The 69,143-nt window shown below is 40.4% G+C and overlaps 1 protein-coding gene across 1 annotated transcript; it reads left to right on the top strand.

Annotated features, from left to right (window-relative positions):
* Nucleotides 1–8,556: 8,556 nt before the first annotated feature.
* On the top strand, nt 8,557–54,093 carry SCIN (scinderin). Its single transcript, XM_009894944.1, has 15 exons — nt 8,557–8,706; nt 10,222–10,383; nt 22,926–23,075; nt 38,945–39,037; nt 41,546–41,678; nt 43,450–43,538; nt 43,743–43,958; nt 45,122–45,243; nt 45,440–45,530; nt 47,980–48,150; nt 48,655–48,832; nt 49,319–49,440; nt 51,148–51,225; nt 52,542–52,602; nt 53,559–54,093. The coding sequence occupies exons 1-15, from the start codon at nt 8,605–8,607 to the stop codon at nt 53,690–53,692; spliced, it is 1,902 nt and encodes a 633-aa protein (XP_009893246.1). The 5' UTR covers nt 8,557–8,604; the 3' UTR covers nt 53,693–54,093.
* The last annotated feature ends 15,050 nt before the right edge of the window (nt 54,094–69,143 follow it).

Below are 69,143 nucleotides of genomic sequence, written 5' to 3'. Positions count from 1 at the left end.
GGTAAATGTGAAAGAAATGTTCATTTGTAATTCAGCAACAGAACAGATGAGAACAGGGATTGACCTCTGCGACTGTTTGGACAAGAGTGTGCTTTTGACACACATACTCTGTGTACAGCAAACTTTGTAATGTGAAACTGGAGGAAAAACTAAACATCTGTAATCCTATTGTTGAGGTGGGGTCATAGAGTTCGGGAGGATATTTGGCATATGTGGTGAAGGAGAAATAAGCTTTGTAGAAGGAAACACTTGTGACATTTGAAAATATTCTCTCCTCACATTCCCTTTTTGTTCCTTCCACTGTTAGTTCCTGGAACTGTAATTCAATGCCGGGCATCAGCCTTGTAGAAGCACTTAAACCTTAGACTTAAACAATCCATACTGAAAGTTATTCCTCCTGGGAAATATGCTGGAGCTCAGCTCCTGGAAGCCCTTTTGGGTTCCCTGTGTATATCACCCGGAAACACCACCTTGTTTTGTTGCAATCCTTATCCCCGATCGGGACAAAATCAGAACTCACTACGTTGCATTCTGGTTTTTCACATGCATATACACACCCACACCCTGCATATATGCAGTATATGACAAGAATACTTTAAGAGGAAAAGATCCCTTAATCAATATTAAAAAAAAAAAAAAAAAAAGACTTTGGAAGTAAACTAGCAAAATTAAATGGCAAAGTTTTTCATATGTCCATGAGTTCTCTGACTCATACCAAAGCTTTAAACTCCATACAGGTTTGAATCTCTGCTGTTTTAAGGACTGGATGAGGAGCAGGACCACTTTCTGACACTCCTGTGTGACCTATCAGCACTTGGAAAAAAAGTGGGCATTTAAAAATGACAATGCCTCAAACAGTGCAGTCAAACAGGCAGGAATCTACATCTTTACTCTACGACTGTTCTCCTGGTCTGCAAGAGCAGACCATTGCTGTATCCAAACTACCGCTGAGGAAAGGGTGTGAGGCAAAACTGGTTCTCCTTGTTACCCCAAAGCTGAAACAGCACTAGGCCTTTGCCATCCTTCTGAGAAAGCCACAGTCTATCAGTAAAATGTAATCTTTAGGAAATCAGAACAGAATTCTTTGAAATGTGAAGGTAGTCTGAAATTCCATTCTAGTGCAATTTCTAATGAGTGTAGTGATTACAGTTTGACCCCGGACTTCTGAGTCACAAAACTAATGTTGTTTTGTAGTCCTCTCCGCTTCAATTGCTACATCAAACAACATGCAAAAGCACATAAAAAGTAATTTTAAATATTCTTTCTGAATATACAAATACTAGAATATTTCTCATTTTTTCTCAAAAATTTCACTTTTGAATAACTGCATGTTAGAAAGCTTTTGATTATTTAAAATGTTATGAAAATCTGTGTAATGCTAACAACCTCTGTGCTTATTTTTGCTACAAAAAATAAAGGGAAATGTATCAAGACAAAAGACAGTACAACTCATAAAATGACAGACATACATAACAAGACTGGATTGCAAAAGCAAGATTTGCAAATAGACAAAAGTTAATGTTGAAGAGTACAAACAAATATCCTGGCACTTACTATACAAACTTCAACCCAAGATTTTCTTTGCTAGCAGCCAGTAAGTGATTACACAGTACGTAATCCTAGTAAGACAAATTTGGGCATGAGAAAACCCTGCTGTCACTACTAACATCCTTTGTGTCTGAGCAGTGCCACAGACTCAGAGACAAAACGATCAAACTGTTCTTGTGTCTGTAACCTTTGTCCACTGGTGTGTGTGATACTGGGCACCGTCAACACTGAACAAATAGCATTAGTGTGCATCTCATGACAGCAACAGGGATACAGCTGAGAGTAGCGCTGGGACTGTCGACTGAAAATGTAAAGCTAGAATAAGGAGATGTAAATTTGACTCAGCTGGCCTGTGCAATCTGTGCACAAACAATCTCAGCTTGGCAAGACAGGCAGAACAGGTAGGAGACACGAGGCTGCGTAACACTGGGCTGGTTTGAGTTCATGTATGGGCAAAACCCAGCACACTCCGAAGTGAGTGCAACTTGCCAACTTCAGAAGAAATAGCCAATCCATACAATTATAGTGTATGTGGTAAGTTCTACCCACACTGACTAAAGCTAACTAATGCACAAGAGTGCAAAAAGGCATGCGATGAGAAAAAGAAAAACTGCTTGGTGTAATTAAGTGAGTAAAAGTGAAAAGAAGAACTGGCATAGATGGGAGGGTAAATCTGGGAAATCACTTATGAATACTTTGAAACATCTGATACCATATTGAAACTGGAACTGCTGGAATGTTTTGGCTGGTGCTCCTAAAGTTTGTTTCTTTTTCACATGGTGAAGGTTCTGGAGAAAAGCATTTCATTTGGGAGGCATAGTGCTTTATCAATCATGCTCAGCATCACCAAGTCCTCAGCCCTGTCAGAACGAGTGACAGTATCTTTTCCCTCAATAGCCAAACTGTACACTAGACAGTATAAAAAAGAAGGGAGGGAAGATAGTAAAATGGATTTATTAGATGTGGTGCTTTTTTTAACTCTTTGCCAAAGAAGGTGCTCTTCAGCTGCTCTGTCGCATTTAGCAATGCCTCTCCCTCCTTATTGAGGTAGATCCTTGCACTCTGCTTGTATTAACTTGCTAAAACAAACTAGTGGGGAAATCACGAGCCTCAAAATTAATCCAGGTGGATAAGGTAATGGACCTAAATACAACCCTCTCTGAAATGTGTCTTTTGATATACAGACAGCCCAAGCTGTACCTATCTGTATCCTATCCAGATTAATCTACCTCCTGCCAATATCAGATGAAAGCAGTGATTTGCTGTAGTTTTCATGTTGTAATGATCTGTCAGGACGATGTACCAACCATTTATAAAGGACAAGTAGGAAGTGAGTTTAACTATTTTGGGTCGTTGCATGGTGTTGGAAAAACACCAGCACAATGCTTTCCATTTTCTGAGAACGGGTAAATCTGAGAAATCACTTATGAATATTTTGAAACTTCTGGTACCATATTGAAACTGGAACTGCTGGAATGTTTTGGCTGGTGCTCCTAAAGTTTGTTTCTTTTTCACATGGTGAAGGTTCTAGAGAAAAGCATTTTATATGCCCAATTTATATAAATTCTGGGCTTCATCTGGAATCTTCAGAGAGATACAAGATTTTTCCCCCTACAAAAAGATTCCTGGCAATATTGGGCAAACAAAATGAAATTACTGGATGGTGAATGAGAGCTGCGCTCTGTCATTCCAATCTGTGGTAAGAAAAGAGCCCAGCAGCAAGCGCAAGCTGTAAAAACTTTTTGTATTCTGATATAAGCAGCTTACAAAAACAAGACAGATGTGATAATTATATAAGCAAAATGTACAGCATGATAACACCCATAGCTACTGGGTTACAGAATCACAGAATGGTGAGGGGTGGAAGGGACCTCTGGAGATCATCTAGTCCAACCCCACTGCCAGAGCAGGGTCACCTACAACAGGTTGCACAGGACGGCATCCAGGCGGGTTTTGATTGTCTCCAGAGTGGGAGACTCCACCACGTCTCTGGGCAGCCTGTGCCAGTGCTCTGCCACCCTCAAAGTAAAAAAGTTCCTCCTCATGTTTAGATTGAACTTCCCATGTTCAAGCTTGTGCCCATTACGTCTTGTCCTATCACTGGGCACCACTGAAAAAAGACTGTTCCCATCCCCCTGGCATCCTCTCTTTAAATATTTATAAGCATTGATAAGATCCCCCCTCAGTCTTCTTTTCTCTAGACTGAAAAGGCCCAAGTCCCCCAGCCTTTCCTCATAAGAAAGATGCTCCAATCCCCTAATCATCTTTGTAGCCCTTTGCTGGACCCTCTCCAGCAGTTTCCTCTCCTTCTTGAACTGGGGAGCCCAGAACTGGACACAATAGTCCAGTCAGGCTGGTTGTGCTTTGCTTTCTTGAGTGTGGTTTTTTTTTTTTCCTTCTAGTTTTAAAATACAGAAAAATGACCCATTTGCAGCAAGGGAGGCTGATTATTTTATTTTATTTCTTTTATAACACCTCCGCACCGCCTTTGAGGCAGAGGGTGACTTTTGTAGGCGTGTTTAAAAACTAAGAAATAAAATAATTATAATAAAAAAACAAAAACAAAAACAAAACAAAACAAAAAAAACAACAAACCCTACCAAGACGAGACTTCTGAGAAAATACGCAACCTGACATTGTTGCAAGTTACGGAGAAAGCTATTATAAATGAAAGGGACTAGAGAACCACAACCATTTTCTCTTTCTGCCCTAGCTCTTCTACTCCTTGCTTGGGCAGAGGTCCTCCGCAGAATGAATTTTTCGCTCTTCAGTAACAGCAAAAAGAAAAATATTTTGATAATATTTTGAGAATTCGATTATAAACCCACAAAGCCACAAAAACTGGCAAAGGACCTAGAAGGTGTAACACTTGAAACTGCCAATTCATTTATTTAACTGAGTGGATTTCAGATAGTTTCCTTTTACCAGTCAAACAGTGACTTGGGGTTAGCCCCGCTGGGGATTGAGTCGTTACAAGGCCGCATCTGAATTTTCCCCTCCGCCCCTTTCCAGAAGCTCAGCCTCCGAGTGGAGACGCATAATAACCGAAGCAGGGCTGCGGCCAAGGGTCTGGGCGATGCCAAAGCTTCGCCGCTTCTGATGCGGCGGTGCTAAGGGGCTCCTGGGAGGATGGTGTGTGAGAAAGTGGGGTATGACAGGAGGGTGAACGTTTGCTTGCTTTGTGAAGGCAGTTTGGATACGTGGTGAAGGGTTAAAGTCAAGTCTTGGCTGCATCCAGCCAAGATTTGCAAGAGAAATCCTGCCGTCATTCAGCTGAAGAGGTTTTTTGGACCAAAACTTCGTCCCTGCTATCTCCCTGTGGCATTGTTGCACAGCTTTGTGTCCAGATGTTGCCTTTTTCAGCCAAATTTTGCTTTCTGATGATACAGAGATTGGAGGCGAAGTCACCAGATTTTCTGTAAAACCTCTTTAATATCAGTCCGCCAGCCTAATAAAGCCCCTCCTGAAGCAACTGGGAACACTGGAATTGGGCTGATGTCTTTTGCCTTTAACCTTGACCAGCACAGTGTTCACAGCTAAATGGGAGTCTGACATAAGGATGCATTTTAGGTGACTTCCTCATTTTTTGGAGCTTTCTTGAGACTTCCTTGTCTGGTCACCAAGTCATCTGACCACAGTGGTTGCTCTGTAGCTGCTTCAGATCTATTACTTTGTTCTTGTTTCACCATCATAAGGTTTGTGTTTGTAGGCAATTATCTCGGTGAATGCGCATAAAGACAGGTCAATGTGTATTAACAGTAATGTGTTTGAGTTGCTGTGGTTCTCATTGTACTCTTGGATACATTGAAAAAGAATAGCAGATAAAGCTGGGATTGTTTTTGCATAAATGCTTGAAGCTTGTTTAGTTTCGCATGTGTTATGAGTTATCCAGCTGGCATGTGGGATAGTGTCTGTCTCTGATGAGTATAATCATAGATGGCAGCATAAATGAATTTCTGGCAGATGTTCTGATGTCAACAGCACTGCTGGTTAATAGCAGGGTTTGGCTATTTAGACCTTTGTTAATGAAGTTAGAACTATTTATGTAGTAGTTCAGGTATAGTAGACACTTCCCAGGGAAAGATGCAAGGACTCTGCAACTGGAAGTGAAGGCAAAACAGACTGAATTTGCACTAATTACAATCTCTTTGCTGTTGGCTAAAGACCTTTAGTTGTACACGCTGATGCACATCTCGTGCTGATGTGGTGATATCCAGATATTGTAAATAGCTTCAGGTAATCAGGGCACACACAGTTCTTATGCAACTGGCAGGTTGACAGCAGAGTGGAGAACTGCTGGGAAATCCCTTCCTGCACGCAAGATATTCCAACAGCGAGGTGGAGGTGCTCAAACCCTGCTGCAAGCTTAATAGCAACAGGAGACCAGAACCTCATACCAGGTGTATGGGGAAGGGCAGTCACATTCAGAGTAGGAGTTGGAAGAATTTTGGTGGTTTTGCTGACTGATTAGAACTAACTAAAAATAACTAATTAGAAAACACATTTCTAAAGAAAATAAATTACAGAATCTCTTAACCAAATGTGTCTGACTACTACCTGAGACCAGAGTCCTAAGGAACAACAAATCCTTGTTTAATCTGACTTTTTTTTGTCACTGAATATTTAAACCTTTTGTTCAAATTATTCAAGTACACCATCTCTTTTAGTAAAAAGAGTTCAGACATGGGTGACCAATGTTGCGATAAAAGGGTTTGTTTTGGAAAAGAAAATTTCAAACATTATGTAATTTGACTTACCTAACACTCCCCTTCACAGGTTTTAGCTTAGTAAAACTTATGCTTGCATACCCTAATACCATGCCTATGGGCAGCAATGCTTTTCTGGGCATCTAAGGTAATCGTCACTGGTTACTCTGGGTTTTTGGGCCTGCCCTTGTTCCCACTATCACAGTTGTTCCAGAGATCCTGGCTTGGATGTCTGTGCTGTCACTTGAGGGATATCTTAGTAGCTAAACTCATCCAAAGGGAACTGTCTTGACTGGAAACTATAACTAGTGGAAACGGCAGGTACTATGCCAGTATGAGGCTACTTGTGGAAGTAAGACAGGCTATAGCCCACTTAGAATCTTCATAAAATCATGCATGGTGTCTTTAAGCTATTTTCTTAACCCTTGTTCCCAGAGATTAAGTGATAAGACCTATCCAGTCTGGTGAAACATTTGTTCTTTTTCGTATATACTCTGGCTTATTTATAGTTGTTTGTGCCTCAAACTCTAAAGTAAATCTGTTTTCCATACAGCTTGAAGAACTTATACTTGCATTGATGCTCTCTCTTGTTTTTAAACAGGGTTTCACTGACTATTTTACTGCACAGCAGCTGTGAGGCTGAGCCTGATAGCAGTTCTTATCTCTTAACACTGTTCTAAAACCAGTTTTCTTCAACCCTGAACCCTGTTGTGTAATTACAAGCAATAAATCTGAAGGATCTAGTCCTAATGGGCGTGAATAACCCTATAAAAGCAAACAAGACTTTGCCACCAACTTCAAGGAGGTACCCAGGTCTGAGAGAGGAATTCGCTATGTGACAATATGGTATCACTTGAGTGATGGGGATTTTTTTCAGAGCTTCTTGTGTTATCTCCTGGTTTCAGTAACTTTTTTTACCTTTTTTGGGCAGGCCTCATGCTGTTCTCTTCCTCATGTTTCCATTATTGTTCGGATCTCTTCCCTGTTTCATCCTTGCTGCTTTCTGGAGGCTTCCATTGCACCTGTGTCCCCACAGAAGCTGTGGAGGTGGCAGTGGTGGCACTGCTCCTCAGAGAAACACCGTTGTTGGGGGCGGTGGGGAGTTGTGGCACATGCACTGCTGGGCCATGAGTAGAGCTGGGCCATGAATTCTCCTAAGAGAGCAGCTAGGTTGGTGATCTGCTTAGGCATCCCTGCCCCCCCCTTTCCCATGCTTTATTCTTTCCTAATGCTTTACTGACAGGCTTCCTGTGACAACAATGACTCACTACATTGTGAGGTGACACCAACACATCAGTACATGCTTCCCCTTCTCCCACAGCTGAGAGGTGTCTCTCTCTGGGCTGCCTGGAGCTCTGCGCTATTTTTCCACTTGGTCACCTAGAAGCAAAGAAATGGTTACTGCAAGTGAGAAGCTGCTCTTGAGAACTGTTGCTTGTGTACCAGCTTCTCCCTATTCTTTAGAAAGAACAAATAAAAACTAAAAGTGGCAAACCTTGTCACTCTTCAAAAGTTCTTGAAGCCAGTTTTCTGAGACTTAATCCTACTTGCACTGCTCTTGAAACAAACAAAACTACTGAAAATGTTCATCAAAACTGTGTGGGCCCATGCTAAAAGCTTTGTTTTAGTATACAACCTGCTTTGCAGTGTGATTAGGCCATCAATGCACTAGTTAAGGAGGCCATTTTGCCACATTCCTGAGAAGAGGCTAATCTCCGAAAGGTAGAAAATAAAGTGTGACCTCACGCAACAAATATCTGAGCCCCAAAGCTGCTTTGCTTTCTCCCAGCTGTACCAGGCGATCCAATAAAAGATATCTAAGCAAAATGCCCATTGCTTGCATTATTGTGTCAAGAGGACTGCTTTTGAGTTATTTTAACGTTATGGCTTGGCAATTTGCTTTTTAGCATAAATATATGGTTTACCATCTAATCAGTCCTTTGACATGACCTTCCTTGGTCTTTGCGCTTCAACTCAAAGTCCAAAAATCATTACTGCAGACACTTGCCATGCTAAACTTAATTAAAACAGTGTCTCCTTCAAAGAGGCTGAGAGAAAACAAACTTGCCTATTTGTCACTTTTTTTATTTTGCTTATGAAGGCAGTTCTAGTTAAGAAATGGTCTGAATGGTCATGCATTTGGTGGCGAACAAGGTTACAATGTAGTGTTTTGTTGCAACATAGATGGGTTTTACAATCTGCTGAAGGCAGTGCCTGGTTGACACAGAATTAACTTCTCCAGCAGAATTCAGAGTTATGTCAGTGCTTTATAGACATAATATTTCTTCTTATTTCAGGGAAAGAATGTACTCAGGACGAAAGCACAGCTGCAGCTATCTTCGCTGTTCAAATGGATGACTACTTAGGAGGAAAGCCTGTGCAGAGTAGAGAAATTCAAGGATATGAGTCTACTGAGTTTGTGGGCTACTTCAAAGGAGGAATTAAATACAAGGTAAAGAGCCAGCTGTCAAAATACAGTCTGAAAATGTGTAACATTGTCCCCTAAGTAAACTCAAATCTTTTGCTTTGTATCTGTTACTGAAAGTTTAAAAATTGTTTCCTAATGTTTAGTAGTTTTAGATCTGAACTATCTATCCTAAACTATAGGAGTCCCAGTATTTGTACAGAAAGCAGCAGCTTGTTTACCACTGTCTCTTCTGATAACTGAAAACCTGTCCCAGTTTTATTCCCGTCCCTGACTGCCCCCAAATCAAACTATCCTGAGATTTCATACTTGTGTGTCTAAAGGCGCTCACAGTAGGGACTCTCCGTGTTTGGGAGGCAGTAAACTTCACAGAAACCGTTTCTATGTTGTAGACTGAATCATTTTGTTCAAATGCAGAACCCAATGTGCTTAAGTGGTAAAAACATGAGCAGAGTGGAAAAGACCAAAACCTCACTTTAGTCTAAAAATGGTGCTATGGCAGTCCTACTGCAGTTTTTTTTTCTTTGACGTAGGTAAAAAAACCCTCCCAAATACTTTTAATGAAATTTTTAAAATGTTTTAAGAAGCTGTAGTGTCAGTCTCCGTGTTGTGTCGCTTCCAGAAGCGGAATCTTTGGAAGGAAATTTTTTGAGGCATCTATGTTTTTTAAGAATAATGTAATGAATCTCCTTTTAGTAGGAGCTCTGGGACCCATAGTTCTGTCAGCCTTTTTCCCATTATGGAGGTTTGTAACTTGTCACAGTCTACATAACCAATTTGAAGCTTTTAACTGTGCTTGCATAAGAGAGCTTGACAGTAACCTGCCCTCTTACTTTTTTTTTTTCTTTGTGATTTCAAGAGACGCTTTCTATTCCAACCCAATATCTGGCTCTCCTGGAGGAGTAGAGAATGCTGCCTCGCAGAGGCAGAGAGCCAAGCCAGTTTGCAGAAATAAGTTAGGCTTAAACTTGCACTTTATAGATTGCAAATCAATAGTTTTGTGTCATTTCCACAAGTTTGGTGCTCTTTGCTAGGTTGCCTCCTAATTTGCAAATATTCCTTTCACAAAGTTACAGAGCTGTTGTGGAATGACTCCTCCCTCCACACATAACCAGGCACTAAAACCACCCAGACCTCTGAGTTTAAGGGAGTTGTGAAAACTTGTATCCTCTGCTTTCCCTCGGTCCTTATTTGATAACCTGCTGACTTTTATCCTAACAGTGTGGTTCAGCATTACCTTATCCTCTGGATGATGCAGGGAAGTACAGTAAATCCTGTGATTTCCTTCTCCCCATTCATCTGAAAATCCTTCAAAGCAGGGCAATATCTGCTCCCTCAGATCATACGAGTGTTCAGCAGCAGCAGTGTTCCCCAAGTCTGTCTGGTCTGTGGTCAGTGTTGTTAAATAGTCTATTATTTTGGTTCACCTCTCACTGCATAAGCTATTTTTTTCCTGTTAGCTCTTCTGCTGTAGCAAAATGGTAAATTTGCATAAATCAAACTGAAATAAAGCTTGCTGCTTTGTTGTTTTGTTTTATTCAGGCAGGTGGTGTTGCCTCTGGATTTAATCATGTTGTTACTAATGATCTAAGTGCTCAGAGGCTTCTGCATATCAAGGGCCGGAGAGTTGTAAGAGCCACAGAAGTCCCCCTGGCTTGGACCAGCTTCAACAGAGGAGATTGTTTCATTATTGACCTCGGCACTGTAAGTCTTTCCTAGAGCAAAACGCACTGATAAGAGATGCAGCATCCCTTCTAAGGTTTGAATCATCCCCTAAAATGCACAACTGATTTTGTCACTCACTCAAACTGACAGAAAGAATCTGCTTTCGTAATTCAGTTTTAGTGTCACAACATTTTGAAGGTTTAAAACTGCCCTAAATGTTTTCTGAAATATGCAGATTATCCTTCAGGAAACATCTCTTTCCCACTGGAGGCACTGGGCTTTTTTACTACTCATGTTCGAACCTTAAGCTGTTCACAGTAAGTCCTGTCTGACTTTGACACTATCCACCAGCTGAATGGACCAGTGCTAGGGTTCAGAGCAGAACACAGATTGGACCGTTCTCTTAAGAGCATTTCTTCATGTTCATAAAACTTGGATTATGACAATTTACCCTAAAGAAATAGCTGCAAAAGAAGTTGTCATAATAAACTTGTCACACAATGTATTGTAAAACTACTTGAGTATTTCAAGAGATCACTTGAGAAGCCATTCCATACATCAAGGCTTTTTGCTGAAAGCAAGTAGAGAGACTTAATGAAGAAGTGTATGGACAGACAGAAGATAATTTTGCTTGTTCCAGATGACTTAAAGTATAGTACTGTCACCTTTGTACTCAAAAGTCTTAAAATTAATTCTGAAAGTAGTAGCTGGGATGTAGTCTGTGCTTGTTAGATGCTAGTTATCAGTTTGAAATTCTTCCCATGCCTGATATGTTGACACACATAAAATTAAGAGCATATGAAAGAAAATAGCTTATTTGCAAGGCAGCAGCTGCAGTTGGTCTTAACTGTGGTGCTTCACAAGGAAGTGGTCAGCTACTTCAAGATTTCAGAGAAGAGTTCCCTGACCTATTGAAAAAGGAGCTCTTCTGAACTTGTTATGAGTACGGATGTTTCTTCTGAAAAGCATCCCCCGGTGTGATGATTGAAGATATTTGTATCAAGTAGCTAAATTGATTATGGCTGTTAGAATTTTATCATGCTTAGCAGCCTTCAGATAGAATAACAACCAGTGTTTTCCTAACATTATCCCATTTTTCCTATGGCACTGTGGTCTTATAATTTGAAACTGCTGAGTCATCAGTATCCAAACAGCTGTGTCTCAATGTCACTTTGTATTAAGGATGCATAGATGACTCAATCATCTATTCCCTTTCAGTGTTAACCCATGGCAAATGGGAAAGTTGGAACTAAACATGGATAGAAAATGCTGCTTTTGCAGTCAGGCTGTCACAGGGCTTGAGTTTTCTGGTTTGGAATTAACCTCCCATGGACACCCTGTGAAACTGGGTGTACTCCATGAATTTGACTTGTCCTGACCCTTATTGTGCTGCAGTTACCCAGTTCACCTAAAGTAATTACTCAAGTCCTGCTGCAGACATGGCAACGACACTGATGAAACACAGAAACGTGGTATGTTTATAGCTTGGGGTTCATCCCTTTTGATGAGACTTGTTGCGATGAAAGCACTGTCACTAAACAATGTAAATGTAACATGGCTTCATAGTCTTGATTTCTAATTCTGAATGTACATGGTGAGCCTTTTTCTTTTTTTTAGTATAACATGACTCTGGTTTCTGATTTCCTGTTTGACAAGACAGAGGTTAAGCAGCAATGCAACGCTGTGCCTTTGCAGGAAGAAAGATTAGATGTGAACATCTAGATCTCTTCTTTACCATGCTGTAGGAAATGTCAGTCAAATCACATGACTAACAACAGTTCTTGGTCTTGCCATGTCAGTGGGATACAGGGGATGGGTTTTCTTGGATGTGTTAACAAGTTAAGGAAAAAGTCTTTCAGCATGCAGGCATTTGGAGTAATTTCCTCATAGGTTAGTATGTAAACCGCACCTTTCTTTTGGGGGAGGAAAGGGCAATGTGTGACATACTTCAAGATGAAGATATGGAGGTCTAATGTATTTCTATAGAGAAATAGATGTGGTGTAAAACTTGCTCAAGCTTTCTACTGTGACAGTGTATTTTCTAAGCACTGTATTTCAAGTAACTGTAAGTAACTGTAGTAACTGTAAGTTAAGTAACTGTATTTGTGTATTTTCTAAGCACTGTATTTCAAGCTGAAGTAACTGTATTCGAGATTGAAATTTTCCATGGCTCCATGACTAGGGGTCTATTGTAAATGGGTGAGTCTTTACAGGAACTCTTAATTGAATTCAGAGGTCCTTTTAAAAAAAAAAAAAAAAGGTTCAATTAGACTCCTCAATAATTGAAATAAAATAAATCTTAAATAGGGTTGCTCTTGAGTCTTGGGATTTATTGCAGGGCACTAGTGAATCATTGTCTGAGAATAATGGGCAGTAATTGCATAAAATAATGAACTTATGGCCAGTGCTTTTAATAACAAATTATTGTAGCATGTCAAATAAGATGAATTTCCAAGACTTACTTTCCCCAGTCTCTTAGCTAACCAGAAGGACGGTCTCCATGGCACTGAAAAACTGCTTATGCAGTCCATTTGATGTTACATTTTTATCAAGCCACTTACCTAATATAATGAAAAATAATTTCTAATATAATGAAAAATAATTTCTGTTTTCCCACTGAGCTCAATTACAGCAGTATTTTAAACCTACGGTTTGAACAGATAGGGGAAAACTAAGAAAGGTAATGATCAGGACTAAAATCATTGAAGTCATTAAGGTTTCCCTCCCAGTGACAATGCCTTTGAGTAAAAAGTGTTTGTGTGCATTTCCGGCTGGATTCACATATTTACAGTTCAGGTTCTGATGATTACTTCATACCTAGATATGTTACTAACCCATATTTACAGCACTTCAAATATCCTGTCCAGGTCTTATCTTGCCTCCTTTGAACTCTCTAGGCTGGAACAGAAAGCAGCTTCAGATGTCAGAGAAAGCACTGTCTTTGACATGAGGGGAGTCATTACCTGCGGGTAATGCACGAAGACCTTTTATTCAAGCAATCTTCTGTAAGACCATGACATGAGCGCTGTGACCACCAGGCTGATGTTCCAGCGCAATGAATGATCCAGGAGGGTGCCTGGAGTGCAATAACCTGGTTTATGATTTTATTTCTATTTTTTTTCTACAAGGGATTTCGATGACATCTCCTTGATTAACCTGGAAAACTCCCTGTCTGGGAGCCTTTGGGACAGGGCAGGCAAGACCAGTGCAAAGCAGTTGCTGAGAAGGCTTTGTACAGGCCTGGAGTAAAGCGCACCTTACCTTGTCAGGTGCTGCTTAGCATCTCCTGTCCTGGCATAGCTGTGCTTAAGCTCTCCCAGAAGCCATGATCTTCTGCCACACTTCCCATTCCATCCTTTTGGCTGGAAGGTGATGAGCTCTTCTTGGTGTCCCACCTGACAGGCACCAGGACAGATTTGGCAGTTTTTGGTGGCCATAAACTGGCCTTGGTCTGTGCTGTCCTCTTTACTGCCAGATGCAGCTCTCCCTGCATCACCCCATCCTCCAGCCACCTTCCCTTAGCCACATCTGTCTCTCTTCCTCCATCACCAAGACAAATTCTCAAAACGGAAAGGAGCATGAGAGACCATGGAAGAACGACCATGGAAGGGAAGGAAAAAGATTATTCACTGTGCCTCTCAGTGAATAACATACATGCTGTTTCCCAGGCTATTTTAGTATTGTGCAGATGCATATGTTAATATAGGTTATAGGTATATTTCTGATAAGGTGTGCTGAAGACTTTCATCTCTGTCAGTTTTCTTTAGTGATTGGTTTAAAGTGGGAAGGAAACTTAGCAGCATTAGGAAGTTCACCCTACCTACATTGGTGTACACTGAGGATGTACAAAATGTGAATGTTGAGATGTGTTGATAATTTGGGTAGTTATCAAAACATGGAGCAGAAATAATGGGAGTAAGAATACAATAAGACAGCATGAAGTGATCAGCTGATCTTATTGAAAGCTTCTCAACTCAGTTTGGGAAGCTCTGCTGTATGAAAGCTGTCTAAAGGTGTATCCTTAGTGACCAGCAAAAATACTGTCTACGCATTTGTTCAGGTAGAGCTTTGTAAAACATAAGACTTGGTTCTCCCCAGGTGACTTCCTTCTTGATAGGAGGCCGGAGCAGTGCTATAAATCAAATGACTGCAGAGGGCGGGGAAAGAGCTGCATACCATTTGGCCTCCTGGAAAAAATTAGGAAACCCTTGGTAAAATAAGGTGGGGGGGGATGTGTGACAAGTACCAAGCAGTTCTGAGCTTGGCCCTGATTAAGGCTGGAAAGTTTTGTCACTACAAAGTTCTACCGATGAAATGTTACCCTTCTTCCCAAAGGAAGAATGCAGATGGTGAGGTGATAGCTTTGTCACAAGTTAAGTGAAGACTGAAGGTAAACTGCATGCAGTTGCCCATCCTTCCCATTCCCATAGGGGTACTTATAAACTGATTTATAAGCAGAGAAGAGGTTTGCTGGTTTGAAATTTAAAAGAGCCTGTGCTGTGCTTAAAAACAACTTGTGCCATCCAGCAATCCATGTATGTAATGCTCAAGGGCTCCATGAATCATAAGTGAAAATTAGGATGTTAGAACTCAAAAGTATGAGACTGAATAAAGCCATTGTGATCATGTATCTGTCAGTATGCTCCTACTTGAACTCCTGACAGATAGCTATTATCAAAAGGAAAAAGATTTCTGTCTTGCACAAAGACACTAGAAAAAATACATCAAGCAAAAAGGCTGGGGGTTTTTATGACTACTGTTTTTTTGTGCAAACTGTTAACTTGCTATAGATCAAATTATGTTTACAAAAAGAAAATTAACTTCTGCTTTTTAACAGTAAAAGACCAAGAGGACAGATTCTTGCTTTATGATTATGGCTACAGGGCATGATTCAGCATCACATTGCAACCTTAAACACAGCTGTAGTTTTGCTTGCTGCTGTGATCTCCCGGCCTTCTTGCCTGCGCTATCATTCTAGATGGCTTTGCTTCTCCGCCTTTAGAGAAACCAACACAATCAGCATATTCATTGCTTTAATAAAGTCACTGTTTGGGTATAAACAAGACTGGAAAAGCAGATTCTTGCATGTTGGAGTTCACCAGTGTAAGTTTCTCTTTCTAGTTGCTTTCCCTGGCACTAACAACTGACTAGCCATGTCCTTTTTCCATGTTTTTCATTCACATTTCTCCTACAACTAACCTCTTCCCCAGTTTCCTCCAGCTGCCAGTTAAACTATTGCTCTGCTGTAGCAGGGAGTTGCCAAACACGTAGCAGAGCTTGAAGAACTAAACTGCTTTAGTTCTTTATTAACTTTATGGACTTATTAACAGCTTAAAAATGGGGTTATAACTATGCACCGTGTATCTTAGTAAGCAAATGTCTAATTTTGCTGTAAATCTGTGAACCAATTATTTTTACAGCCCCAGTAGTGTAAACTCCAGCATTCTGGAAATTGTTATAGTCCCAAAGTCATCAGATGGAGAGAAATCAATATTAAGTCTCCCCCCAGCCCCGGCTTCAGTTAGAGTATTCAGGCTATGTAGTTTTCCTTCATACTCAGACTGGAAAGCTTCCCCTTGCCCCCACTTGTATGCAGAAAAGTGGCTGAAACAGAGACTATCATTAAAGCTTCAGGTGGATTGGACGTACATACATGCACAAGGATTCACTTAGGTTACTTTTCTTCCTGATGCTGTAGGAAATCCAGATGTTTTGCTGCTTGAGCTGCTGTTACTTAGAATAAATACCTTCTGGTACTCACCCTCTAATGCACTGTGGTATAGCAACAGCCATTCCCAGAATACACTAGCAAAACAGGTGTGAGAGGAAAAATGAATGTAGTAACTGTATGACTGTGGTACATCTGACTTTTTTTATTTTGACAATTTGTTCCAGTTGAATCAACTGGGAGATTCCAAGGCTGATTACAAAGACACTATTGTAATTATACCAGGGCCAGGCTCGTGGTGGCCTCAGCAGCATTCTGGCTGAATGAATTCAGAGTTTGTTTTGGATTATCAAAACTCCACAACTCTCAATGGTTCACTGTATTACACTTTCAACAAATGTAAAAAGGCAGATCTGATGATTATGTGAAATTATTTTTTTCTTTTCACTGCCTGTATCAAGAAGTCAACAGTCAAGACGGGGAAAAAACATTGAATAACTTAACGAGAAAAATGTCTCCAGAAGTCTATATTAACCTGGTTCAATCCAAACATTCTTCATATATATGTCAGTTCCTAAAATACTGAATGTCAGTGAACTGACAGAAAGTGCTGTGTCCTAGGCACTTTAATTCAGTTTTACTGTTCAGTCATTTTCCCCACTATTTGGATGTTGTTTTCTTGATTTAGCACTCTTTCTTGCTTGAAAAAAACAACTCTACACTCTTGGCTTAGGGCGCTCCATTTAGTTTCCAAGAATTTGGTGTTTGAATTACAAACACCGAGGTAATGTGCATTTGTTTTACAAATGCTTCTACTGAAAACTGAAGGCACTGGAAGCATTTCTGTTGTTTGCAGTGCATATAAAAACTTTTTTCCAGGTCTATTTGTATTTTGTATTGGCATTTTTCCTCTAAATCTGTTAACTTTCGAGACTAGACTTTAACAAAGAACAGTTTCAGCTAAAATGAACTTGTGCGTTATCAGAACAGCTGTTTATTAATGACCACGAAGAGAATGAATGATGTCTCAGCTGAGTGGATGCCAATTGTTCTGATACAAACATAGGATTATGATAAGATACATATAAAAGCTTTGCCACTGTTCATGCATGTTCAGTCTGCCTTTAGTGTTGCTAGGTTTTTTTTCTACTTTCCTCAAGAAAAGCAGTGTCTTAGGTTCACTCACACGTGAGTGTTAGGAGTGCAGGCTCCTTTGTGCGCTCCTGCACCACAGCTCCTCTCCTCCTGACCCACCTTGCTTTACAAGCCTCGTCGGCCTTTATTCTACCTACCCACTGTGAAACCACTACCGTGGCTTTCCCTGATGTGGTTATTTGCCTACCCTCTGAGCTGATTCTGTCTAATAAACAGAAGCAGCTAAGCTGAAGAGAAGAATTAAGGAAGTAATAACTTTACAAACCCTCTTTTCTTGCTTTTCGCCCTTTTGTATGGGTTGTGGGGGTAAAGAGAACGTGGCGTGGTGTTTCACATGACTGAGCAGGTTTAGCTATAGGTCTCTTTTGCTCTAAGCCCCTCTGCCTCCGTACCTAACATTGTGGTTTAGAGGAACAGGAGGCAACATCCTGACGGACATACGTTAAGTCAGCACAAGCTACATCATGTTGACATGGCACTATTCATGCTATAGATTTAGCTGACTCTTAAATATGAGTGGTAATTTTCTTAATTGAGGTGCAATTACATTCTGGAAGCATGTTCTGGTGTAGATGTGGGCAAAGGTGGACAGGCTTGGGGTGCATCAGGGCCTGCCAACAAAGAATAGAGGCACACCAACTTGTGATACTTGGCTTAAAGTCTTTCCTTAATGAAAGCTTAAACTTTTAGTTTAATATTTTAAGATTAACGACACCTAATCCCTTAATCATTTCACTGTTGTTTTCTACCAAAATTGAAGTTTTACAACAAATTTGCTTCAAATAGAGTTTTGAAATTGATTTAATTTGTTTAGCTTTTTAATGTCTCTTCATGTAAGAGAATGCAAATCAGCAGTTACAGTAAGGGCTGGAAATTAATAGGTAATTTAACAAAGACATAGGATTAAAACACTTTTACGTTCAGGATGTGTTTGTAACTAGAACAAAATTGTGAGTTCTTCACAGATTTAAGCTTCTTGGTTTTGCTTTCATAGTCCTGTCTAAGATTCATAGAAAAGACAGGACACAGAGTATATTTTCATTTGCCTCCAAACTGAGCAGGCTGCCAGTTGAATACAGAGGTGGCTGTGTGTTAGAAAGGAAAATTTGGTTTTATGTCACTTCTGAAATAACTAAGGGGGTTTTTGGTTTACTTTTTCTTCTCTTGCTCTACATGCCATTTGGAGCAGGAAGGCAGAAGGTGTACTTTCACCATCCCTCTCCATACAGGGAAAAGTGCCGAGGTACTCTTACTCAGAGTTACACAAGCCATACATAATCATCCTGCCACACACTTCTGTATAGAAGCTAAGTGTTGGGTCATTTTTAATGTGCTGTAGAAATCTCATGTGACTTGCTCAAGGTCATTCTGCAGGCCAGAAGCTATCAAGAATAAAAGTAGTGACTCCTGCTGCTCTCGAACTAGAACACCAAACTGCATCCCCAAAACGTGCAGAGGAGGAGAGACCTTGCTATGACCACAGTGTGCATGGCACAGACCCGCTTTGCCTTCCCGAACTCCCTCAGGAATTTTAGAATGATCATTCGGATTATTCATTATAACATTTTTCTCGCCCTGAGCTGCTAATTGTCCCATTGTGATCTGACAAGTATCAACAACCATTAATATCAGGCAGCAGAATAGCTCTCTTCCATAGCATCTCTCTCGAATTCTCTTAAAGAGATTACAAAAAATAAATAATACTGCCAGTACAAACTTCTGAAAATAAACTGGGCTTGTCACAGGAATTACTGATGAATGAAGTTCCTTTTTTTTTTTTTGAGGGGAGTGAACACTTGAAGTCTATTTTCATTTTAATGGAAACATTTTTTGTCAGCTGGCCAATTCAAAATAAGGTTAGCAAAACAAGCCTAAAAATAGTGAAGGTGTAGTACAGCTAAGAAATTGTGAAGGCACTGAGTGAGCTAAAGCTAAATACCATATTATGGCCCTAGCTGAGCACTATATATGTATGTCTAAAAATAAATACATGAATAATAAAATATAAGCCAAAAGCTCAGTCGACTTTTGGACATGGTTAGATAACTAGGTGACTGTATTTCAGGTAAATCTAAATAGATCTAAATATTAGCCTTGTCAAGAAGTGGCTTTAACATTTAAAAACCCAATCTGCCTAGAGATTGAAATGGGTAAGTTGTATCAGGAAAACAAACTTGTAAATATCCAGATGAACTTCTACCACGAATCAAAATTAGATACATTTTAAAATAATTGAGAAGGTGATTTTACTTCAGAAGAGAAAATTAACTAAATATGAGCTCCTGAAGGCTTGTAGCACTGAACGCTTAAGATATTTGTTTAGTGCTCATAGTAAATACAGTAAAATATTATATACTTTGGGACAGTTTCATGACTTGTGGCTGCTCACTTCCTTCTACTAAATTACACAGTGTGTGAAGTTTAGCTGTAAGGGTTTTAATAAAGAATACTGTCTTTATTATCTAGTTGTGAAAGGAATCAGATTCTTGTTTCTCTACATTTTAAAATCACTATTTTTTAAATAACTAGGGAAGATGGAGTTTATAGGAATGGTACGGCTCGTCCATGTGAAGTCCAGGTCAAGGATGCTTTCAGACACTGCTTGTTGATTCAAGTTTTTTTATGCAGCAGGAGAAAACCTTACCACACACGATTTCTCAAGGTTACAGCTAACAGAATTTCATATGTATTTATTTTAGTTTAGGACAAAAGCATTTAGGCCACATTATTTTGTAGGAATGTTTCTGTAGTTTAGAAAGGCGGACTCCATAAGGAAAATGAAGTCTGCAAATCAAAAAATCTAAAATCCATTACTGTAGATTTTGAAGATCTTTCTCCTCCCTAAGGCTGACTTGCAGCCTAGAGTCAGTGGACTGTAGGAAAGCTCCATTTAGGCACTTGCTGACTGAACGCAAAGTGGGAGAACATGCCATGAATGCGGGATAGCCAGGGTGCACTGTGCAGTGGGACCTTTAGGAGATGCTAAGAAAAGAAAATGTGGATTTGTTGTCTGAGAAGTAAAGTCTTTGTAATTTGCAGTGGCAATTTAAGCCTCACAATATTCTTTGTGGTCAGTACAGTAAATACTATTCATTTTGTAGATGAGCATAGATGTTTGAGGTTGCACGGCCAGTTACCAAAAGAAGGCTGACACGTACAACCGAAACTGAACTTTTAACCTTTCTGAATAAGTCTACCCTGTGAATTGCAGCATACGCACTGAGATAAGGCAAGAGCTCCCTAACCTCTTCAGCTAATTCTCTATATATGCCGTCTTCCTCTTCCTTATTGCATCTGTATTGCATCTCCTATCTCTCTAGTGATTCCTGTTTTCTCACATAATTTCAAATAAGCTTAATTAGTACGAGGTAGGCCAAGATGAGAATGAGTAAGTCTGAGTGCTGAAATTCTCAGAAACTAAAGGAGTTTGTGTTTTGGGAAGTGTCCCAAAATTTGGGAGACGATGGCTGAAGAAGTGCATGGCTATAATAACTATATTAAAAAAACTGTTCAAATTGAAACATTTGATTCTCTACACACTCAGGGCAGTCTTTCATTAATTCTTTAGAAAATTCTGTTTCTCCAAGTATGCATGGATTTATTTTTTTTCCTGTGTAAATGTTGAAAGTCAGATTTGAGATAAGGTTCAGATCTGAAGCCAAGTATGTCTCCAGATTCTGGATACTTAGTAAGCTGACAGTATTTAAACCAGAACTTGGAAGCATTTTTTTTTTCTTGTCTTAAGCCTACAGTCAATTTGGTAAAGGCAAGCCAAAAACCTCACACCTTTCACTGAATAACATCTGCAAGTTGAAAGGTATCCAGTTCTGGCAATTTGTGTAATCCTGGCATAAGCTTAAAACTTCGTCTTTGAAGGATGCTTTGGAAGGGAAGGGAATTTGGCTGTGACATCACCGAGTTTGGGGGTTTTTTTTGTGTCCAAGCTGATGAAAAGTAAATACCAGAAGTTACCAGCATTGTTTCGCATGGAGACAGCATCAACATTAGCTGCCTTCTAAAAGTTTGCATCTGCTAGCACTGAGAAGCTGTACTTCATCTCTCACTTGTTCCAAGCCTCTATTTCAAGTACTATTAAATAATGACAGTGGCAGCAGAAGTAGCTTAAAAAACTTTTTTTGAATGAAACAGGTTTTCATCTGCAATCTAAGTTTTATACAGTTGTATATACATCGTAAAACTAAGACCTCAGTAATTTGCTCAGTGAGGACTCTGATTAAATCCTTGTTTTTTGCATCGTACATGAACACAAACCAGTTCAACTTCTTTTAGAGTTGAAGATGACTGTCTGCTTTTATTGCTGTACTGTTCTTCCAGAAGAAGGAAGGGGGGAAGAAAAGCAACCAGCCAAGCTGATTAATTTCCTTTGACTAGTTCCTTCCAGCTCAGCCTCTAGCACCTCTGCAGCTTATGTTCTGCCTCTTCTTAGTAATTTTATCAAGACCAACATCTAAATTCTGTATTCTGAAATGCTTTGCATTCAGGATGAAGAACGGGACTTGCCCAAACTGGAGGTCCTTGGTCTGTCCTGTGACTGGATTAGGTGACCTGTCTTAGGCTGGTTATGGTGGCCCTCCCTCCTGAGAGGTGCCTTGGGAACGTGCTCCATTCTGGTTGAATTGTGCTTTCCCTGTCATGTGCGGGGCATACCCGTCCACTACCTACTCAGCCAGGCGAAAGGAAGGCCTTGAAGGCCTGTAAGATGAGACCTAGGAGTGGGCTACTGCCAACAGGGCTCTTGCTCATCAGCATGAAGAGTTGCTGCTGCAGTGTCTGAGGACCTCCTTGCAGAGGTGACAGCTACGATGGGGTGGAGTGCCCCTGTGGCAGAAGCTCACTCCTACTGCTATGTTTCCTGCATGGAGGCATCTTTTACAGATGTGTCTCTTGTCTTTATTTTAGTCAGCTCCTGAGGCAGGAAGGGGGACCGGGTATGTGTCCATCTTCTGCTGGGGAGGAACTTGCTTTCACTTACCAGAAAAACTGCCTGTTCCTGATCTGTAAATCTTTAGAATTAATTTATAAAGACATTTGTGATAGCTACAGTTGGAAGGGCTTGCACTAATCTGGTGTTAATAAACTTCTATGAGCATTGGATCAGCTGTACACTGAGGAAAAATCTTCCGGAGAAGAAGACTTCTTATTCAACACACCTCTGTCATCTGTTTGCACTTGAGCTGGTTTTGTGGTTTGATGCAGCAGAGTGGGTGGCAAGTATCATTATACAGCAAAAAGTCACCAAAATAAAAACTGGATTGAAAGATCTAACTTTACTTTTGAGTAGCAGATACAGTCAGGGTTTTCCTCGAGCTTTTGAAATTACTTTGTTTCTTGCCACAAATGAGAACCAGCACTGCTGAAGTAGCATAGAAGGGGAACTTCCAGATATGAAACAAAAACAATTTGGAGTAGCAAATTTAGGAGTTTTAGGTTCTTTAGATAGCTGATGACATATCTGTATTTGAGATAAAATTCAGTCAAACCAAAACTCTAACTATTCTGAGAATGAGAGATCTCCTAATATGTGGATGCTAAATTACATTACATAAATATCTTGCATATTACAAATAACTAGGTGACTTAGCAAATCTCTTCTGGAAAGTATTTCTGAAAGATGTAGCTTCACTGCTGTTCTGGTGGTTTAGATCCAGTAAAATAATTATTAATAAAACAGTAATTTCATATTTTTGCTCAGTGTTGAATCTTATTGCTAATGTGTGCATTCTTTTAATTATTTTAGGAAATATATCAGTGGTGTGGCTCATCATGCAATAAATACGAGCGGCTGAAGGCTACTCAAGTTGCTGTTGGCATTCGGGACAATGAACGAAATGGACGGTCTAAATTAATTACTGTGGAAGAAGGGAGTGAACCAGACCAGCTCATAGAGGTATTGTAATATCCGCACCAGTTACTGACATAGCTGTGAATAAAGTGTTTTTACACTTTAGGAGCTTAAATAGGATTGGCCTCAAACCTTGTGTTCTTCAAGGACTCCGGGAAGTCAGATTTAGGTTAAGGTAGCTCAGTTTATATATCTTTTCCCTCCTTATCTAAGCAATGTTAACTTTATTGGGCAATAGCGTCTGAGATAACTAACCATCTGAGAATACTTATCCAAGAACTAAACTTTTCAGAATTGGCCATAGGGTGACTGATTTAGCCGTAGGGTGACTGGATTTAACAGCATAGCTCATACCTGAACCACACTATCTGCTCCATATGAGGAAAGAGCACCATTGAGGTGGGACAGCACCCAACAATAGGAAGTACATAGAATTACTACATCTAGAATGTCAATAAATGTAGCAAATTGCATGGAGATGCATAGGGCCAGGCACACTGCTTTGCATCACCACTTTATTACAAACTCCTATGTACCTAACCTCTAGGAACCCTACCGAGCCCGTTCCTCGTATGCTTAGAAAGTTTAACTGTTTACTTAAAAAAATGGCATTTAGATTTCATAACTGAGTTGGTCAAAGTAGATGAAAAAAAAATTTCCCCAATTTATGGAGTTGTCAGATCTTGAAAAAATTTATGAGCACTGATGCCTTCTTGCAGGCCACATACTAATAAAAGCATTGTCATTTGGCGTTTCTGTGCTAAATTAAGCTTTTTCCATTCATTCTCTAAAAAGAAGGAAAAGGGAAGCAGGGTCATAAAGCAATCCCTCAATAAAATGGAAAATGTACAGTTAGAATTTTATCTTGCATTTCAGATTAACTTCAGGAAGTAATGCTAATGGTGCATGCAGGTATGCCATTATTTTTGACGGTGCTTACACTTGGTTTTGTCACATGGACTATAACTAGTTATTGCCTCAGCAGCAAAACGTGCCAGATGCTGAGCTGCCAGCCCGTGGCCGTGCTAGCTGTGGTGATGCCTTTGGATGATCTGGACATCTGCTGGCAAAGACTTTTTGCTTGTGGGTGTGAGTACAGATGTGGCTGTGCCCAGAAGTAGGGGAGGTGGCACCCAGTGCCCTGGAGATTTTTGAAGGAAAAAAAAAAAATGATCCTCTGTCTGGCTTTTACTTCCTTGTACCGACTTCTCACACGGGCTCTGATGAGGCACATATTTTACACTTATAACTTTTATGAAAAGTGTACAGGCTGACAATTAAAGCCCAACCTCCTGTTCCTTATTTGAATCACGGTATTGGTTTGCAGCCTGCTGCGGGCCAAGGCTGAGTGGCACCATGGGAACCTGCTGGCATGGTCCCCTGGCAGCAGCCTCCTAGTGCCGAGCCCATCCTGGGGTTACCGCTCGAGGCTCTGCACAGGGCTTCTTGTAAGCTCACGTGTTAGTTGGGAGCATTGATCAGAACAGCTGCACTTTGCACCTCTTATCCAGCTAAGGTACAGATGTAGATGCAAAGTCAGACTTCTGTGCCGCCGCAGGGATGGCCGTCGGGAGGCCGGCTGCCTCCTCCCCCGACAGGCTATGAGGTGCACAGCTATGCTGGCCTCACCCCTGCATCTGTTTGCCAGACTTTTTTTTTCAGCTGGGTGCAACTGTTGTTTTGTAGCAACCTTGACACATGATTAAAAGCAGGAAAAATGCCAAGGGTGCATTTTGATCCTGTAGTGTATTGTTACTGTACCAGGGAGTAAGACTTTTCTTCACTTGCTCGGCAGCGTATGAAGAAGTTTCTGCTTTGCCTTTTGGATTGTGAATATAGAGCAAAGAAAAATGGGTAGTTCAATGCAAGTAGGTTCGTGCCTTTTATTGGCACCACTGTAATGAGCCTGAGTCGAGTGCATTTGTCCGCAGCCAGGGCTTACCTTCTAGCCTGCATCATGCTAGGTGGCCTTGCTTTTGGAAGTGCTGCTCACATCACAGGGTTTGCAGCTCGGCTTTGGCTGTTCCAGTCCGAACTCTGACATGTGCTGCTAATAAGCCAGCAGCGTAGTTAACCTCACAAACATGTAAAAACTATTAATTCCTATTCCTGCTCAAATTGTATCCAGTTCCTGGTGCTCTTTATTTTGATTTCTCCTTGATCCCACAAAATTGCTTCTAATTTGCTGTAGCAGTCGCTGGGGCTGACTGCTCTGACACTAGCATTGTGCCTGTTTCTTCCCTCCGCATCAGGAAGGATGGATTTTTGCTATTGCCACCATTCTTAGAAAAAAGTTGATTTTATTTTCTAGAGAAAAGAATTATCACAGAATCACAGAATCTTCAGAGTTGGAAGGGACCTCTAGAGATCATCTAGTCCAACTCCCAATTATGTGCTTTAAATATGCATTTTGCCATCCAGCATGCCACTGAAATCAGAATGAGACTGCCTAAAATGGTCTCCTCTGATAAACATCAGGAATGATGCCCCCTCCTATGAGCTAGAAATCTGCTTCCGTATCAGCGGCTAAACTTGCTGGTGCAGCGCTGCTGGAAAAGTGTTCACCAGGCAGAGGCTGACGTACCCACCACGAATACCAAAATAAAGAGCTGATAGTGATCTTATCTCTACTCCGTAAGCACAGAGTCGTCACTCCCAGCCGGTAAAGCAAGACTGCTGTGCTTATGCCCCACCATGGCGGCAAGACACCGGCTGATTCAACAAACCCTGCCAGACTTCTCTCCTACTATGGGGATTAGCAGAGGCAGCAGCGGCCGTGCCGGGCTGGTGTTTCCCAGCGAGCCCGCTTTCCTCTTGGGAGCTGGGGAGCTGTGGGTGAGGTGAACTAAGAGGTCGCCTCCTCCCAACTACCATTTTTAGCAAGAACTGGGAATAGTCTGGCACTGCTTGAACAATTTGCCCATGGGAGAGAGCTGTCTGGAGCATGCTGTAGGGCCGGATGAACCGCTGTGGCAGGACAGCAAGATGCAGCTCGCTTGCCCTGGGAAAGGAGAGTGGCTAGAAGCCGGGTACGTGAGTAGTTTTGACAGCAGCAAGCCCTTTTTTTATCTGCCATAGTGAACAGGGGCCACTTGGGAACACACAGGGAATGTCCTGCGCTTGCACTCGGGAAACGCAGTGTGTCTGGATAGCTCAGACCTGCCGTGGGTGCACAGGTCATCACTTAAGATACCGCAGGAATCACTAGAACTCTTCAACTGCGAAGATGAGACAGAAACTTTCTGTGCAAGCACATCAAAAGTATTTAATCTAGGTGGTTTCACCTCTGTGTTTGCACTTTAGGTGAGGTACCGACTGGCAGGTTTAAGCGATGTTGTTTAGGGTTGCTGCCTTGCTAATTTAAAAAATAAACAGACCGCCTTGGACAAATTGCTGCTGTTGCTGCTCAGTAACTGTGACTGGTCTCCACAGTCACAGCTGCCCATAGTAAAATCCACCAAGATGCCAACTCTGCTCTGATTTTCACAGGTGAACAGCTGAATAGTTACTCACTCTGCTGAATCTTGGGTCTGAATGTTCAAATTGTGTTACAGGAAGTTTTTCATCTGCATGGAACCAATCCAAAAATAGGTCTTAGCAATGCTTGAGTCAGTTTGGTTGCTCCGGAATGACCACATTAGGGTTAGAGCTAACAACCCTTTTTTTTTTTTCTTTAACCAGAAGGAACACTGAATATATGGTTTCAAAGCTAACCTAGGACCAAAATCTTCTAGGATCAGCTGCTAGCCCTGTCAGAAACCCTCTTGGGCCGATGGCACCAACACTGATGCTTGTTCTTACGACTGCTTGCACAGTGGTTAGCAGAGATCTCACAGCACCGCACTTGTATACGCAAGAGATCTCAGAGATCTGAGAGTGGAGCCACAGTAATGGGTAGCTGTGCTCAGGACAGACAGTTTTCTATCTGTAGCTGGAATCCCTGCTCTAATTTTGCAGAGAGGACAAAACTGGGGAAGGTAAATTTTAAACATAAGTTTTCCATGACCTCATTACTCAGCACTGTGGGAAATGGTGAGTGGGATGTGTGAAGGACTGAGGTACCCTGTTTCCTTTCTCCGTTGAAGCTATTGTCCACTGTTTGGCTAGTGAATGTGTAAGCTGTGCTTCTGTTTTCAGAGTAATGGCAAATTGGAGAAACAAGGATTCAGAAATGTCTGGTTTTGTGAAGTTTTCTAGTCAGTCAGCAAGCTGAAGCTGCTTGCAGTAATGCGGGAAACACAGAAATTCAGTTCCGAGTCACCCAAGGGAAAGACCCAAAGCATCCAGTCCTCCGTGCATAGCACACCAGCACCTTGATCTGGTTTCATACCTCTAGAAATGAAGTAGGAGAGGAAGAGAAAGTCTTAGTATATTTGTTTTACTATATTTGTGTAGTTTGAAATATTAGACACCCTGAAAGATTTTTAGATTGACAGTACTGTTCTGACTACATAGATTCATCTCCCTGGGATACATTTTAAGTATTTCAGGCACCAGTGACAGTCTGCCTGCAGGGTGTAAGAGCCTATGCAAAAGTAGGACAGACTGAGTTTTAACTGAACCAAGTATTGAGCCTGCATCTGTCCCTGCTATTTAATTATAAGTGTTCAGCTAACACTTTTCAGGATGGTTCTCTTTTCTCTGCAGACAAAACTGTCTGATTCTTAGGATTCTTTTATTGTTCCCCTACAAATGATTCCCTTAAAACTGCAGCTCATGGTAGCATGATTGCCACAGTTTTTATTGCTGAGGCTTTTGGCTTTTGTTTCATTTTTGTAAAAGTTTTTGATGTTCATGGCTGAAATAATGAAACCTGAGAAACATGACTAAAACCACAGGTTGAAAACCACAAGAAAATGAAGGATCGTGTTTGGACGTATCTTTGAAATAACTCTTCTGCTTTTAAACAAAACCCCCCATGACTGTTGTTTACTCAGCATTTGCACTTGTCGTGTGCCTGGTTTTGTTAGAGTTCTAGTGGCCTTACAACAGGTGCATGCAAACTCACTTCTCATAAAATACTTGTGTAAATATTCAGCTAGTTTAAATATTGAGCAATAGAGGGAACCTCTGCCTCCTTTCTGATAACGCAGCCTTTCTCCTCCCTCCTTTTTTCTTTCGAGCTCCTAAGAAATGCTTCATCTTGAGAATTCCTGAATGCCATTGTGTTCAGTGATGATTGCTTTTGCCTGTGACATGAATAAATGCTGCGCACGGAGGTATGAGAATGGCTCCATCATATTACAGCCAATCACACCTTCCCACCTCTGTAACTGGGAAGGGACTGGTAGCACGACACAGTGCTAACTCAGTCATGTGGATAAAATCTCAAGAGCACAGGAACTAACAAGAGCCCATTGCAAATGCAATTTACAGAGGAGACCTCAATAATGCAAACCTCACCACAACGTCAAGCTCCCATAAACTTTAAATTAGCTGGATACGTGTCTGGGATGGAAGAGCAGGACCACCCCTTTCTTCCTTGTTAAATTCAAGCCCCTAAAAATTATTTGCTGCAAACCAAAGATAATTTCTAAGACCAGCATGGAACACGGTGAGGTAGCTGGGAAAAACGAAGGCTTGCTGTGACTTGTGACTGGCATAAATGGGTTTGACAGTGCAAAGACACACTCCTCTGAAGGAGCTAGGCAGGTTCCCGCAGTCTGTGGTGCTGTCACATGGATCATTGCAGAAGGCTTGAAGAGCAGCGAGTGTCCCGCCAGTTTGGTACCTGCTCAAACCCAGAGCCAGCAAGAGTAGGATCTGACATCACAACTCTGCAAAAGCAAAAATTGCTATTGCTGCACTCATAACATTTGCATTTCTTCTTGTTCTCTTGCTTTTGGTTGTATTAAGAGGTCAAGTCACTCTAAGGACATGTTGGTTTGTTTTGTATACAGGGGAGTGAAGGAACAGTGGGAGTGAGGGTGATGCATGAGGAAGAGGAGGAGGAGGAGGGGTAACTTCTTTTGTGGCATACAAACTCCAGGCATTTGTTAGGGATTAAACAATTGTTTAATAGTGTAGCTTGTACACAATTTTACTCGGATGCTATGAGTTCATAAGCAATGAACTGCATGTAACTATTGTGGTCCAGCCTGACCTGTTCACTAGCAAGAAAATGCCCAATACAAAAACTACCTTAATGAAGTCATATTATGCCAAATTATCCGTGGCTTTGGGAGTATGTAAGCCAAAGTAGTATCTTCTATTGTCTAAATTGAGACAGTTGGAAAAAATGGACAAGCTTCCAGGGAATTTTTGGAAATAAATACTGGAAATGAATTTCAGTTCCAGGGCAGAGGCACTATTGAACAGTCACATACCAAGGAAAAGGAATGCACTGAGACAGGGGTGAGGACAATGAAAATTGTACCAGTCTACAATGCAAAGACTATGCTAAGCAGTCAAAACAGACAGAGAGGAGTTAACGTCATTTTCATGAGGATGCAGAGACTTAAGAAAGCTAATGGGCAGAAAATAGCAGAACTTCTAGCCATAGTTACTAGCTGTAGTTGCATTGGCTACTCAAATGAACAGACAACTTTCTCAGGTTCTTTTGAAACTATGGGTCTAATTTACCCCTCAGGAAGACAAATATGCCTCTTCACCAGAATGGTTTTGGATATATGCAAGTGTCAGTAAGAACAGAATTTGGGTCTTGCCGTTTTGAACAGTAAAAGTTTGTAGGATACAAACTCAAAAGAGTCCATGGGGAAAAATACTACACATGCTTGTGTGCCTTTCACAGCAAGGTCTGTCCAATCTAAGGAGTGGCAGTTTATTAATCATTACACTGTTTAATTAAAATTTATGATGGGCTATGAACGTGGATACAAAGTACAAACCCTTTGCCCTGCAGGGAGCCAGTTTCAAGCTGTCAAAACCAGACCTCCTGTTTTCTTTCTAATTACCGAGTGTATCTCCTTCATTAAGGACAGTCCTTTTTCTTGATGCAAATTTCCACTTAAAGGACTCAATTATGCAACCTGTACTCAGACAAAACTCGCATGGCCTGGATTTCAGTACAGTTTAGCTGCTTTGTACCAGCTGAGCATTTGGCCCAGTCTTTTCCCCAAGCCCAGGTAGAAAATCAGCAGGGGTTTTGCCTGAGAGTGGCAGGGGCTGGGGAGGAGGACTCTTCAAGAACGTTGTGAGCTACCCGTAATGTTCTTCAAGCTGCAGTTTTTAATCTTGAACGCCTGAAGCCAGGTACTTAAATGACAGGGAACTGAACAGGAACTGCAGGTGGCAAGTACATCTGAAAGTCAGGCTTTTAATTAAGTCTCTAAATACGAGTTTCAGTGCCTGCATTAGAAATTTTACTTCAGAAAATGTTCAGGCGTATTGTACTGCATGGCGTGAACTAAATCATTTAAGAACAGCTCTAATAATAGGTGGTTGAAAACCTAATTTCTTATGCTGGGAAAGATGCTTTAATACTAGGTATTTTAGTGAATTTCTAAAATCATAATGAATTTCTGGAAGTGCTTGCAATTAAATTATAGCATGTCTCATTTGCGTTCTTGCGGGTGAGAAAACCGCTCATCTTTGTTATGTTTTCTTCTTCAGCAGCTGTAGTGCTTGCAGGGTTACCACGTTAGTCAATTATAATCTTATAATTACATGTTAGAATATTAATGGAGTTTGTAATGGCTTCTTTCCTTTCTGTGCTAGACTATCAAGAAATCTATTGATGAAAAACCACTATAATTTTCAGTTATTAAATGAGCATAATTAAGAAGACAAGGCCAAAGAAAAGAGTTGTTAGCAGTTCTCTCCATGTGGAGTTGTTAGCGATTATTTCTATGTACTTTCTAGCAACAGGGGGATTTCATGGAGAAGAACTGAAAGGGCAGAGTTTCCTTGCTGTATAAAACATTCAGAGATATGTTGTCCGTGGAATCCAGTATTTCCCCAAGACAAATGCATCTTGAAAGGTTTTGCTTTTCTTTTTCTTTTTTTCTTCTTTTTTCTTTTTTTTTTTTTTTTTTTTTTTTTTTTTTTTTTCTGCAGGTCTGCCTCATCTCAGCCCCTGTGCAGAGCAACTCTCAAGGGATCTCTGCTCAAGGTTGCCTTTGAATTTTCTTAAGTGGAAGTTCTGCAGTGCAGGAAGGGCTCAGGGAAGAAAACTTTGCAGGGTTTTTTTCAGAGGAGTCTGGATATCCACAGATTGCTGTTCTCTATCCAGGCCATATGACACTGGAGTAAAAGTCCTGTCACATCTGGGCAGGCGTGAAGAGCAGTGGTATAGAAGAAAGTGTTCCATGTGTCATGGAATAAGTTCAGTATTTCTACCACCACCGAGTGTGTAATGCTGAAGAAATATGTAAATCTAATTATTGTATTTATTGCAAAGCAGGTTATTAGGGCCAGGTCTTTTGCTTATGTAACTGCCTATGACTTTGATACTACCTGGCTTTGTCTGTAAAAATAAGAGGTAGATAAAATTACATAAGATGGATTTAAAAATTGGAGTAATCAGTGGTGCAACTTCTAATTTTTAAGAGCTGTAAATCATAGCCCCTTTGAATGTACTGTCTCCTTTAAACAAATTTTGAGGAGGTGCAGGAACTTAAAAACAGAAACCAGCTAGTGGAGGGGACCTAAACTAGTAGGAGGAAGTGATTTTCAAAGAGCTAAGCAGGATGTATCTCTTATATAACCACGGGAAAGAAACATTTTTGCTCTTTCTCTTTTTCTGTCCTAATAAATACTTAATTTATTTCAAGCTTCACCAGGAGGCATTAGAGAAAATCTTTCAAAATAACTCTGGTTTGCTTTTTTGAACATTAGGGTCCAAATCTGTGCCGATCGCCTGCGGTTTCCACCAGCTCGCTCTCTGCTGCTTCGAGCTCCATAGCGTATTTGCCGTACTCCTCTTTTTACCCCACTATTGCTATAGACCAGCCTGCATGGTGCCACTGCAAATGCTCTGCTGCAAAACTGTGCGCACTTAAGAAACAAAAAGCTGGGAGTTTCCTGAATTTTAGCAGATAGGTAGTGTCTGAGCCTCCCTGTTGGCGTTAGTTACTTGATTTATTGCCATGAGTTATTTTCCAACACATGAGCATGCACTGTCATGTAGCGCATATGGGCTTTTTATCCACAAGGCTTTCAAACTGAGATCTGCAGAGCTACAGAGGCTTCAGTGTGTGCCTGACTTCATGTCCCAATAAAGCAGAAAAACCAGGCATCTCAAGCATATGTGCAAGTCTTTGCAGGATTTGGGTCTCGTTTCTAACACTTCTGCTGGTATCAGAGGAGGATGTAACAAAGGCGTAAGATTTAAAAATATGAGGCAGAAAAGATTAGTATAAATAGAAAAAAGATGTAGGGGTGATTACTTATTGTATTTTTAATTATGCTGCAAGTAGGCAGGTGGCTGAACAGCTCAATTCTCAATGTTCAGCAGCAGTAATGCTTACAAAAAATCTTGTTGTGTTTGCATAGTTACTGCCATTCACCCTCGGGGTTTCCTTAGTGTAGGATCACTGTTCATCTTGAAGGCATTTGAAGATAACATAGGCTGGGGGTTTCCTCGACTCATTTCATATACGTCCGATCTCAGCGTAAATAACTCACTTAGATACTGCCAGCTGTGCAGTCCCAGCAGGACAGAAGGTAGCTTCTTTTACCTCCCAGGCAAACTACTGAAAAACATCGAATTTGTACTCTCAAGACATCCATATATTTTTTTTTTGTGAGCATGTTATCTGTGGCCTGTTTCACAGAGCGGAAAATTAATGATAGAGTATCGTTATCATATTAGTAAAGGCTTTATATTCAAATTATCCAACACAGATATGCAAAGTTGCAAATACTGTGTGAAAAGCTGCCAAAGCCTAATGCCCTGTTTTGAGGAAGTTAAGCATAGAGCTATGAATAAAATTATGATTTGCGTTTGAAATTCCTGAGGCAACAGAAACTGGCTAAAAATGTAGGCCATAATTTATGTGTCAAAAGTGCCATGAGGAACTGCTGCGTTTTGCTGTTTTATAGCAATCTGAGTGCATACGGATCAGGTTTAGACCTTAATACCAGAAAGTCCTTTTGCTAAATTATATGGTAAACCCTCAAATATTAACAGCGTACCAGAACTATTTGTTAACATAAAACATCCTTTTGTCCACTTCTTAGTATATTATGGCTCTTTCCATCTTATTTTCAATCTCTGTTCTGGCAGGTGGGAGGTCTTCTGCTCAAGGTGAGTGTGTAATGATGTCTGTTGTTGCTGGAATTGCTAGTGAGAGGCAATTTCAGGCAGAAATCCTGCTAGCTACCTTACAGCAGTTTAGTGAAAGGATTTTGGTTTTTTTCCTGATGGGATTGAATTTTTCCTAAGACTATGAACGTTTGCTCAGATTGATGGAAAGAGCTCCAGGTTACAATAAGCAGTGAAATAAGCATATTCAGCTATTCATAATATGACCAGTGTCAAAAGTCATTTTTGTCTGGACCAGAATATCCTCTGCAGTGGTTGTGCTCTGGCAGGAGAACCAATAAGCTAAAATGATTAGAAATGAAACTGCGGCCAGTTACTTAAGCAGCAAAGCCCTGAAGCCACCTTTGCCCGATGAGCCTCAGGGTGTATGTCTGTGCTGGTACCCAGGGTCAGCCAGGTGGTTACTAGGCTGCATCATGTTCATCCTTTCCTCTCTCTGCTGGATTTTTTTCCTTTTACAGGCTACTGGAGTAGATATTCGAGACAGTATTTATTTCTGAAAGACATTCCTTGTAACACTTTTCTCGGCTTTGAAGGTTAATAAAAATCTAAGCCTTTCTCTGCCAGTGAGCTCACGCTATGCCACTAGTTCAGGCTTATTGTCCTGCACAGAGGATTTATTCTCTCTCACAGCCTATATGTGTACCTTGAGTTTGCGGGAGCAGGATATGCTTGCTTATGTCAGTGTTTAAGAATGTAAATGATGAGATACTAATCCTGATTGTTTTCCAAAAGTATTAAGTAATAAAATGTCAGGCACACAAGACAGCTTTAAGCTATGTAAATGCCTTGCTTTTCTTTCCATTGCTCGTAGCATATAAAGAGGGGAGTTTGAGTGTTTTTGAGATCTGAGGCTTGGGATCACAGCCACAATAAATAGTTCAGTTTCAGACCAGAAGCCTAACCCGAACTGTTTATAGTAAGAAGGAACACAAACACAGTGCTAGTGTACACAAGTTAAACTGTACAAAACTGGTTTTCTCTCTTAATTATCCTTCACCTGATATGTTCTTCAAGTATTGTTTTCCTAGTTGGATTTTCAGCCTCACTGAACTCTGTAAACTTCTTGCTGCCATTAAATCAATACCAACTAGTTTATGCTACAGAGCTGGCTGCTCCAGTTATGAAGACAATGTTTGCTAAATTTCTTCTTTTGATGAATTTATTTTAAATTATTTACCTTGTCACATTCCTGCAGATTAGAAACCTTTTGTCCATGATTTCTTCTATTCTTTTTCTAAGGGTAAAGGAGTGGAATTTCACTTGTCGGTAAAAGCTTTGGCTCTGTATTTTGTACTTCTCTGGGGGGGTGCAGATATTTACAGAGAAGAGCTCGTGCACATGAGAATATGTAAGGGGATTTTGGTTTTGCAGGTATGATAAGCTATGTTGTGTTTCCCACAAGATAAGAGTGAACTTGGGCAGTGGTTGCAGAAGAACGGATGTTCTGTTGGCTTCCACTACGATATTCTTGCGCTAACCCAAGAGCATTAACACAAAGGTTTAACAGAACTTAAAAACCCAAAACTTATAAAATTAATACAGATTGATTTCCTGTTATACCCCTCATAGACAAGATCTAAAGGTACAGAGTTAATGAATACTTTTGCTAAACCAACGCTAACTCAGCAGTCTGATGCGCTCATTGAGGAATAAGCTGGCGTTAGGCTATAGCAAGGTAGGCTCTAACGTAGCCAGCTACGGACATGCCTTATTCCGAAATAGCTGGGCAGCAGATTAAGCCTCGAGTGGTTAAACAACCTCACATAGACCATGAGGTTAGAGTGGTCGCTGCAGCTTGTGTGCACCTTCGCTGAGGCCAGAGTTGCTCATGCTTTTCTGCAGGACTCTGATAAAACTGCACACAGAAAGCAATGCTGGGGAAACGATAAGTATCATTCTGTGGTGGAACAACAGAGAGCGAGGGGTGGTTTGATGTCTTAATCTGTCAATGGCAGATAAGGTGAACTGATATAAAGAGTCTCTGTGGTTTGGAAATCAGCAGCTGTAAAGAAAGATGCTAAGCCCAAAGAATGAAGAAGCTGGGGCATGGGTATGCTGTCAGGGCCCATAATTATTCCTTAGATTATTTCTACTGCAGTAAAGAATAATAAAATAATGATTTTTAAAGTGTTTTCAAAACCTGTATGTGTACCTGTGTATTTATGAGAGGTATGGTTTGAAGTTGCCAATATGATTGGACGTCTGGGGAAAAGTGCAGTTAGGCTGTTTTGCATCCCCAAAGCAGCATTGCTATTTTCAGGTGTGTGGGGTGGATTTGTGGGTCTGAATTCTTGGCAGGTTTGTGAGTCAGGGTCTCGACCCTCAGAGCAGCCCAGGAGAGCCAGCCTAGAGCTGTCAGTACACTGGGTCATAAGATGTAAAGACCCAGTGGAGCAGCCTGACTATCTGTATAGGGAGAATTATATGAGCAAGGTCCTGTGTATATAGTTACCACAGGATCTGTGTGAAACTAAGAGCATATGTAGTTAAGAATCTGAAGACTTAATGTCCTTTAAACTGTCTGTTAGTTTAAGTCATTTTATTGGGGAACCTTGCTGAAAAGCTTTGGGAGCCTTTGGCTGTAGTGTCAGCGGGCATGATTTGTTTTCTTTTTGATGCCTCACATGAGAATTATCTGTGTAAAGGTGAGGTGCCCTGGAGAGCTGCGACTCAGCCAGCCAGATGCTTGGGTAACGATACAACCCAATTCCAGCATAGCAGTTAGCTGTTGTTCAATACACACTTTATAATCTTAGTGATAAAATTATCAGTTGTCATAACATCCAGGCATATGTGTGGCTGCGTGTTGACTCAGCCGTAGCATGGTACTTTGCCTTAGGAGGAAAGGCAACTTCTCTGGAAGGCATTTCTTTAAGACGGATCTTAATATTTTTTTTCAACATAAATTGCTTTCTGTTTAAGCACAGAATTTTTCCTTCTGTGATCTGTCTCATCCTCCAGTCTGCAAGACAAACTGGCTGAAATTAATGCATGATGGGAATGACATAAGTTGTTCGTAGCAATACAAAAGTGTACTGATGATATGTATTTCATACTGTATCAATTCATATTGAGTATATATAGTGCACGCTGCATCTCTTCACAATTGGTTTCTTCACATGCCTTAGGTCATTTTAACCTCGTGTCATCTTCTGGTTTTGATACCAACACACATAGCTATACATACCCATCAGTGGTTCAACTCAAGGCATCTTCTCATGGCCGTGTTGGCTGCACAGCCCTCCTTGCGAGTCCTGGATTTTTTATGTGGTGGGAGGAGAAGCACATCTTGTCCCTTCTTAATGAGGGTCCCCAAAATACCAGAATCCACAAGCAACTGTGACTTCACATGCAGGAGAAGGGAGCTCCCGCGAGACCCTTCTCCATTTATTTTTGGGCTCCTCTGAGAAACTGCAAAAGAATACAAAAATGAGTAATGTTCCTTTTCTGCTTGCCTATGCTGAAGCACGGAGCTAGCTTTGGCCAGAGAAGCTGCTATGCAAACTGCTGTTTAGCGAACTGTGAACGGATTTCCCCAGAACCAGAGTGTCTTTGCTCTTTCCAGGGCACTTCATCTCATACCTGTAACTGCACCTGCGCAAAGGAGGTTTTGACCACTCTCAGTGTGCCCGTACTGATGAACTGAGACTCCTGAGATAAGACTTAGGGAGTCTGACAATAATTCTCTATCTAGTTCAGAAAAACATTTCTACATGCAGTTTTAAAACGACAACAGGTCAGGCCAGCAATCTAAACTGTGCTGGGGCCAATTTTAAAGCCGAATTTTTAAATTATAGAGGCTGCTCGGCTTAATTGCCACCAGAGTGGAGTGCCTAGACTGTGCTGTGAATAGAGAGGCTGCTTCTGTCAAGGTGTTTTCACAGACACCAACAGGCACTATTTAGCCTTGTTTAAAAATATTCAGAGTGGCACCCGCATAATTTTCAAAGACCCCCTGGGCAAGCAGAAAATTTCAAGAGCAGTTTATTTTTTATCACTTCAAGCATCTTAGACAAAGCTGCAAAATAACTGTGGTGCCACAGGTATTCTATAAGCACAGGAAGGTAAAACGCTGACTTTAACTATAGCAGGAATCGCGATTTCTGTATGTAATTTTTAGGGGGGGTATTTTTTTGCTGGAAATACCTAATTAAGCATAGAACTAGTGAGTATGGACTTCTGGAAGTTTTATTAACAGGACTCTGTGTAGGCTGCTGGTTAGTGTGAAAACCTAGGAAGGGAAACACTCTCAGAATCCTTGTGCTGATATGCCACATACACCCCTTGTTTTCAGCCGTTCCGCAGCATGGTGGCCCTGCTATGAAAATGTAGCCCTGCTTGGCCCATACATTAGTCAATCTGCAGACACGTAGCGTAAATTCAGGAAATACTGACTGATAGCTACTGAAAAGCTATTGGTAACATCTTTCTTAAACACTCAGGATATCACTTTGTCTTCTTCAATGTCTGAAATATTTTAGATTAAACCAGAGCGATCACACTTTGCAATGCCAAGCATTTTACTGGCTTTGCCAGGTCAGGAAACTCCACAGATGGCAGATAGATATTAAATATTTAGACTATATTGTGTGTTTGTTGGGTTTGTGGTGTTTTTTTTTTCCAAATTGCAGCTGTATGCTTTGTCAGGCTTCCCTGTTATCAAATATTTACAGCGTTTTTGCATGTGACTGCATGTTACATGGAAATGCACTGTGTCAATAGGAAGGCTGGCACTACCCTTGTACCTGATGTTGAGGTTTAGTTACTCCAACATAGCAGTTACTACTACCTTCACTCTGGGACAGAATTTCATAGAAATAAGTAAACTTCTGTAGGTAACATTTGGATCTGGTCATATATGAGTCATTAAGGAAAGATCATTAAGAATGAGTAACTAGGATCTAATAGTGACTACCTGACCATTACATATTCTTGATGAACCTCTGTAAATTTCTTGTAATGATAGTTGTTATAAGATTACCCATGGTGTAAAACTATTATGATGTAAAACTACCACAGTGTTAAAATTGACATTCTGATGGTGGAGCAAGAAAGTGTTTTTCTCATCCCATAAATTTTTTTCAAGACCTTAGCTAATTTTTCTTCCTGAAATAGGATTAAGAATCTGTAAACTTTTTAAATCATAATTGGATATTTTGTAGTGTCAACTGACATATTTTTAAAGTTAATTTCAACTCATATATTTTACTTTGTCTACTTTAATTTTAGTATTTTCAAACATTTCAAGAGTACTGTTACTCCACAAATTGTAAGACTTGCTTGCTGACAGTTTAGAAGTTACTGGGAGGAAAAGGGGAAGACAGACATATAAACAGACACATAGAGCAGGATCACGTAAACCTCTATTCTGTGTATTTGTGTGTGTATGTATCCTTTGATGCTTTTTTCTCTATATCATTTCCTATTCTAGTCTATAGCTGACCAGCAAGTTGGCTTGCAGGAAAGACAGCACGTAGTTCTAATGCTGCTGGAGATCTGACACAGTTATTAAACTTATCCATATATTTGGGAACAAGTCATCCATGAGTTTGGATTTTGATTGGATTACATGTAGAGATGATCCTGACTAATCAATTACTGGGACAACACACTATGGTGTTTAGGTATTTATACTATAGCACCTATTCTCTCTCTGCATTAAATTTGTTATTCTCTTCTTGTACAGGTTTTAGGGAGCAAGCCAGAGCTTCCCGAATGTGATGATGACGATGATGAGCTGGCCGACATTACAAACCGGAGAAGCGCTAAACTATATATGGTAAATAATTTATACTTTTTTTTTAGTTAGGTACACTCAACAGTACTCATGCATGTGGTGCCCTCGTATATGGAGTTCTGGCTTCAGTTACAGAACTGCAGTTGCGTTAGTTGATTTGCGGCCAATGGACAAGTTTCTCAAAGGATGTCAATCAAGACAGGCCAGGTAATTTGAGGAAAAAAAAATGGATTACAGTCCTGTTTACTCAGAAAACAAGTTAAACATGGCCTATGAACCACTCAGTGCAGGTCAAAGAAGAATTAACTGGTCTTACGTCTTCTTGATTTTAAAAGTGGGAGTTTTAGCAGTCATATATGATTTATTCTTAGCAGAGTTTGAGAGATGGACAGTTATGTTACATTTTTCTAATCAAATTCCAATAGAATTTGAATGCCAAACTCCTTTCTTTTGCAAAACCCTTTTCCTCCTTCCTCATCTGCAATGGCTTATCACTGACTAAGACAGTGCCAATGTCAGAAAAATTACCTATAAACAAAATGGATACATTTTTTAATCCATTTAAATCAGTAGGAATTTTATTATTATATTTATGGAATACATTGTTCAACAAATAGCCTGTGATTAACTTTAGGAGTAGTCCAAAATGTTTTCTTCATTACCAGTGAAAAAGCAGACTTGCATTTTTGTATTTGATCCTTTCTCACAAAAAAAAAAAATGTTTTGAAATTAAAATGTACAGGTATTTCATTTCATTGGAAGAAGCCACTGAACTGAAAAACTGAAGAACTGAAAAAAACCTAACTATTTCCAGGCCTGTATTTTCTTGTTTTTTTTTTTTTCCACAGCTCCCCTTTCTTTCATATTCTCCAACTTGAGAAAAGAAGTGAGAAAGTATTTGGAAAAAGGGGATGTTTTTAATTCAATCTAGAAAAGACTTTTATCCCTCCCACCGAGAAAAAAATAGTATTTTCTTCTGAAGCTTGCATGAGTATATTTTTTACAAGCCCTCATTAGCATTGAGATCTGGACCTTTCTCTTCAGCACTTTGTGCTCTGGCTCATGCAATGGGGTTGCCTTGTGTGATAGAGAAGAATCTTCCACTGGCATATGATGTATGTTCTTCCCCATAGCTATATAATGAGAAGGGTTTGGTCAACCAGTGGCAACACTCTGACAGCACTAAGTGCTACTGGACCCCCATGTGTGTTACCTTATAGGTGCCATCTACAGTAGCTTTGAAGCTGCTGTGTGAGAGGGGGTGAGTCACCCCCTCACAGCTCCTGCATCCCACAGACCACAGCGGGATGGAGCCGCCTCTCTCCCTGCCTGTTATGGGATGCTTCCTTACCCATTTCCGTGGCTGGGGTTTACAAGAAGCCTATATGAGGAGATCATTGTTACAAGGCCATTTTTGGTCCTTGTTGGCTGTGTGGTGTGTTTAGTTCCCATTAATGATTCCATTCTTGCCAAAAAATCTGGCACGTATTAATCTTTATAGCAGGGTTTTAGGAAAAAAAAAAAGAAAAAGAAGGTCTGCATGTATGATCAGGACCATTGTAGTAAGACAATACTAGAGAGGAGAAAAGTGCTTCCAGTGAATTTTGGAATCCTAAGAACTCTCAGAAAATTCTGTGGATATCTAATAAATTCCTCTAAGTACATGGGTCCTACTAACAGAGCTCTGTTAGTTAAATTTAAATGTGCTGCTACAGTGAGTGTCAAAGTCAGAAGACAGGTCTACGGTGAGTCTTCACAGTGGGTGTAATAGCTGATTTTTATTTCCATCTTGTGCTTCCGTAATACACAATATAAGATAGAATGGTGTATTTAAAATTAATATTTAATTATGGAAAGAAATAAAGACTGCTAGAAAAGTTACTACAATAGGAATAACTTCTTTTCAGTAGTAATAACTGGTCTTTTCAGCCCTGCAGGAGTGAATTTTAAAAGGTTTTAAAGGTCTACATCAACTTACAGTGGTGGTAGAGATTACAAAGCACATCCTCCAACAGGTCTTATGTCACAGTTTCCAATTAAAAAACTGTAGGCTACAAATGTAGGTATTTCACTTGTTAATATCATTGTAGGACTATTTATTATAATTGCAAATACTCTTGTTCAGCATGTACATGTACCTTTGGCTTCCATGCGGGTTGCTCTGTAGCAGAAGATGACACCTAGGGACTCCACCAGTTCAGCTGATTGTATAGGAAGGGCTGAAGAAAATACGGATTTTTAACTGTGAGGTGTTCACTGAATGAGCAGTTGAATTGAAAGTGGAAGAGAAACGGATTTATTTTAAGAAGTTGTGAGACGGGGAGCCAACAAACTCACTAAAATTAACGCTACAACTCCCTCTATTGGATGTAAAATGAAATGAAACAAAAAAATATATCATTAGTCTACCGTACTTTCCAGCAGCACACAAATTTCATCCAGCCATTTATATAGGAATGGTGACTGATTTTTGTAGTAATTTGGGGAGTAGAAATTAATTTGTTTATAAAAGCCAGAGTTGATCTAAATTTGAAATGATTGCTTTCCTAGGTATCAGATGCAAGTGGATCCATGAAGGTCTCCGTGGTAGCAGAGGAAAACCCCTTCTCCATGGCTATGCTTTTGTCTGAGGAGTGCTTCATTTTGGACAATGGTGCTGCAAGGAAGATCTTTGTGTGGAAAGGTAAGAGATCACTTCTCTTGCAAATGCGGAAGCTACACAGACATATCTAAGGAGTCGACACAATGCCCTCAGGCCACTAGCAAGAATTTAATACTGGCTGGACACAGTACCCTGCAGACAGTTCTTCCTTGGTGCAGTCAGTGGACAAGGATTGCTCACGTGAGTAAGGGCCTCAAGACCAAGTCCCATCTATGGATCCTGGCTATTTTTGAGGCATCTGTTAGCCTGGGTCCTTAAATGCTTATTTAATTGCAATTATAGTGCAAACACAAAGAATCCTACAAGTTATATATATTGCCATCAAATCCCTATCTTCTGGGACAAAATCTGGACACTAAAGGTTTGATAATGTGTAGATATTCTATTTCCATACATCACTCCGCAGAGGTGTGAAATTGAAAGGTGTGTGTTCCAGGCATCAACTAAAAGCTTGCAAATACTTTGGTGCTTCTTTTTTTCTTGTGAATATTTCCCTGTGGTATCATCAGTGCTTATAGGAGTGTCTGCAATTGCTTTGACTGAACATTTCCCAGGGGAATACTACTACTGGAGATTTAGGCCTGGACATCTTGTAGCTGGATTGTTGCGGTGCTGCCACTGCATTCAGTGCTGAGTATCTCCCCTTCCTTGTCTGAGGGAGTGCATTAATTATTCTGTGGTATTTGCATTTCTTTCTACTATGTGCAACAGCAAATAATTAATCGATGCCGTTGTCAAATTGCTGAAGTCAGTCCAGGAAGCATAGTAAGCATTTCGCTTGAAAACTTTATTTGCAGTTAGGGAAACATCATTTAAAAGCATTTTGGGAACGCTGGGCTCAAATGGCCTGACCCTCTGATTCCTGGTTTTCCCTCTTCCCCTGACAGCTCCTAGAAGAACCAAGCCAATAGGATCAGGCATAAGATAAATAAAATACAATTTAGGCCTTTCGAATATGGCCCTATGTGCTGCTCTGTGCATCCTCGCCTTCCTACTGCTGGTAACAATGATGTGTGGAAAAACCCCGTTAGTCTGTGAGTCTCACCCTTGCACTGGGAGGCTGCAGTTATCATCGCTGCTGGAAATCTTCAGACCATTAAGCTGAGGAGTGTGAATTACTTCGCTAATAGTCTCATTCAAAATGGAATACAATGAATAGCTTATCAGAGCATCTTATTAGACTAAGAGGTCTTTGGAGTATAGTCATTGACAGCCAGCTGGGACACAGACCTGATACACAGTATCACCCCACAGAGACTTTCAGAGATGTCTAACACTGAGCAAGGCTGAACAAGGGGCAATGGACGGGGAAGGGCCGTGGTGAATTGCCCAGCCCAGCCAGACAAAATGGCTATTTCTTCTACTCGGTTTGTGGCACTGCCTGAAGAAGTGAAGGCAGTTCTGGACAGCAGCTTTATTTACCACATCGCAGCCCAGCAAGGGAAGATTTGGAGAAAAGAGCCAGGGTGCTCTTGTACCTTGAACTAAGCAGATATTATGAACAGCATTTTTTGATAGAAACACACACACTAAGCAAAAATCAATGCCCCCTTTTTCCTTTTTTTTTTTTAATTTTCTTTTTTTTTGACTGTTTTCAAAGCCACTGAGATGCTGTTCTGGCCATTCACTTTGTGTGAATTTTATTGCTCGTGCTATGGCCAGCATTTGTGTTTGTTCAAGACTGAGGCAAAAGCAATGTTGAAGAGAATCTGGCCCAAGGACATCTTGTTTTTGCAGGGTCTGTGAGCTCATTGCCCTTTCCCATATATTGTTATCCTTCTGTTTTAACCAGGCAAAGATGCTAACCCACAAGAGAGAAAAGCTGCCATGAAGAATGCTGAACAATTCATACAGCAGATGAATTATCCTGCCAACACACAGGTGCGATCTATTTATGAGATGATACCAGGAGAGCATGAGCTCTGTTAAAAGGCTTTGTTTTTAAATCAGCAAAAAAAATATTTTTAAGGGCTTATAAGACAATAAGGGCAATGTCCCACTAACAAATAATTCAGAAAAGCTTTTGTTCTAGTAACTTTGTCAGTTTTGTTTTCCTTCTACCTCATGTGGCTTGTTTCATTTCAGATTCAAGTCCTTCCTGAAGGAGGTGAAACGCCAATTTTCAAACAATTTTTCAAAGACTGGAAGGATAAAGATCAAAGTGATGGCTTTGGCAAAGTATATGTCACAGAGAGAGTGGCTAAAATTCAGCAGATTGAATTTGATGCTACCAAGTTACATGAGTCTCCACAAATGGCTGCTCAGCATAACATGGTAGATGACGGTTCAGGGAAAGTAGAGGTAATTTTTGTGTTGTATTAAATTGTATCCCACCTACCTAATGTATTCTGTTACTTGTAACAGGATAAGCTGCTACCCTATGTTTTGCCATTTAACTGTTGTGTAGAGTAACACTACATTAATGGCAGCATTACTTCTACCATCAGAAAATGTACTTTGAAGTGGACGGTGAATCTGTCAGCTGTATGATGGGTCATGGTTTTTTTGGTGCTTATGAAAGATGTTGTACCAGTCATCAGTAGAAATCAAACAGCAGGAACATTTCCCCTTTTACACAATACCTTTTAAAGATATACTTTAAATATGATCCTTAGCCTAAAGAAAACTTCACATCAGCTTGAAATCTGGAAAGGGAGAACTTGCCCTTGGAGTCAGAAATTAATTATGTGTCTTTATCTATGTAGCCAGTGTGCTTTCTAGAGGAACCTTCTTTGTCCCTAGTGTATCTCTCAGGTAGCCTGGATCTGGCGAGAAAAAGATGTCTGACTGTACAGTCTTTCTAGATCTATCCATATCCCACTGCAGGAATATCTTTGGACTACACAGGCCTGGCTTGAATAAAGGTCTGCATGTTGGGATTCTGGAAGACAAAGGAGGGATAGATACCTACAGTCTCACTGGTGTATTTTCTGGGTTTCTAACCTCATACTTGGGATGATCCATAGGCTTGAGCCAGAGCAGCGCCCATCTGAAGCACTTTTTGCTCTATAATTTTAGCAGTGTGGTTTTGGAGAGCAGTTGTCAACTGAACGGGGCTGTAGTGCATCAAATAGGAAGAAATCTGCCCCACAGTGTGTTATCTGACTGCAGTGTGCCTCTCCCAGATGATATGATAGTTCTATGATGAATCATAAAGTTGTGCCATTCACGTCATATTGTCATCTTAAGATGTTACGAAAGTAAGTTTGTTATGAGGTGAGCATGTGGCATTAAAGCATCAAGACAAAGAAAAATGTACTGCAATGGCTTGTTGATGGTTGTTATTGATTCATTCAGTGAGTGCAGGGTTTATCTATCTACTTCTTGAAGAATCCTTCCTGGTTTTATTCCGTAACACTTGGGAACAGAAACAAAGGTCACTCAAGGGATGACACAGTAAATTGCTTCTTAAAGAGTCTCAGGATGAAATTCAGCATTCTTCAGTGTTTTCTCTGCTTCTCCAGATCTGGCGTGTGGAAAGCAGCGGCAGAGTTCCTGTGGGACCCGAGACGTACGGACAGTTCTACGGTGGTGACTGCTACATTATCCTCTACACTTACCCTAAAGGGCAGATCATCTACACATGGTATGTTTGGTCAGCTTTGCACAGACCTCCAGCATGTGGATATTATTTGTTACTGACTTTATATTCTTTTGAGTAGAACCACGTGTAAATGCAAGGTTGTTTACTGTGCATTTGTCATGCCGTATAAGCTCTGGATCATTTTGAAACTGGACTTAACCATTGTCATTCTCCTTGCCTTCCTCCTTGTCTTCCTCAGGCAAGGAGCCCATGCTACAAAAGATGAACTGACTGCGTCTGCGTTTCTGACTGTTCAGCTGGATCGGTTATTGAATGACCAGGCCGTGCAGGTTAGTGTCTTTTGGATAAAACTCAACAGAGTTGGATAAAACTCAACTGAACATGCAATATATGCAAATTTCAATGAGAATTGAAAGGAGGATGTAGTGTTTGAAGACCGGGAATATCAACTGCTCATGGTCTGTATCGAGCCAAGCACCATGGCCTCCTTTTGAAGTCAGCGGAGATTTCCCATTTGAATCATCCTTCCTGAATGTAGATGTCCAAAAGAACAAGATATAACACAGCTGAAAACTGCCTTTTCTTTCCTTTGACTTTCATTGTCTAAAAATTAGGTTTTAGTCCTTCCTAGCCTTACAGACTGTGTACATGGTCAGCAGGGACCTAACGATAAGATCCTCCCAGGGGAACTCACTCTGAAGGAGGTGTCTGACACAGTGGTAGCCCTGTGTGAGCTTCCCTGTCTCCTTTTGATTATGGAGGAAGGTGTGATGTTTAGCCCAGACAAGACACCTGACTTTTAGAGGGCCAAAACTGGGAGACATGAAAGCCACACGACAGCCAGAGCAGGAGAGCTTGCTGGAACTGTGCCACAGGGTCTGGCTTGTCTCTGCCTTAGTGAGAAACATAACCTGGGTTTTCCCATCCCATAGTGCTTGCAGCTGCATGACAGCAGGATATGCATCCTCGCTTGCAGAAATGGAGTGTGCAAGGCAAGGCGCAGGACATTGGCAGCTAAAAGGTGTGAGGAGATAAGCTAGTCCTAGCATGACTAGGGTGTATGCTCTCCTTTCATTGCTAGCAAGGAGTGGTGGGTACTTGGAGAGGTCTCTTTTCGCAAAAAGACTAGAGCTGGAAGATGACTAGAGACAGGCAGAGATTTTCTAGGCAGCAGGAGATAATTCTGTGCTTCCGATTTCTTAATTACCAAAGTAAAGGGCTTTCCCCACCCACCAAGGTATGGTTAATTTAGATGGCAGACCACACTTTTAGCTATTAATCAGTTATGATTTATGATGGAAATTATGTTAAGGAAGGATTAGAACACTTCTAGGTAATTAATCCTTGAAATATTCCTAACACGTGTTCTATATTTGGACAGAGTTCAGCACAATATGGTTCTGCCGTGTACCTAAGGCCAATACTAACACTAAAGTAATAATAATCTTACTACTAACAGCTGCAATAATAATGTGCCTAAAAGGCCTTTTTATTAAAGCTGAAGGAGATCCATCTCACTGCAATGGACATGATACTTAAAACTACTTTTAGCCTGCAATGAATTTAGGAATATCTATGTGTGTATATATATTTATGTGTATATATACACACACATATGTATGCGTGCATTTGTATGCATGTACACTGCTCCCTAGAATATATTACCTGTGCTTATCGTCTGTATTAGCATTATTTGAAAGGTTTAGATGTACTATTTTGTGGCACTAGATGGCACTACAGTACAAATGACTATTAAAAAATCGCTCCCCCATTTGTTTTGCAGGAATACGTTTCCCTCAGCAGGTTGCGTTTGGTGGGGGGGGTTGGCATTTGTAAAATCCTGCCGCAGTTTGGCACCTACAAGTATATGTGTCCTGGGGTACCCTTATCAGGCAACTGTACCAGTCTATCCAGCAGTGAGATAAGCAAAACCACCAGCTCCTGCTGCTCAGCATGACCACCACTGGGCACCCTGGGCTGCAGAAGCCCCTCCTTGGGCCCCGGCTCCCCGCAGCCCCCAGCCTCACCGGGGAAAGCTAAAAGGCTGGAGGTCCCCACTTCTCCTCCTCTGCTGGCTACGCAGCATGCCTCAGTCCCTTTTTTTCCTCTTTCTTTCCGGGAGTGAAAGGCAGGGAGTCACAGCCCTCCGCCTTGGCTGTTACAAGGAAGAATAAATGGTGGTATACAAAAAACTTTTATGATACATTTACCTAAAAACAGTTATTCTTCGTAGCTCAGTGGTTTTTTTTCTGAGATTGCAATAACATCTTTTGCATCTGTAATGGAAGTTCATTTTTGTCATCCATGTTATCCTCTGCAAGACAGATCTATGCTCATCTTTTTCATCTTCCTGCAGATAAACTACACACAGAAATAATGAACAGGATGAATAACTATTCTCTTCTGCTTAAATACAGGGCACCTAAACTTCCAAGACAGTTTTTCAGGGGAATTAAGTCACTCTATAAAACTCTATGAAATGACAGTTCTTTTGAAAAAGAGTAATTTTCTTAGTGCAGTAGATAGCAGCCATTTTAATCAGCAAAACATAATGTTAGAAGTTTGAATCTTGTCTTTGTGTCAGCGTGATTGACAAAAAAAAATCTCACAAATGCTCTAACTTTAGTGTGTCTGGAAATATATTTTTAGATCTTCTCAGCTTGCTACTTCTTCTTGCTAACATACTTAGCATTATTGGCTAACATCGCCTAACAAAGACCAAAAATAACTACCTGTTCCCTTTTGGTTCTTTCATTGCATTTCTTTACGTATGCACAGATCCGAGTCAGCCAAGGCAAAGAGCCTGCACATTTACTGAGCTTGTTCAAAAGCAAACCGCTTATTGTCTACAAGGATGGGACATCCAAGAAGGGAGGTCAGAAACCTGCCCCACCCACACGACTCCTCCAAATCCGCAGGAACCTGGGAGCCATTACCAGGATTGCAGAGGTAAAGTCACCTGCTAAGCGAACCAACTATTCCCCATGGAAAATACTATAGCTGCCACGAGCCTCTCCAACTAATCTTGTTGGGTAGTCACACGTGGTAGGAATGCAGAACTCCAAATCAAATCACTGCTTTACGTGACCAACCCATCTAATAAATCAAAGAGAATATGACATAACTGGCTACAATCAGTCTACATGTTTCAGAAAAAAACTATAAGAAAATGCGTAGCAAACACTGCCAGCTGACACAGAATAGACAAGGAATCAGCAACCCTTATGAGATAGTCTTTCCTACTGCCAAACAGTCCTAACTTTTGTCCTTCAAGTGAGTTTCCTGTTTCAAGTGAAATTCTTCTCTAACTTCTGTCATTATAAATCTAGGGAAAATTTGAAGGAAAAAAACATAGCTGATCAACATCTATCTACACATTTTATACAAGTATGCAAAATAGTGATCGCATTACTTGAAAATATGAAGAATAAAAAAAATTCTTTCTCGATCTAGGTTGATGTTAATGCGATGTCATTAAACTCCAATGATGTCTTTGTTCTGAAACTGCCAAACAACTCTGGCTACACCTGGGTGGGAAAAGGAGCAAACAAAGAAGAGGAACAAGGGGCTCAATACATTGCCAGCGTTCTTAAGTGCCAGACTGCTAAGATTAATGAAGGCCAGGAACCAGGTTAGTATGAAGCCACGTGGTTGCTAATAGGCAACTGAGAATACACAGCACTGCATGGAAACGCAGCCTAAATGTTTTTTGTGATCATATATTTTGTAGGCAGATAGATATGCTCGCTCTCTCTTTGAAAATCCAGCCTGACACTTTACCATGGAGATCTATCCAGAACTGGCTGATACACAAGCAGTGCGATGCCCTGGAAGTCTGTAGGACTAGTCAATAGCAGGAGTTGCAGAGGAATGCAGTCCTTTCTTTACCATGAGGGCCTAGGAAGGGGGAAAGACATAGCACATTGCTATGCCTAGTACTGCGAGTGATATCTTTATTGTTATTTTGACAAACTGCAGGAAGAACTGTAAGAAAATGCACCCCATCTTTGAGACAGCAAAGAAGATATTGTTTGAGGATTCTTGAAACAGTATCTAACAAGCTAAAACATCAAACGTTAAATCCACTGCTGAATAAATTATATATTGTGTATTTCAGAGGAATTCTGGAAAGCCCTTGGAGGTAAAAAACCATATCAGACTTCATCACAACTCTTGACAAAGGCTGAAGATCATCCTCCTCGCCTGTATGGCTGTTCTAATAAGACTGGCAGATTTATTGTGAGTATGTGAGGGATACTTTCCCCTCTGTTTAATTATATGGTGTCAGCAAGGAATCAGCAGATATTAAATGAATTTGGGGATCTGGCTTGGTTAGCCATGCTTGGCAAAAGCTAGAGAGTTGAGATTTGGTGCTTTAAATCAATCCAAAAGCAAAGGATGGACAGAATAATTAATACTGCTGAAGTTTGCACGCAGAGCCTGCTCCAGCCTAAGAAAGACTAAAGGCTTGCAGATGCAAAAAATTAAGATGTTTGCTCAGTCAAAAGCAGTTGTGTTCTTGCAGAGCATTGCCAGACTGCTATCATTTTGCTGAGAAAGTGCAGGTCAGTGTCTTGCTCTTTATGTGTTTGATAGCGGTGGTGAGGAAAAGAAACGTCCCTTGCCAAAAATCCCTAGCAGCCTGAAATTTTCCATGGAGATTTAAGACATGTAATTATGCCTCTAAGGTATTGGCCTGTGCTCAAGGAGGTAGGAAGACTTATTTCCTTAGCAGAAATACCCAGACCTGTGCACTGGGTATTAAGCCTGTGATTCAGGCTGAATTACTTACCATATTCTGGAAGGGCAACTCTATGTCACCGTTTGGCAAGGATGCACTAATTTTTAGGTAGGGGACATAGTTGGCTACCATCTCTGCAGTCTCCTTAAGGCACAGCCCATTAATTTGGAGAGGGCTAAAACAAATAGGATCCTTTAATAAGGACTTTAAAATCTTATGAGAATAGTAAAGGGTATTCTTCTAACAAGCTTCTAAAACACTCCTGTGAAATACAGTAATATGAACCAACCTCTCTATGATAGTCTGCTGGGACTTGTTGTTTGGTTTTTGTTTTAAATTCCCTCCAAATTCTGTGAAATCCCCTCTTTCCTGTAGCATTTCTCTACTAACAGAATCACCACTGTTAGAGCTCACCAGAAGAGGTAGGTCAGATCACTCTGACCTTCTGGCCACCGTAACACAGGGTGGGGAAAAGGAACGCCTTTCGCACCATCTGCTTACATTTAGCACTCCTACATGACCAAGCATAGCCAAGCCCTTGACAGTCCTATAGAAGCAGAGGGCTGACCACGAGCTACATTATTACCTCTCCTTCTCACACCAAATAACATTAAACTGCTTTCCTATATGCCTGCACATCCTTGGAAGAAGCAAGCAATCTGCCTTTCCTTTGGGAATTAATCCTCAACAGCTTTGTCGACTGTAATATCCCACTGACAAGTGACTGGAAAGCTTTCTTGGGTGTGTATTTCATCACTGAGCTCACCCACTGCAAACCAAAGCAGTTTCTTTTCCTTATTAACGAATGTAAGCTGCATGAATATACCAGCTGATTGACTTAGCTTGCTTGGTACAAGGTGCTCTATGGAAATTTCCCTGTCCCCTTCTTCTGGCAGACCTGGATCCCAGCATACAATAGTGATTATTACAATGTAAGCCTCTGCCTCTCCTGAGGATACCTTAGCAATTCTGATAAACTGAGTGCTGATTTTATAGGACATATGATTTGTTTCCTTTCAGTGAAACACCCTTGGCACGTTCATCAAATCAGTTTGGGGCTTGACCCTTGAGGAGCAAGAAGAATTGCACACCAGCTTGTAGACTTATCCCCTTTAAAAAATATTTGGTCTGTCCAAAATCAGAATATCTTAATAAATAATTAAAAATAAATACATCAAGAAAAAAACATAATATCCTTTTTTTAGATTGAGGAGGTCCCAGGAGAATTCACTCAGGACGATTTGGCTGAAGATGATGTCATGTTGCTGGATGCTTGGGAGCAGGTAAGCTGTGTACTGGGCCACTGCTTTTTGTGGTAACAAGAATAATTTCTTCTTAACCACTTAGATTGGAGGAAGAACCACTTTTGTGAGAATGGAAGAGATTTTGTTTTCTTTAAATTATACCAGAGGGAGCTATATTTTTTGAGTTATATGATGTGCTAGTGTGAATATACATGATTGAATTTCTGAGCATAATGTGAGACAATGACAGGCATTTTCCATTAAAACCAACAGAGGTTGCACGATATAAGCCCCAGCAGTGTTCTGAAAGACTCTCAATAATGTTCTTGAATTTATCACTAAAATTTATTAATTTAAAAAAAAAAAGTTATTTATTCTGTAAAATGTATTCAGAAGCCACAAAATCCATGTAGCAGCAGCACCCGTAAAAAATCTTCCTAGAGAAGGGGACAAATTCTAGACTCTTACACAGATTTTTTTTTTCAGAAGAACTGGGTGGAGGGTGACAGAAACAATCTCTGTCATTTTCTGAGGTTCACTGAAAACTAAAAATGTTGAAAGCCTTTTGGATGACAGGCAAACTTACTGCGGGTATGGAGAGCACATCTGTTTCTCACAGAACATCTCTGTACCCTTCCTCTCCCCTTGGAGGGAAAGGGGAGGAGGCCATAGATCCCGTGTTTTATTTATCATCGTCAGCCTAACTAAAGGAAATAAGACTGAGGTTTTTGGAAATGAGAAGGAATGCCCAAGGTCCGTTTGGGAAGGACTGATGGGGGAAGGTGGGTGGAAGAGCTGGGTGGAAAATGGTTGGGACATGCAGATTCAGGTGATAAGGAAAGAAGTCTGGGAAATGTAGCTGGTTTCCAAAAAGAACCTTGACAGAAAAGAAATAATGGGGATTGCAGATCAAGGCTCTGGATGTTGGGTTATTCAGGGGGTTGTCTAGCAGTTACCCTGGGTAGCGTCAGTCACAGGGCACAAGTGTTGATGTGCACGCAGAGCTCAAACCAGAGACAGGTCCTCATCAGCATTTTTACCTGCACTTAAAGAGCAATTTTCATGGTAACCTGTAAAGGATACCCATGCAAAAGGTAATTAGAGTTCCTTTCATCAGAGTGCGTAAAGGTTTGGCCTTCCAGTGTCAAGAGAGCGGTGAGATTTCAGAGGATAGACCTACAGTCTCTTGCAAGGGAAAAAAGAAAATCAGTTGTGGTTTGTGAGAGTTGTGCATCTCTGCAGTCTTTTCATAGTGTGTATTCTTCCTCCTAGTGGAATTAACTATTTGGTACTTTACCTGTTGTACACAACATCCTTATAACAAGATGGGAGCTAAATCTTTCCTCTGTTTGCAGGTTTTTGTCTGGATTGGGAAGGATGCTAATGAAACTGAGCGACAGGAATCTGTTAAATCTGGTAAATCAAATAAATTTGGCAGAATTCTGAGTGGAGTAGCATCAATAGTACTTAAAAAAGTAAAAAAGATGATGTAGAAGAAATTTAGATATGTTTACGGTGTCCAAAAGGGTTACTGAGCGTATTAGGATTTAATCCTGGAGATTATTTTCTCCTGGAAATTTGATTTAAAGCTCATTGTATCTTTCTTATCTCTAAGTTTACGAAGAGTAAAAGTAATCAGCTAGGCTGCAGAGCTTTTTAAGGAGCATATAGGAGAGCTCCACGAAAAAAACCTGCACTCAAAAGCAAAAAAAATTCAAAGGAGATACCTACTGAGCTGCGCCCTACACTAATATATACAGTCAAAGGAATGCCAACAAATCCTTAAGTCCTTACACTGCCACCCTTCAGTGTGTTAAACTTGGAGGAGAAAATTCCGACTGCAGAAGAAACAAGCCAACTTAAGCGGAGTTCACCTCCTTGAAAAATCACTTAATCTCTGGTGTCATTTCACATAGATGAGCCGTTCTGACAAAGTTCTTGCTAAAAATGCTTGCAGGCATTTCCCCAGAGCAGCTAGGATTACCTAGCTGCATTTCCAATATATACTGATGTCATCTTGCGGTGTCAAGGGAAACTATACTGGCTTCTACATGGGAAAAATGGGAATGAAGCTTGTGCATTCGCACAGCACCAGCAAACGCTTCCTCCTGTTCAAGAGCCAAACCCAGCTGTATGGCAATGAACTGATCAGAGGAACAAATCCCTCTGTGTTAACCTCGTGGAAAATTCTTTCGCTGGCAGCTGGGAGAAATCAGCAACTACCTGATCATTTCATTGCCTTTGAAATAATTTAATTGAATCCTGTATTATAGTAGCCCTGGGTTCTTTCACTAGGGCTTTTAATGTATTTTTTTTTTATACCAAAGGAATGAACTAATATATTACATGTTTTATTTCATTTCTGGTTTCAGCCAAACGCTATATTGAAACGGATCCTTCTGGCAGAGATAAGGGGACCCCCATTGTAATCGTGAAGCAGGGGCACGAACCCCCGACGTTCACAGGCTGGTTCCTGGCTTGGGACCCCAACAAATGGAAGAACTGATCTATCCAAGGAGGCTCCAGCTTCAAGCCAAAGAATGATCAGAGCCCAGCTACTTTCTAGTATTTTTAAGCATAAGATTATGCAACAATATGATGCATCTGTTGTTACACTTTCCCAAGCTTTGATATATTTCTGTGAATAACTTAGAAATTCTTAGCACTGGAAAGGAGAAATGATAATCGTAAACTGGTCAAATGGGGTGAGTGGGGCTTTTCACGTAGTAAATATGCAAAGTGCTGCCAATACTTTGCTTAATCTATTGATTCTTCAAACAGAAACTGTGGATCAGTTTATTTTAATGTGCTAAAATGGGCCAAATTCTGCCTTCACTTAAAAGTCCAAATGAATGCCAAAGAAATTCCTTTCGATTAAGGTCAGCATAATATTGTCCAGAATTTGGCCTGATAAAGGACTAATTCTACATCTGTTGCAAGGGTAGGACTGGATGTGATTTATTTACTAGGCCAAAATATTGCCACACTCACTCATGTAAAGTTTCAGACGAGCACTGATCCAGACTGGGATCTGTGTCTTGCAGGGGGCAAATAAGGGATGGGTATTTTGAGAAAGGTGTGCTTAACATGTTTGTTTGCCTTGTCAGTACAGACGCCGGTAGCTTAGGACCGTGTGGGTTTAAGAATATGAAGTCGACAATGGTTTTTCTGAGGGACTGTCGAACTCGTTGTAATGCATTTCTTTAGATTTAGCTCAGTGAACCAGCCTCCAGCTCCAGGTCTTTGTAACCAAAGCTCTTAAACACATTCTAGTGCGCTAGTGCTTTTAAGTGGAAGCAGAAGAGGTAACAGCTTCAAAAATACTTACTCTGCCTTAACCACCTTGCACTTAAGCCATACTTTGTCTGGGTCGCCTTTCTCAGCAGCACTCGGTTCTTTTCCAGCATGCGGACTGCTCACCTCGTCAGGTGCAGGATGTGTTTCTACTAATTTTCAGTGCAGGTCTTAGTCAAATAGCAAGTACATCAAGCGCAAAGAAACCCCTTGTTTCAGTAGCATTCCACATCCTGGGAATTTGGAGTGTGAGTACACACCATAGATTATGGCCTTCTTTTTTCTCTCAGATACTTATTTTGGATTTTTATTTTTTTTTTATTCTGGTGAATTTAACAGTACATCTTGAAAGTGTTTTTTATTAGTGGGAAAATCTGCTTCAAATCTTTAGCACTGCTTTGAACACTTATCCTATAATGCTTGTTTTAAAAAACAATTTGTACAGCTGTAAATCATGTCAATCCGGCTTTTTAATGAATGCATTTCAACTGTTTTATTATTCTTACAAGTTAGGTTGGAAAGCAAAATTTTAGACATTTTTGTATTTTTTTTAACATGCTTGTGATTTTGAATCTGAGTAATGCAAAGGAGTGAATTTAGTCTGAGCTCACAATCAGTATCAATGACAAAAGAATCGTGAGCCTAAGAGATTAATTATGGGAGTTTGTTAGCTTTAAACATGTTTAAATCTCTGCTAGTATAACTGGGCTGTAACTGAATGTTATTTCATTGAAAATAAAATTACGAAAACCCATACTCAATATGCCGAGCTGATCTTCCTCTCTCTGACATATTGTTGCTCAGTGCTTCCACTGATGTCTAGCAAAACTTCCTAAAAGACCCAGTATCTACCTGCCTTTTCAGGTGGACAATGCAATGAGAAGTTTGGGGTAAAATGGCACCGAAGTAAAAACCCCCGAGGACAGCTAACTCTTCCCAACAACTTTGACATTGCAAACCTAAGTGATAATCAAAGAACTGGGTGCTTATTAGCTTATGATTTCATCTTTAAGAAAAACTACCATTGTTGTTATAAAAATCTTTGGCTTTGTAACTTTCTGCTTGCAAAAATGATTGACTATAGAAATTACTATTTTGTAAATAATATAGGAGGAAATAAGTGTGTGTTTTTAAAGGATAGGTCTTCCTTTTTATTTGTGAGAGTAGGTAACATGCCCTTCTCCTGCTGGAAGGAGCACAACGACCTTTGCAGTTCCTGAGCTACTGCATTTCATACAGCCATTGAGCAGCCTGTAATTATCCGATGGTTGTCTTTGACACATATATATGATTCTTCCCATTTTTTAAAATAACAGTTATAGTAGCTTCTTAACCAAGGATTAGACAAGATTTGCCCTCCTTGTTCATAAACGTCTTCCAGAACACTGAGGGCTACGAACCCGGCGCAGTCTGCCAGCATCTTCTGCAGCACTGTGAAAGCCTCTTTTCAGTTCCCTCACAGAAGACAGAGGAGCTTTTGTGGTCTCCTGGCCTGGGCATTTGGGTTTACAGTGCATTGTCCTGGCACATTGATTACTGATGTTGAGAAGAGCACTGAGAGCTCATAACTGAGCAGTGTTCTCAACTGGGCTTTATAAAGCACGACAGCTGCTAGCAACGTTGTCCTTGGGTTTACTCACTAGCGAGGAAGTTTATTTTTCATACGTATATGTGCAGTACACACAAAGACGTGCTTCTTTCTCTCTCTCTAAGAAGAGGGAGAGAGAGGGAGGACAGACAGGATGGACTGTAAGTGCTTGGAAATATTAAAGATTAAGCTGTTCTCGAGAAAATATTTAAGCACACAACTTTACGAATAAAGGTAGCAAACCTGTCTGCCTTATTTTCCAAATAAATAGAAAAAATTGTGCAGATGTATGCAGTACAGTCAAGTGCAGTCTAGAATAAGCTATATCTTGCATTATTATCAAACAGTAATAGTATTTTCAGTCTATTTGTTACGGCAAAGTTAGACCCTGAGTTAGCAGTTTCATTATGCTACCAAACAGTAAGTAGTCGTATGTTCTATTGGCTGTAAATACAGCATCAATTTTCATCTTTGTTTTATAGAATTTCATTGCAACAGAAAGATAATGTTAAGAATCCTTAGAGCCAACAGGACATCTCAATACTACACACAATATTGCTAGTTTACATAAAATAGCATAATCTTAGAATATAACTACAGATTGTATATGCAGGAGACGAGGCAGTCTCTGGAATTGCTGCTCTAAATACCCATTTTGGCCATAGCACATAGTGCTATATCGCGTCAGAGCTCCTATAAATGATTGCTAAATGTAGCTAAATTCAATTGAACAGTTTGATCTTGTGCCAGTTCAGATTCACAAAGGCTTTACCTGCCACAAGAAGAAATCTTAAAGATGGTAGACAGTGGGATCGTGGTAATAACCCTCACAGGAGAACCTCGGAATCATAAAAAAATATATATTGCTCAATGGACTACAACAGGAGGTGCTCTCGGGCACCTCTAAAGGCTACTGGAACACTTGTTAGAAATTTTGTTGTAGTCTTCATTTTTACTGGATATAAAAAGGCTTAAAAATACCCCATCAAAACAAGCCTATTATTTTTCATGGACTGAAGTTGCTCTTCAGAGTCCACTCCTGTATAGGAAAGCTTAAGAAAAATCTGCAAAGATTGCTTTAGAATACAATTGCTTCCTAAGCAGCCCACTCAAGTTGTGCCTTTATGGCTTAATTGAACCAAACCTAAGTATGTAAGACAACTAAATTATTACCTCATAAAATCAAATTTAGGTAATATTTTAATATTCTGACTTTCCAAATCCTTGTTTTTTTCTTTTTTAAAGACAATACATTTGTGTTTAGATAAAGAAATAACACACTTATCCCTTCTTATGGCTAGGACACTTGCTGCTAAAATCAAAGGAACGTCTGATTTCATTAGAAACACAATCAGATCTTTAATCCACTACACGTCCTTAATGTCTCATTACATCCTCTCTAGACTGGCCTAAAGTAACTTTGACCTCCTCTGACTATTAACACATTACCTTATGCTAAAAATCAATAAACTACACTTGCTTCAATTAAAGCTTCCAAGATACAAGGCGGAGAAGGGCAGAGCGATGGGAACTGGGAGGCTCACCGCACCATAAAATTAGTCGATGGCTCTTCTCCCCCTGCATGTCATTTTCCTCTTGATATTCAAGCATATTTGCATTACAGAAAAAAAATATCTATCGTTCCCTACAGATCAGAAGATGTAAGCTTATTTTTATTTTTCTTCTAAATAATAGCCAACTGAGTTATTCCAGGGGAGCAGTTAGGAGGGGAATTGGCCTGTACCAGGCTTCTTCCTAAATGCATCCACACTTCCATCCTGCAAGTGCTCTCTCCTCAAAAGGATGCTATGAGGTTACTAAAATCCACAAGATTGTACCTTTTACCACCACATTTAGTCAGTCAGCGGTGAAACATGGGTCTTTCACCCATGGGTCTCCCCACAAATGAAATGAAAGTATCCAGTGAAAACAATCATTTTTATCGTTTGGCAGACTACAGATAATTTGCTCAGAAAATTACCTGGGTCGGGGCAGTAGGTACATGCAATGTGTCTTTGGGAATATACCAAGAAACCAAGCAGCGAGGCTGGGACAATCTGAAGAACGCCCCACTGCACAGCCCAGAGACAGGCACAGTTGCTTTAGCAGCAATGATGCTCTGATTATGCTAACAAAGCCTCTTGATGGGTGCTAGAAGAGCACAGCCCTCCCTGTTGCTCTTGAACAGATTTCAGCGGGGTGATTTCACAGCAGTTGGCAATATTAACATCAAGGCTGAATGCAATCAGGCGATTTTCACATCATTTACCTGACAGTTGACTGTGCTTTGTGTTTTCTGATACCCTTCCTGCAGTAGAACCAGCTACAGCAACAATCTTGATTAAAATAGACGGTTGCTAGGAGGAGCCTAAGACAAATTTCCCTCCATGGTTAGGTTTTTACAAATTTCCCTCCATGCTTAGGTTTTTACAGAGGTGGCTCAGAAAGGTCACAGGTGACCTGTAACAGGCATGGCAGAACAGCTAAGTCCCTGTTTAACCAGCAGAGTGAGGCTCTAGTTCACGTCGTTGGTGCCAGAGATTGCTGTGCTTCCCACCATGAACCAGTGGCTCTCCTACTGGACTTGGGTGAGAAATTAGTTGTTGTAGCAGGGAGAAGAGACAGGAGTGGCGGTGAATGTCTTACCAGCAAAGGTGATAGGTAAGAAGGCCGCTCTAACAACCCCCTGCTTTCTTGCTAGATAGTCCCAGTCACGAGCAGATATCTCGCACACCTTCTGCTGCTGGACTCTGTCCCCTCCTAGCATTTTCAGGTGCACTCCAGCATCGACAACCTAAACATCCCACGTGTGAATTCCCAAAGCTTGAAGTGATCATTTTTAAGATTGTGTGAGGAAAGGTGATGGAAATTTGTCCTGTATTTAAAGCAGCAAACAAGGATTCTGGTAACCTGCGTTCCCTGTGGTCTGTGCTTCCTTGTGCAACCTGAAGTACATCACTGAATTTCAGCGCTTCTATTCTCCACCTATTAAATAAGGATTTCTTCCATCCTTTCCCTGTTTATTTAAGCTGTGCTGTCTTTTACCGTGTGTTTGTACAACGCCTGACCTAGTGAAGTCACTTCTCAACGCTGTCGTCTTGTAGGTACTGCTCACAAAGCAGACAGCTGCCAGAGTTCCTCGTGCCAAGCCGCACAGACTGGCTCAGAGCAAGATTAGACAATGAGACAAGTGCCATGTCTTAGAGACTTGCTGAAGCATGGCCGCAGCTCCACCCAGGGTGGCAACTGGGGCAGCAGAGAAAGGGCGGGAGCCAGCTCGGCTGAGAAGTAAAGCTTTTACAACATAACACAATATGAGCAAAAATAAGTAGCGCAGTTCAGGGTTGCTGTGTCAGAGCACTCCGTAAGCCGTAACTAGAGGTGCATCTGCATCGGGTCCGTATGAATTCCTCTCCAGATCAGGAGCAGCTCCTCTGGGGACAGCAAGTGTTGGGGGAAGACAAGGCTCCACCTTGTTTACAAAGAAATAGCAAAATCCTCAGGTGCCTCTTTACTTTGACCTGGAGAGTGAGAACACTTGCTTTTAAAAGGTATGTCAACTTGTCTCACCTCCCATTTCCTTAAATTTTTCTGCTGTTGGTAAAGGCAGAAAGCCTCTCTGCAGTACAGCTCATTTCGTTTGTGGCAAGTGGTATTTTCTGGGTGACTCGAGGACTTGTGGCTGTTGATAATTGATTAGATCTTTCTTCTTTCATTACTGAATTATACCGGGTAACAGACATCCGCTGACACGGCTTCAACCCAGAGGCTGAGCGTGAGGGCTCCTGTCCACGGCAAAGTACATGAACTGAGGACCAAAATGTGCCTGCTGACTACAGATGGGAGGATGAAGATAACTGTCCAATATCTTGTCCATTTCGAGGCTTTGGTTTTGCATTTTAATGGCATCTCCACTCTCGAAATGTCTGCTGGCTGCTGCTATTGGTTTCATATAAAAGGAAGAATTTCCCAGTTCTTTAGGAGTGAAAGCTTGGAGTTGGGGACTCCGTGGTGACTGCTAAAGGCTATCGTTTTATCTCAACTCTGAAGTATTACAGGTCTCAAAAACACAGAAAGATGTACGTGCTTTATGTGCCAGACTGCTGGGCCTTCAATCAGTCCTCAGCAAGGACTCAAAGATCAGTGATTTGAAGGGAATGCAGTGGTGGTCACCTAAAAACCCACTACCTGGAGCTGTGCTGAGACGAAAGACCGTGCAGATGTCGGCATCCCTAAACAAAAGGGCTGGGCTCTAAGTGAGACTCAGCAGGTGGCATCTCTAAGACTTAATAACAGGCTTTCACAGAATGACCTGTGGTTTCAGAGGCCTTCCATCATTACAATAGGAGGAATGGATGCAACCGTTTGTCCTCTTTAAAGCTTTCTGATGCTTCCTTTGAAGATTCAGATTGGGGTTGCATGTACTCATGAGCTGTATGCATCATATATCTATCATACTACTTGCCATCTGAAATCCAAAGACTTCAAAGCATGAAAAATACCACAAATAGTCCCTTTCTGCTTATGGAATGTCCATGCTTATTTTTTTCTTACATAAAGAGGTATTATTTGTTTTATTTTCCATTTATATCCCAGCAGTAGAGAGGCCTTGAATTGAATAAATAACTTGGAAAAAAAAAAAGATGATGTTTATAGTATCCCGCTGCTGCTTCTGCTTCCTAGAGTCCTGCCTGGACTCTTCCTTAATCTTCTTTGTGTGTCCCGTCCTGGTAGAGGTGTAGAGGAAGGCCTTCAAAGATGAGATGAAAGCTGCAGAGCTTACCCTTGCAGAACTCAGAACTCCTGGCTCTTGCAGTATTGTCTCCCTTCACTGGAGTTAAGTGAAGTGATTAAAATCTCGGCTAAACAATCTGTTCCTCCCTAAGTTTGTTTATCTGCCTTCCTTACTTTGTTTAAAGCCTGCTAAGTAGTGTGGCGCGGCCATGAGAGCCAGAACAGGGGAAACCTATATTCTGATCAAAAGCTTGTGATGTCAACATAAGGCTTAAAAATGTATGTATTTAAAAATTAATATTTTGGCAGGTTTTTACATAAGTAGAGTTTACAACCCTAGTGGCGCCAGCTGTTAGGTGCCAGATTCCCTGAAAGACTTCTTACTCTTTTTCAGTATTATGAAACTGGAATGTGTAATGTGGTTTGTTTGAATCATGTTCACTGTGAGATGAAAGCAAAAATGATTTTGCAGAGACAGCTTTTATAAGGTCTTCAAAGTGAGTTTACTGTTGTTTCCATCCAAGAACTGAAACCTAGGAGTGCAAAAGTAAGCCTTCTGCCTAGCACGCTCGTGATCAGCTTTCAAATCAATTTTCAGTTGACTTAGCTATTAAACTTTAGCAAACAGTAGGCCAAATCTTGCACTCATTGAAGTAATTTTGAGATTTACTGTTAACTTAAAAAGAAAACACGGTGACCTGATAAGACTTAAAAAATTCCAGATTATAGCTGAGCAAGGAGCTGAAATTACTGCTCCCCACCCACCTAATGTTTGTCTTCCCTGAAACCTTGTTCTTTCATCCTCCTCTTTTCTTTGGTTTCTTTCTTCCTCCGTTTTTCACCTAACCAGAATACAAGCTGTTGAGTTCCCTACCATAAGGGTTGGTTTTCCTTTCGCAATGTTCATATAGCACACCATAACAGGCTCGGATTTCTCATTGAAACTCTTAACTATTGTGATATAATTACCTTTTTTTTTGTTTTTTTTTTTTCCCACCTGAAGTTTTAGAAACTGCAACCAATATCCAGTACTTACACGAGTCTCAGATGCCCGTTGTGTCTCCAGGTAAGAGACTGAAACGTTCAGGCCAGCTGGTGAAACTGTCCATGACCCCGGGGGAAACTCCTTTGGCTGCACTGAAACTTTGGAGTTCTTATCACCTGCAGCCAAAGGACTCTGGTTAGGCTTGAGAAAAATCCAATCGAGCATGCTTAGCTCTGGTTCATATTCTGCTGACAGAACTCTACCTTTAATACTAGAAATCAAAGCAAGGGAGTATATGCTTTTTCCACTCCCTCCTACAAAGCTGTTTTTTAACACCCTTCTGTTGCAAAGCAGAATTTAATGTATTGGTCAAAATCCAAACGTGTTCAGGGGTTGGATGCAACTGCCGCACACCTGGAAAAGCTGTAGACCTGCACAAGCTACTACTACAGCACGGCTGGTGTGTGCTGTGCTTTGGAGTGCTGTGGGCTTGGAAGAGAGGAAAATATGAATACGTCTTAGCTCAAAATTCCCAGTCCCCAGTAAATCTGCAAATGAGAAGCCAGTCAGAAGTCTGGCCTTCCTTGCAAGCAATGAATTGGGCCATATATCAGAGTGCAAATTTATGTTTTATTTTGCTGGGCCAGATTAAATATTCTCCCCTGTGTGCTTCAGATGCCTACTGACTAAAAGACAGGCTAAAAGATCTGTCCAGTGACATAGTTTTTGAAAACTCCCCACAAATGCCTCACAACTATAGTGCTAAAATGAAATGATGGGGAAAGGCTTCTGGCAGGAACTGAAGTGAACACTTTGGAGGATGAGACGCGTGGATGCAGATGCTCAGTGGACTTTATCGGTTTCCTATGGTTTACAAAACACCAAGTTAATTTATCTGTTAAAGCATATATTGTCTTGTATATCTTCAGGAACATTGTTAATGTATTAATTACCTCATTAGAGAAATTACAACTACACTTGAGCTCGGTTATCTGACTAAAATTCATAATAATAGTGTTGCTTTCTTTAAAAAATAAAAATAAACCATGCCCCTGTATCTAGGGAGCCAGCAGGTCTGTCTTTTTACTCATCTAAGAAAAAGACGCTTTCAGAAAGCCAGAGAGTAGCTGTATTCCATACATATTTGTTCTGTAGGGGACCAGGAGTTGTAAGGAGCACTCGCAGGCTCCTGTTATTAGGAGCACCAACAAATCACAGCACAGGGGTTGGAGAACACCATATAAACGGTTTGTGCTCTTTATAATTGTCTCAGTAAGTACTTATATTAGCTGTTGCCTCTGAACACCAAGCGCAAGGAGCTGTGACATTATCACTATACTATCTACGATATCATAAACTGAAGCAGAGACTTTAGATTTTTCACAGCCCTCCTGGGAGTTAAGGCATCTCCCATAAAATTTTATTTCTGTACACTGTAATCTCTGTGAAATCTTTTTCTATTGCTGCTATGCCTTTTTTTTTACGAGAGATGAGCAACTGATTTTCTGCCTCTTCAAGGTGTACACTTAACTTGATTTACACAAAGCTATTACAGATTCACAGCTTGTTCGTTTTTACCATGTACTTCTGTATATTGGACGGGCATCTTCACTCAGCTGTTGCCAGAAGGGCCAAAACACACCCAAGAGCTGTGCGACCCCATAGAGGCACGTGCTCCCTGCCAACTGCAGGGACGGGCTGGTCCCGGCAAACTAGTGGAGCTTCAGCGCTTTTGTCTTTTGTGACCAATTTTGAAATTCTCTCATAGCAGGTTTCAGTGCACTGCACTCGTCATTTAAGCGTGTCATTAACTATATGCTAAGTCCTACTTTGTGAACGACACGCTACACACTTCTTCCTGTCCTTGCACTTCCTTTTGGGTATGTGCAGTACCCGAAGGACAAAGCACAGCTTTTAAATAAGTAACTGTTGCGAGCTGGTGGATTATTATGAAATAACTGGCTTAAATGAATGTTTCATCCCACAAACACCTAATCAGAAGTCTCAGTCAGAACTTGCATCTCTTTTCCACTACCGTCAATCAACTGAGATACAAATTCATCCAAAAATAAGCCTTTTTAGGTCTGATGTTCAAGGTCTGTTTGTTTACCTGATCTTTTACAATTCCAGTAAATCTCAGAACCCTTATAAAAGTTAAATGCTGAAAGCAATATTTAGAAAGCTCTTTAGAAAAGCAAAAATTTAATTGTATTTTTCTCTTTTCTTTATCATTACTGTGCGCTAGCAATATCGCAAAGTAAACAGCAGTATTTGACATACTACTACTATTTCCATTGCTATTCTGGAGTGGGAAAAATACCTTCACATATTAAATCTAGCTTTGCAGGGACAAAATAAAACAGACGCTGCTCCTGTATTTGAAATTGTAGTACTTTTAATCTGCTTGCAAACTGCTTCCACTGTGTTAAAGAAAAGTGATATATTTAAAAATTGTGCAACCCTCTTCAAAGAAGCATTGTGAGGAGACGGTAGCTGACATTGAACTCTCAGCTTGATGGAATTTTGAACTATTGAGATTAACTCTGGCATACAAAAAAAGCTCTAAAGTACCCATGGCTTTTCTGGGGGGAAAAAATATTGGGGAAAAAATAAGGCAGTCGGACCCAGTGCAAGATTTTTGAATAGTAGCACTGAGCATTCTCAGCAAAAGAGCATGTTTGACTCACGTCAGTAGTTCTAGGAAAAAAGCAAAAGTGGCGTCACAAAATCCAGGTAGGGGGCTGGGGAGTGGGGAACCTGTTGCTGGGGTGAATATAAGCACAGATGTATTTGCCCAGTATAAAACTGTTGAGAAAAATACGCAAGCCAAGGCTATAAAGCTCATATGCAGTATCACACATTGAACACCTGAATTTCTCATGGTGCAGAGTCTTGCCTCACGTACTGAAGGATTAAGGTAGGAGGTATTGTTTCCATTTATTAAAGAAACATCTTTGCTGGTTTTTGGGTTTTTTTAGCACCAGCCGCTTAGTGAAGTAGGGGTAAGGAGGTGGGAAACCAGGGGTACCTGCAACAATAATGCTTTTTCTGCTTTTTAAAACTGCACCATAATTAGTTGTATGTCTGGGTTTGGATTTTGTGACAATAAACTTTGTATAGCATGAAGACAGGATCTATGCTTAACCTTTATTAATTACATGCTGCTATTAAAAGAACAAACAGTGTGGTAGAGAGTTTTGTGATCAAGTTCTTAATACATAGATGTTGTTGGGGACATCCGTTCTGCTGTTCCACCTGATGTGAGGAAGAAGGCGTGCTACTCACACAACCACACCTACAGAAAGTGGCCCAACTGTTCCCTGTGCCCTGCAAACCTGGAGTCATGGCCATTGCAGCCATCCTATCAAAGGATGAAGCAACCAAAATTCACAGAACTTACAAGGTGGAGATTATAATTTTTGTCACCCTGAGACAATACTTGCTCAGTACGACTAGGAAAATTTACGAGCTAGTACCACTTTTTTCCAGCCAACACACCTAACAGCACTGAAGATGCAACTCAGTGTGACTGTCAGTACCAAAGAACAAGGCGTTCTGTTTGTTAGCCTGCTATACGGCATAACGCTTATTTATGAAAATGAAAGCAGTAAAATGTAAATGTTAGACTTCATCTGAAGGTCCCTATGAAATGAGAACAGGTTTAATTAACTGGTCTAATCGGAGTGGTAACTTAAATTGTAACACACAGCGACTCCATCTCCTACTGCTCTAAGCTTTGTTATTTATTGTAAGGAAATAAATTAGATTTTCTACCACTGACTATTTTTTAATAATCAAAGCAAAATAATTCATGCAGCATGTAAGTTATCATAAAAGAATTCAGCAGACCTAGCAAAGATGATAAAAAGCTGCTTTGTGCAAAACATTTTGTCTGTCAATTTAAAAGACACTTAAAAGCAAAACGTCATGTGTTGCAATTTGTCAGCAATTTCATTGTTACTGCTTATTTTCAAGGTGGTTCTGCTGTAGTATTTTATGTAGGAACTTGATCTTCTTTTAGAACCATATAACATCACCTCAAATCAATACTTTTTTAGCTCTAATCTTAGATCTAGGGTATAGTTGACGAGCACTAACTTCAATTTTAAAATGTACAACCAAGCTACAGTTGGTTACTGCAATAATCATACATATTATTATTACATATACATTAATACATATTACCCTAGCCAAGGCCTGCCATGTCATTGTACTGAAATGCAATTGATTTTCTTTTTCATACACATGGAGAAATCTGCTCAGTTTCCACATGGAGCAGCACAAATTGACGGTGTGAGGTTGCTAACATGTCTCTTCCATGAAGACCAGGGTGTTGGGATCTCATCACCTATGCCAGCTACCTGTAGCTGGCAGTGCATCGTCCTCGCAGTAATTTCATTCTCATGGCTTTATTCATTCATTAAATAATTCAGCCCCATCCTGCTGCTGGTTTCTTCCTCTTCCTCCTTCTGCATTTGCTCCTGTCCTGTACTGTTCTATAGCGCTGGCCATATCCCTCTGCATCTACAGTATATGGGATTTGGTTCATTTGTCTTATGTTTCACTTTTCATTTGATTTGCATGCTACTCACAACACAGTGTTATTAAAAAATAACTGCTCAGGTGATTAGGTATTGCATTGGATAATAAATTACATTAGCCTCTTCTACAGAATGATGGCATTTAGCCAAAACAAAAGGAATATTGTGCTTATCTGGGCAAGGAAATTCAAGCCCACTGGCTTCACTTTGGAAAGAATTTCTCACCTGCTGTGTCACTAGGTGTGCTTGTGTCACAACAGTCCTATCTCCTTTAATAGAATTTACCTTTAAAATGAGCAGCACTAACCGAAAGCTCCGATTTAATGTCTTGTTACAGTGAAACTCTCATGAACTGCCAGCTTTTAATTTCCAGGAATTGCTATTTCCATATGAAAGATGGTTTCTTGTCAAGTACACGTGCCTTGTAAGTGGACATTTGACGATCCTTTGCGCTTTTGTTATTTTCTGGGCACTGTGAGATAGCTCCTGCAGCACATGAGGTGTTATGTATTACAAGGTAACCTAAGTCTCTGTTAGGTAATAATATTAAAATTTCCAAGAGTCTTCTCTTGGAAATGTCCACTCTATGTCAATTCTTTCTTGGCAACGTTTACAACCTCTCTCTCTTGCCACTATCGGTTTCATGGTCCATATCCCTAATAAGGGCTATCTATGTTTCACAGAGGTAGTTAATGGCTGCAGCTTTAATGTGCCCTGAACCAAAATTATTCCTGGACCATTTAGGAATAATAAAAAAAATATCCTATTTTACCCTAACAAAGAAGCCACACGTTATGCAGGTGCTGCTTCTCTTTCTTGAAACACATAGGTATGTCCCAGGCTACCTCTTCTGTGTGGAAAAATATATGTAGACTACATGTATGAAACATATATAGAAAATAATATATTACCATTTACCCCAGTAAACTGGTATCAAAGAAAGGGGAAAAGGTTTTTAGCCCAGAGAAGCTGAAGTTGCTTTCATGAGCTAAGGAATGCTGAGCCAGAAAGAACTCAACACCATAGACAAGTTAGATAGGAAGTAAGAAAAGTCCCAGTAGGCAAAACAACCCCAAGACAGAAAATAGGCACCTCCTTATTTTGCATTACAAAGTCTGCACATGGCTTGAGCCTTTTTCCGTTCAGTTTTCTCACACGTGCACCTTGCAGCTATTGTCACCTGCCATCTAATAAAAGCCCCCCTCCCCATTTAGCTACATACTTGAAAAGAAAGTAAGTATACTTCTTGCTGTACGCCTCCTTCATTCAAGACTTCTACAGGATAATCAAAGCCTTGCTTCACCCTTACCTTCAATTATCAGAGGTTGAATGTGTCAGCTTTCTTATACTCCCACTAATTTAGATACCATTACTCTTCATAACACCTGGAACACCTGCCCAGTCTGCACCTTTGACTTCTAAAGTAGCATGAAGTGCATGGGAGGTGTTGATCAACTTGGATTGTTATTTAGTAGCTGTTCTGCAGAAATGCCTACAGGCATTAATTAAGATCAAGGTGCTAAACACTAAGACTTCCAATGAAAAATAGTCCCTGCCCCAGAGAGTTCGTAATTTAGTTCGTAACAAGTTACAACAGGTGGACGAGATACATTAACTGCAGGGAGGGAAAGAGAAGTAGAAAAATCTCATTCTCCAAGCATTTTCTGGACAATGTGGATCATTTTCATGTATATATTTACAAATACAGATATGCTTATTTTGCTGAAGATATTAATTTTCTCTCTAATCTTGAAATGATCTCCCTGATGTCATAAAACTTGTCTTCCAAAGAAATACAAAATCTATGAGATTTCTTCTCCACCTAGTGTGTGGGATATGCTATATCTAGAAAATCATCAGTTCTGTATTCCTCTCTTTTCAAGGGCACCGCAATCTGTTATTATGTATTGACTGCTTTTCAGCAGAGCAAGCCATAAAGGCAATCTTTCCGCATTTTATGTTTAAAATGAAAATACCTCCAATAAAAGTAGGAGCTGGCCCATATCACTTCTTGTGGAATTAACTGTAAAATATATTATAAAGCTGTGTTAAAGCGTGAACAGATCTTGGTAACAATCAGACATGAAAGTTTAGACAACTTTAATATCCAATAGGCTTATTTTTCCATTAAAAATAGGGAATACATAATTTTGTAGGTGGAGATAAAGGTCAATTTGATTTATTTCAGCTTGTCAAGTTTCATGAATAAATCTATTATCTCTAGTAATATTCATTAACAAGGTATTTCTATCTGGTTTCCACCAATTTTACATTACTGAAAACCATCCATGAAATAATTAAGGCCCACTTCTACTGTCACTACAAATGCTTTTCTATTACACTGTATGCTGTGCTGTTCTTTATACTATGCAAAAGTGACATAAAATGCTGCCAAATCAGAAACCTTACCAGTTGGCCTTAGGAGTAGTAACTTATGCCTATTTTCCATAGATGTAAAATCACTTTCCTATACAAACAGGCCACTTCCTCCAAAGACAGTCATCTGCAAGATCAGGATGTAAATAACTAACAAAGATAAAAGCAGTGAAACATTAATCTCAGATGTAAGCAAATGAGAATTTTGCTATTTTTAGTAGGACTATAATGAGTATCTTAACAGTTTAATAACAAGAAACCTTGCCTACAGCACACTATGGAATTTTTGTTGCTATACAATGTCCTTTTACTATTAAATCACTTCTCTTGTATACATCATAATTCTTTGTGATTTAAAGCATAAAGTCCAATGCTTTCAAAGCAAAAAACAAAAAACACACCACCAAAACATGATTGCCAGAATATTCTTAAAAATTCA

Source organism: Charadrius vociferus, unplaced genomic scaffold (assembly GCF_000708025.1).
Source record: "Charadrius vociferus isolate BGI_N301 unplaced genomic scaffold, ASM70802v2 scaffold181, whole genome shotgun sequence".
In the NCBI taxonomy this organism is placed as follows: domain Eukaryota; kingdom Metazoa; phylum Chordata; class Aves; order Charadriiformes; family Charadriidae; genus Charadrius; species Charadrius vociferus.
Note: the sequence above shows the minus strand (reverse complement) of the source record. Positions and strands in the feature narration are given on the sequence as shown.

Excerpts from the sequence above, each read along its gene's own strand:
- SCIN (XM_009894944.1), top strand. The coding sequence starts at position 8,605 with ATGGATGACTACTTAGGAGGAAAGCCTGTGCAGAGTAGAGAAATTCAA. Across the intron at positions 43,539-43,742 it reads ATTATCCTGCCAACACACAG|ATTCAAGTCCTTCCTGAAGG; the intron begins GTGCGATCTATT and ends GTTTCATTTCAG. Across the intron at positions 43,959-45,121 it reads ACGGTTCAGGGAAAGTAGAG|ATCTGGCGTGTGGAAAGCAG; the intron begins GTAATTTTTGTG and ends CTGCTTCTCCAG.